The sequence below is a fragment of the Schistocerca cancellata genome, chromosome 2 (assembly GCF_023864275.1).
Source record: "Schistocerca cancellata isolate TAMUIC-IGC-003103 chromosome 2, iqSchCanc2.1, whole genome shotgun sequence".
NCBI lineage: Eukaryota > Metazoa > Arthropoda > Insecta > Orthoptera > Acrididae > Schistocerca > Schistocerca cancellata.
Genome location: NC_064627.1, coordinates 545,872,247 through 545,937,650, shown reverse-complemented (window position 1 = coordinate 545,937,650; position 65,404 = coordinate 545,872,247). Strand labels below are relative to the sequence as shown.

Below are 65,404 nucleotides of genomic sequence, written 5' to 3'. Positions count from 1 at the left end.
CAAGTGGCTCTCTTTTCTCCAAAGGTCTCTTTAATTTTCCTGTAGGCAGTATCTATCTTACCCCTAGTGAGACAAGCCTCCACATCCTTACATTTGTCCTCTAGGCATGCCTGCTTAGCAATTTTGCACTTCCTGTCGATCTCATCTTTGAGATGTTTGTATTCCTTTTTGCCTGCTTCAATTACTACACTTTTATATTTTCTCATTTCATCAATAAAATTCAATATTTCTTCTGTTACCCAAGGATTTCTACTAGCCCTCGTCTTTTTACCTACTTGATCCTCTGCTGCCTTCACTACTTCATCCCTCAGAGCTACCCATTCATCTTCTACTGTACTTCTTTCCCCCATTCCTGTCAATTGTTCCCTTATGCTCTCCCTGAAACTCTGTACAACCTCTGGTTTAGTCAGTTTATCCAGGCCCCATCTCCTTAGATTCCCACCTTTTTGCAATTTCTTCAGTTTTAATCTACAGTTCATAACCAATAGATTGTGGTCAGAGTCCACATCTGCCCCTGGAAATGTCCTACAGTTTAAAACCTGGTTCCTAAATCTCTGTCTTACCATTATATAATCTATCTGAAACCTGTCAATATCTCCAGGCTTCTTTCATGTATACAACCTTCTTTTATGATTCATGAACCAAGTGTTAGCTATGATTAAGTTATGCTCTGTGCAAAATTCTAACAGATGGCTTCCTCTTTCATTTCTTAGCCCCAATCCATATTCACCTACCATGTTTCCTTCTCTCCCTTTTCCTACTGTCAAATTCCAGTCACCCATGACTATTAAATTTTCGTCTCCCTTCACTACCTGAATAATTTCTTTTATCTCATCATACATTTCTTCAATTTCTTCGTCATCTGCAGAGCTAGTTGGCATATAAACTTGTACTACTGTAGTAGGCTTCGGCTTCGTGTCTATCTTGGCCTCTATAATACGTTCACTATGCTGTTTGCAGTAGCTTACCCGCACTCTTATTTTTTTATTCATTATTAAACCTACTCCTGCATTACCCCTATTTGATTTTGTATTTATAACCCTGTATTCACCTGACCAGAAGTCTTGTCCCTCCTCATGAGATGCACAGTAATCTAAGTTCCCCGCTCCTTGTGACACACAGAATGTTTCACCACTACACAGTGGTCATGGAAGCAGGCCCAGAGCTTGTGGTTGAAGAGAACTTGAGCTCACCAATGTCCAGTTCAGGAACTCTGGGTTCATCAAACTCATATCCACCTAGTGAACACCAAGTTCCCTGAGCTATTCACCATTTGGCACAATGCAGGAGTCATGTGTGGCTCATGAGATGCACCAGCCTCATGAGATGCACAGTAATCTAAGTTCCCCGCTCCTTGTGACACACAGAATGTTTCACCACTGCACAGTGGTCATGGAAGCAGGCCCAGAGCTTGTGGTTGAAGAGAACTTGAGCTCACCAATGTCCAGTTCAGGAACTCTGGGTTCATCAAACTCATATCCACCTAGTGAACACCGAGTTCCCTGAGCTATTCACCATTTGGCACAATGCAGGAGTCATGTGTGGCTTACTGAATGCCACAATTGGTGAATTCTGATCCTCATTAGGACAGTGTGCAGTTCACAGCTGAGTCATGTTTTAGCACAAAGAATAATCACCATCATTTATTTACTTGAAACAGCTCTGTTATATTTTTTTTTGAGTCATCAGTCTTCTGACTGATCTGATGTAGCCCACTATGAATTCCCCTCCTGTGCCAACCTTTTCATCTCAGAGTAGCACTTGCAACCTACATTCTCAACTATTTGCTGAATATATTCCAATATCTGTCTTCCTTTACAACTTTTACACTCTACAGCTCTTTCTAGTACCATGGAAGTTATTGTGTGATACCTTGACGGATTTTCTACCATCCTGACCCTTCTTCATGTCAGTGTTTTCCATATATTTCCTTCCTCACTGATTATCTGGAGAACCTTCTCATTCCTTACCTTATCAATCCTTCTAATCTTCAACAGTCTTCTGTAGCAACACATCTCAAATGCTTCAGTTCTCTTTTCTGTTTTTCCCACAGTCCATGTTTCACTACAATGCTGTGCTCCAAGCATACAATCTCAGAAATTTCTTCCTCAAATTAAGACCAGGAATGCCCTCTTTGTCAGTGCTAGTGTTTTTTTATGTCCTCCTGGCTTTGTTTGTCATGGGTTATTTTGCTGCCTGGGTAGCAGAATTCCTTAACTGCATCTACTTTATGACCACCAATTCTGATGTTAAGTTTCTCACTGTTCTCATCTGCTACTTCTTATTACTTCCATCTTTCTTTGATTTTACTCTCAGTTCGTCTTTGTACTTATTAGACTGTTCATTCGATTCAACAACTAATGTAATTCTTCTTCACTTGTGCTGAGGATAGCAATCTATCAGCAAATCTTATTACTGATATCCTGCCACCTTGAATTTTAATCCCACTCCTGAACTTTTCTTTTGTTTCCGTCATTGGTTTTTCATCTACATCTACATGATTACTCTGCAATTCACATTTAAGTGCTTGGCAGAGGGTTCATCAAACCACAATCATACTATCCTCCTACCATTCCACTCCCGAACAGCGCGCTGGAAAAATGAACACCTAAACATTTCTGTTCGAGCTCTGATTACTCTTATTTTATTATGATGATCATTCCTACCTATGTAGGTTGGGCTCAACAAAATATTTTCGCATTCGGAAGAGAAAGTTGGTGACTGAAATTTCGTAAATAGATCTCGCCGCGACGAAAAACGTCTTTGCTTTAATGACTTCCATCCCAACTCGCGTATCAAATCTGCCACACTCTCTCCCCTATTACGTGATAATACAAAATGAGCTGCTCTTTTTTGCACCCTTTCGATGTCCTCCGTCAATCCCACCTGGTAAGGATCCCACACCGCGCAGCAATATTCTAACAGAGGACGAACGAGTGTAGTGTAAGCTGTCTCGTTAGTGGACTTGTTGCATCTTCTAAGTGTCCTGCCAATGAAACGCAACCTTTGGCTTGCCTTCCCCACAATATTGTCTATGTGGTCTTTCCAACTGAAGTTGTTCATGATTTTTACACCCAGGTACTTAGTTGAATTGACAGCCTTGAGAATTGTACTATTTATTGAGTAATCGAATTCCAACAGATTTCTTTTGGAACTCATGTGGATCATCTCACACTTTTCGTTATTTAGCGTCAATTGTCACCTGCCACACCATACAGCAATCTTTTCTAAATCGCTTTGCAACTGATACTGGTCTACGGATGACCTTACTAGACGGTAAATTACAGCATCATCTGCGAACAACCTAAGAGAACTGCTCAGATTGTCACCCAGGTCATTTATATAGATCAGGAACAGCAGAGGTCCCAGGATGCTTCCCTGGGGAACTCCTGATATCACTTCAGTTGTACTCGATGATTTGCCGACTTTCCTGACAGAAAATCACGAATCCAGTCACACAACTGAGATGATACCCCATAGGCCCGCAGCTTGATTAGAAGTCACTTGTGAGGAATGGTGTCAAAAGCTTTCCGGAAATCCAGAAATACGGAATCAACTTGAGATCCCCTGTCGATAGCGGCCATTACTTCGTGTGAATAAGTGTATAGATTGAATAGTAGAGGTGAAAGACTACAACACTGTCTTACTCCCTTTATAATCCAAGCACTTCATTCTTGGTCTTCCAGTTTTATTTTACCCTCCTGGTTCTTGTGCACATTGTACATTATCCATCTTTCACCATGGCTTACTCCAATTTTTCTTAGAATTTTGAACATTTTGCACCATTTTGCATTGTTGAATGCTTTTTCCAGGCCCTCAAATTCTTTGAACATGTCTTGATTTCTCTTCAGCGTTGCTTCCATTATAAACTACATGTCAGAACTGCCTCTCTGGTGCCAAACTGATCATCATCTAACAGATCCTCAATTTTCTTTTCCTTTCTTCTGTACATGTTAAGACCATGCTGTGTTGTGGAAATTAATCTTAAGCAAGCATCAGCATTTTTGCCTGAAGTGACAACAATTTGTCAGCATATATGTCTGTGCAACTTTTTCTGAGTGTATGGGTGTGTGTGTGTGTGTGTGTGTGTGTGTTGGGGCTTATGGGCGCTCAACATCGAGGTCATCAGCGCCCTGACACACATTAAAAGGAACGAATGTGGACAGACCTAAGAAAACTAAAGCACACACTCAAAGCAAGCAGGAAAAGAAGGAAAATGCTACATAAGAAAGTAAAACCTAAGGAAAGGGGAAACATAGCAACAAAAATGTCACAGGAAATTGTTATTGGCTGGCCACTTACATAAAAAATGGGCGAGCTTGTCGCACAGTGAGCAAATTAAAATCCTCTCCCTAAAATCTTTGTAAAAACATTTGACAGGGCACAGAACTATAAAACTTTAACCACATTCGTCCGAGTGTTGCCTAAAAGAGATGGCAGGTCTGCTGGCAAGTCAGCCGCGACCCGCTGGTCAGAAAATAAAACGCAATCCAATAAAACGTGGCGCACAGTGACCTGGACGCCACAAGCACCACACATTGGAGGGTCCTCTCGCTGGAGAAGGAAGCCATGCGTCATAGGGCTGTGGCCTATTCGAAGCCGAGTGAGGGGAACCTCGTCCCGTCGATGGGGCTGAAAGGAAGTACACCACACACGCGTTGTGGGCTTGACTATACGGAGCTTATTGTCAGTCACTTCCAGCCACTCATCCTCCCACCGACGCATGACCCGTGAGCTCAACAGCGAGGTGAGTGCGTGCAAGGGGATAGCACACTGAGATACTTGTGGATCGAGACACGCCTCCTTGGCTGTGAGATCTGCCCTTTCATTCCCAGCAATGCCGACATGCCCCGGAACCCAGCAAAAAGCTACAGCCTTCCTCAGTCGCTGTAGTCAGAGGAGGGCATCCTGGATGGTCTGGACAATTTTGTCTGCCGGATACAAACGTTGCAATGAGTGAAGGGCACTGAGTGAATCGGAACAGACAAGAAATTTAGGAGAGGAAGAATGTCTCATGTGCTCCAGTGCCCACAAGATCGCAGACAATTCTGCATCAAAGACAGTAAAAGTCTGAGGCAGTCGGACCTTGAGGACACGATATGGAAAAACAACTGAGCAACCAACAGAATCCCCTTGTTTCGACCCATCCGTAAAAACAGCTACATAGTCGTGGTGCTCAGATAAAATGGCAGAAAATGCTACATTAAAAATGGTGGCAGGAGTGCAATCTCTCTTGTACTGCAATAAATCTAAAATCACTCTGGGCCTCTTCAGTACCCAGGGTGGCAGGCGGTTAAAACCCTGGATTTGGGGTTGTATAGACTCCACACCAAGCGACTCTAGTACACATTGCACACGGATCCCAAATGGCAACATAGCCCGGGGACGGCGGGAAAAAAGGCGGTCCAGAGGTGGATGGGCAACAAGATGGTGAGCAGGCGAGCTGGGAGCTGCAAGAAACTTACAAGCCTGGCGCACCAGCAGGAGCTGCCGCCGGATAGTAAGTGCCGGTTCGCCAGACTCAGCACAGAGGCTGGGAACGGGACTGGTCCGATAAGCACCCGTGGCTAGTCGAATCCCAGCATGGTGAACAGCGTCAAGGATCCGCAAATAAGATGGCCTCGCTGACCCATATACTGTGCAGCCATAGTCCAGCCGTGAACACACAAAAGCTCCATAAAACTGAAGGAGACGCGCCCTGTCCGCACCCCAAGACCTGTGGCTGAGGCACTTGAGAATGTTCAGTGCCTTCAGCGTTCTGGCTTTCAAGTCACGTAGGTGTGGCAGCCATGACAACCTGGAGTCAAGAATTAGGCCTAGAAACCGCACTGTGTCTCTAAAATGTAGGACAGTATCCCCCATATGCAAGGCAGGCAAAGTAAAAAGATGACGACAACGATTAAAATGAACACAAACACACTTATCGGCAGAAAACCGAAAACCCGTCTTTGCAGCCCACTCCTCTAACCGCCGCACTGTTAGCTGCAACTGGCGGCTCACGGTTGCAACACTGGAGGAGGAACAGAAAACAGCAAAGTCGTCCACAAATAAGGAGCACTGTACTGGACTCCTCACTGTAGACGTTATACTGTTGATGGCTATGGCAAAGAGGGTAACGCTTAAAACACTGCCCTGCGGGACACCGTTCTCTTGCTCAAAGTGATCAGACAGTGTATTACCAACGCGGGTCCGAAAAAACCGCTGAGACAGGAAAGACCGAATGAAAATGGGGAGGCGGCCACGAAAGCCCCATTGATGCATTTGTGCAAGAATACAGTGTCTCCAAGTAGTATCATATGCCTTACTGATATCAAAGAAGATACCGATACAGTGATGCAACTGGTTGTCTGTGGTATATAGGGTGTTACAATTTGTGCATCTGTATGATGATTCATATGGACCTGGTGGCATCCGTCTGTTGCGAGATCATCTTGGCTATAAATGATGAGTCACAGGTAGCAAATAAATGTAATAATCATTTCTTAAACATAGTAGAAAATATAGTGACAAACAGTTCAAGAGAAAAATCACAGCAGTATGTTGAAAAAGTAACACTCATAAAATTCAGTCACATGAATGTATCGACAACTCCTCCATTCCATATGACAAGCCCGGCCTTATCTGAAATATGTAATGCATCATTAACTCAAAGCATTTTTCTAGAGATATTGAAATATGTTGTTGTCAAACCCAATCTAACAAAGGTGATAGGAGAGATGTTAGTAACTACTGACCTGTTTCACTGCTGATATCATTTTCCAAAGTTTTTGAGAAGGTGATGTATTCTATAATAGTATTCCACCTCGCCAATAACAATATCCTCAGAAAATCACTTGCTCTACTCAGAATGCCATTTGCATGTTCATTCACCAAATTTTGCAAGCAATAAGTAATAAATAGTGCCTATTAGAATTTCTGTGATGTATCTAAGACATTTGGCTGAGTAGATCACAGCATTCTCCTAGATAAACTGAAGTTTTATGGGACTGATGGTATAGCCAAGCAATGAATAATGTCATATTTAACCAAAAGAATGCAGAAAGTTGTACTTAGTAACTCAATCAATATAGCCTGTGGAGATATGTGACTGAGGAGAAACCATGTATAGGGTTGCCCAAGACTCCATCTTAAGCCAGCTATTGTTCCTCATATATGCAAATGATTTTCTGTCTGATAAATAACAAGCAGAATTGGTTCTTTTTGCAGATGACACTAGTACTGCAATCAATCCAAGCATACATACAGAGACAGAAGAAATTCTAAACAATATTCTGAAAAGTATCATTGACTGGTTTTCTGTGTATGGTCTCACCCTCAGTATTAAAAACACACAACACATTCAGTTCTGCACATCCAGAGGTAGTACACCAATGACAAGTGTAACACATTGTGAGGAAATAATCAGTAGGGTGGAAACTTCAAAATTCTTAGGTGTCCATATTGATGAGAATTTAAACTGGGAAAAGCTCATTTTGGAACTCCTAAAACAACTTATTTCAGCTACATTTGCACTTAGAATCATTGCAAATCTTGGGGAGAGACAAATCAGTAAGTTGACATATTTTGCAACTTTTCATTCAATAATATCGAATGGAATAATGTTCTTTGGAAACTCATCTTTAAGAAAGAAAGTCTTCATTGTTCAAAAATGTATAATGAGAATATATGGTGGTCATCCATGATCATCTTGTGGACATCTGTTTATGGAATTAGGTATTCTCAGTGCTGCTTCACAGTACATTTATTCATTCAAGAAGTTTGTTGTGAATAATCCACTACAGTTCAAAAGGAACAATGATGTACATGTAGGAATAATTTCACTACATAAAAGAAGACACTTGTGTGGAATTTATACTGTGAATGACCACCTTTACTGTACCGCACAAACACAATAGATACATGAGTTAACGCGAGAAACGAACACTGGTTGGGTCCTCCAAAGAACCCCGCTCGCTCGCAAAGAGAATCTCTCAGTGTCTTGTCGACTATCGACTTGTCACTCCCACACAGCCCCCCGCCCCCCCCCCTCCCCCCCCCCCCTGAAGTGCGGAGCACCCGGTATGGTGGGGTACTTAAACTTCACCTCTCGGCCTGCCCGAGTGCGGATAGTGCGGGTGTGGGTGCTGCTTGATGATTCCGTTGCTGCATTAGGTCCCCTGGTGTGGGGCTCCTGTGGGTCACAGGTGTGGGTTTGTTGCAAGTTGTGTCTGAAGTCGTCTGTGAGACTGTAGTCGGTGCTGTCATTGTCCAAGCGGGTTTCACTCACTCAATGGAAACCTCGGTCGACTTTCCCTGGAGTAGGATATCCATTGTGTGTGTGTCCTGTCCTAGCACTTGGTATGGTCCAGTGTACAGTGGCTGTAACGAATGACGTACCAGGTCTGTGTGGAGCATGATGTGGGAACAAGTATCAAGGGACTTGTGTATGAACACTGGATGCGTGCCGTGCTGAGAGATCAGGGCTGCACGTAGTGTCTCTGCCTGCTTCCTCATTTGTTGCAAGAGGTGGGGTAGTTGTGTGTCATCTGGGAGAGGAACTGGTGCAAGGAATTCTGCTGGAACACGGAGTGGTTCTCCATATACCAACTCTGCTGAGGAACAATTGATGTCTGTTTTTAATGCGGTCCATAACCCCAACAAAACCAATGGCAACGCTTGAGTCCATGAGTCCTCGTGGCACATCAGGGCTGCCTTTAAAGTCCGGTGCCACCTTTCCACCAAACCGTTGCTGGCCGGGTGGTAGCTAGTAGTACAGTTTCGTTGGAAGCCGCAGAGTTTCGACAGTTGTTGGAAGAGTGTTGACTCGAACTGGCGTCCTTGGTCAGTGGTAACGAAAAATGGGCACCCAAAATGAATCACCCAAGTTTCGAAGAATGCCCGTGCAGTAGTCTCTGCAGAAATGTCCCTGATTGGTGTAGCCTCTGCCCACCGTGTGCAACTATCCACTGCCGTAAACAAGTACCTGTAACCTTCTGAAGGGGGGAGGGGTCCAACCAAGTCAATGTGTACATGCCCAAAACGTGCCGTTGGGTTTCGGAATTGTCCTACTGGAGCGTGAACATGGCGCCCCACTTTGCTACGTTGACACTGATAGCAGCTGCGGGCCCACTCCCGTGTATCTTCCTTGATTGAAGGCCACACAAAATGGTCCATCACTAATTTCACTGAGGCATTGGTTCCCGGGTGTGCCAGGTTGTGAATGCTGTCGAATACCTTTCGTCAGAATTGGGGGGGTGATGTATGGGCGTGGTCTAACCGTGGAGGTGTCGCACCATACCTTCCATGGGCTGCAGGGGGCGTCCACAAGTTGTAAATGTAGGCCAGTGGTTGGGTCCACCAACAACGACTGCAGCTGCGCATCTGAAACCTGAGCCCTTGCCAATTCGGAATAATCCAACATTGGACTTATCCCATTAATACGTGAGAAATAGTCTGCCACAATGTTGTCGGCACCATGGATGTGATGCACGTCTGTCGAAAACTGGCATATAAACTCTATATGGCGGGCCTGGCGGGGGGAACATGAATCGCTGACTTTGTAGAAAGCTGCCACGAGAGGTTTATGGTCGGTGTATATTGTGAATTGCCTGCCCTCAACAAACGGGCAGAAGTGCCTGACGCTTTCATACATTGCGAGGAGTTCCCTGTCGTATGCACTCCAACGAGTTTGACTCATCTGTAGTTTTTGTGAGAAAAAACTTAGTGGCTGCCAATGACCCTTCACTCTCTGGTGCAGTGCTGCACCGATTGCAACTTGGCTTGCATCCACTACTAGGGCTAGCTGAGCTCCTGGTGCAGGGTGTGCAAGCCCCACTGCGTTGTGAAGGCTGTTTTGCAGTGCCTTGAAAGCCGAGTCCATCTCGGGTGTCCATGGGAGTGGGTGCTTGCCAATTTTGTTGTGTCTGGCCAAGGAATTGTTCAGTGGTGTCTGGATTGCTGCTGTTCCAGGGAGGTGGCGGCGATAGAAATTTATCATCCCTAGGAATCGTCGGAGATTGTGGTAGTTTTGAGGCCGTGGTAGGGTACGCAACAACTCCAGCTTCTCTGGCAGTGGGGAAATGCCCTGAGCAGACACTTTATAACCCAGGAAGGTTACCACGGGTTCCCCGAACACACATTTGTCCTTGTTAAGTGTTATTCCGTGAGCACTAAGCCTGCTTTGCACTTCGCTGATGTGTTTCTGATGGTCAGAAACATTCCCCAAAAACACCAGAATATCGTCTAAATAGGCAAAACAATATGGTAGTCCTCTTAGCACGCTGTCTAGGAACCGTTGCCATGTCTGGGCAGCATTTTTCAGTCCAAATGGAATCACCAAAAATTCAAACAGCCCGAATGGGGTTGTTACTGCAGTCTTTGGTATGTCCTGCTCTGCCATTGGGATCTGATTATAAGTCTTACGGCAATCCAAAACACTGAATATGGTTGCCCCGGCCAGTGAATGGGTGAAATCCTGTATATGTGACACAGGGTATCTGTCTGGAACAGTTCGGGTGTTCAAAGCTCGATAATCACCGCACGGGCGCCATAACCCATTCTTTTTACAGGCGAGATGCAGAGGAGAGGACCATGGACTGTTGGATGGCTGTATAGTTCCTTCCTGCAGCATCTCGTTGAAAATGGCCTTGGTTTCTCGCAAGCTATCAGGTGCAAGCCTGCGAACACGTGAGGAGACTGGTGGGCCTGGAGTTGTATGGATGTGGTGCACCGTCTCATGCTTCGCTCTGCTCTTTCTTGTTCCCTGTTGTGGTCTCGGTGTTGCCTCTGTGGTTGAAACAGCAGGAGCCTGTTGTAGTGTCATCAACTGTTTTGATGTTGTTTGAGCCATCTGCTGGTCAGATTCCTTCATTGCTATGGTTTCCTCCCAGGTAGGTGCACTGAGGTTATCTACCCTTTGGCATGCATGAGAGGTCGGACCTCCTTGTATTCCCGGAATAACACATCCATTGGCAGAATGGACGAGTTGTGACTTGTGTAAATCCACGGACAATGCATGTTTTGCCAGGAAATCAGCACCTAGTACAGGTTGGTCGATATCAGCCATAACGAAGGTCCAGTTGCATTTTCCTGGTAGCCCAATGTCTACTGGCAATGTTTTTTGTCCATATGTGTGGATGACTGAATCGCTGACTGCTTTCAAAGTGGTCTCTTCAGCGCGTTTGTCTGAAGGGAAGAAATTTACAGGCAGAGTGCTGACATCTGAGCCAGTGTCAACCAAGAACATCCATCCTGTAGAGTGATCAGGAACAAAAAGTCTTTGTGAAGCAGCGTACTGTACAGCTGTGGGAGACGTCGATCCGCATAACGTAGTCTTGTGCTGAAATGGGGGTGTTCTCCTTCCATGCGTCTGTGAGTTTAGGCACAGTTGCTTGTTGTCACGGTCGGCTGTGCCTAAAGCAGGCAGGGGGATGCATTTGGGTGCGAGCACGGTGCCTTACACTTCGTAGCTTGCGCGCCAAAACGGTGGTGGAACCAGCAATAACCGGTGCTGTTGTTCGTGTGACGCGGCGGGCGCGTCGGCTGGCGACGACGCGTATGTGTGTCAGCCGCCGCAACGTCGCGTGGCTCTAGCCGCTGCAGCTGGGCAGTCAGCTGATCGATGGCAGCGTGGAGAGATCGGAAATCTTCGGTCACATCCGGCGCTCGTCGTGCAGTCATGGCAGCACAAGCTGGAGGCACTGCGTCGACTGGCTCCGGCCGTGCTCAGCTGGTGTCGTTGGCTGTGGTGGTTGCGGCGGCGGCCACTGTGGCGCACGAGTCGAACAGGGAGTGCGCTCTATCAGCCTTTTGCAGCAACTCACTTAATGGCCAGCCCTCATAAGCAATTAAGGTTAAGCCCACCTGCGGAGGTAACTGCTGTTGCCATATGTGCAAAATTAATGTGTCTGAGAACACGGAAGGGTCCACCATAGCACGTAAATGCCGGTAAAAGTCTGAAGGCGACCTGTCACCGCGTTTCTTGTGGTACAGGAGCTGTGTTATCCGCTGGTCCACAGGTTTTGTACAACGCGAAATTAAAGCCGTCTTGAGAGTGACATAGGCTTGTTGTGGTGGGGGTCGCATAATTATATCCGATACCACTGACGACGCACGTTGGTCCAAGTTGCATATCACTAGCTTGAACTGTTCAAAATTGTCGACTATTCGTTGCTGCACGAAAATGTTCTCCATAATAGCAAACCAAATTTCCGGGCGTTCGGGAACGAAAGGTGGGAGCCGAATTTGTAACCGTGACGCGGGTGGGCCAAGATCACTGGCGAACGGAAATTCCAAAACTCGTGGGAGCGGTACCGACGTGGGTGATGAAAACGGGAGCACTTTTGGTCTGATATCGGCGTATCCTGCGGGCTGGTTGTGTGAGGCAATATCTTGTGGCGGCGGCGCAGGACCCGCCGGCACACGCGGTGCGGTTGGGAATGTAACGTCGTGGGCGAAGTCAGTTTGAGATGTAGGCGTCCGTGGCACTGTGAACTGAGGGTTTTGCTGCATCGTGTCGAGTTCTTTCTTGATATTTTGTATGACGCCGTCGATGTCGCGGAAGATGTTCTGTGCAGACGACATGTCGATACGAGACGTTGCGGAAAATATCTAGAGAAACTTGCCTACTGTCACACTGCTTAGTTACGGGGTCACCACTTATGTAGGAATAATTTCACTACATAAAAGAAGACACTTATGTGGAATTTATACTGTGAACGACCACCTTTATTGTACTGCACAAAAACAATAGATACATGAGTTAACGCAGAAAACAGACACTGGTTGGGTCCTCCAAAGAACCCCGCTCGCAAAGAGAATCTCTCAGTGTCTTGTCGACTATTGACTTGTCACTCCCACATACATAACTACAATTCCAGAAGGAAAAACTACATTATTATTCCACATTAAGCTTCTCTTTAGCTCAAATAGGGGAGCACAGTGCTGCAGCTAAAATTTTTGACTGCTTACCCAGTGATATAAAATGTCTGACAGGCAGCAAAGTAAAATATTGAAACAAACTCCTGACAACTCCATTCTGTAGAATAATTTCTATTGTTATAATGTATAAAAGATGGTAGGTAGATTTGCTAACTCTCATTTGTATGTTGGTATATTAAACAGAAAAAAAATCTTATAAATGTTCAGCAAGATTAATTTGTGATGAAGCATCAGATGATTTCTAGGAGACAATGCTGCAATTATAACACAATATACATTCAGTGACAGAAAGTAAAAGATATAATTTTGTAATGAAAAGTGGTTTGGGTATGATCAAACTGTATTTTTGTTTAAAGACATTTACCTGTGGCATCTGTAATTAGTACCTTACAACCTAACCTAGACCTTGGTCTATGCTACAGGCCAGTATGTCACCAAAACCAATATGACATATTCGTTGGTTTCACCAATTGTACCAAACTTTCAATTTAATCCAGACTTGGGCTACAATACAGATCTGTCTGTCACCGTGTTGTTTTTTGTATTTAATTATTAACACCTGTTTCAATGTAGCAAGTAATTGCAAAAGTAGTGTTTATGAGGTGTGATCAAACGTAACAGAATTGTTTGTTTTTCATAATGAATCTTTATTTATTCACCAACATCAACTCTGCCCCCTTCAAAGAGGCCCACTCAGATATAATACACTTGTGCTAGTACTTTTTCCAATCTTGAAAGCACTTCTGGAACTCTCTTTTTTATATGGTGTTCAGCTCCTTCAGTGATTCTGTTTTTATCTCATCAATGGCAGCAAAATGATGTCCTTTCATGGTTCTCTTCAGACTCGGGAAAGGCAAGAAGTTGCAAGGGGTCATGTCCGTTGAATACAGTGGCTGAGGCAAACATAATGGTTTTCTTTTTTGGCAAAAAATTATGAACAAGCATTGAGGTGTTAGTGGGAGCATTAGCATGCTGCAATTTCCACAAGTGGCTTTACCACAGTTCTGGTTGTTTTCTTCAGATTGCTTCACGCAAATGGCACATAGCTTCCAGGTAGTATTTCATATTGATTGTACAACCATAAGGCAGGAACTAGTCATGTATTGATCCATTGTAATCAAAGAAAACTGTAAGAAGAACCTTCACATGTGATTGAAGAATCTTGACATGTGATTGCACTTCAGGCAATTTTCACTGCGACGATTGCTCCTTGGTTTCAATATCATATACATAAACCCATGTTTTGTCACCTGTTATAAACTTCATTAGAAGTCCTGAATCATTGTCAATTTCATCAGAAATTCCTGAGCAGTGTCTACATGACATCACTCTTGGTCGTAATTCAAGAGTTTCAGAACTAACTTTTCTGCTACATGTTTCATGCCCAAAACATCCACAAAAAATTGCGTGGCATAAGCCAAAGGATACACTGACATGATCAGCAACCTATCTGATTGTGATTTGGTGATTTTCCAGAACCATTTTCTTTGCTTGTTCCACATTGTCATCAGTAATTGATGTACTAGGGCACGCATCGCGGCCATCATCTTCAACATCGTCTCCACTCTCTTTGAAACGTTTGCACCATTTGTAAACTCTGTCTTATTTATAGTAAATTCACCAAAAGCCAAATTCAAAATTTCTAATGTGGTGCACAGTTTATTCCGTTTTTCAAGCAAAATTTAATGCAAATTTTTTGATCCATCTTTATCTTTCTCAAAAGTAAAAATCCACCAAGCTCTTGAAATCACATATAACTTTTTTGACTGTCTACAACAAATTAAATATTCAGAACTGTTGAAAATGCAAACATATGTCAGGAAAATGTGTGCCAACAAGATAAAAAAGAAATTTGGAAATCAGGTGCAATAAAACCCACAAAAGGTTAGTATGACGCAAACAGAAACAGTGAAACAGAAGTCCTGTATACAACATAGCCAGTTTGTCTTTTTGCCATATAGACATTACCTGGTTAAGAACATTCAGTTGTTACTCAATAACAGATAGTCATAACATTTGATAACACTGCTTACCATATGGACCATGACACTAAAAGTTTTGATCTCAGCAGTGAAAGGGAAAGGCAAGGAGGTTATGGCATGCAAAGTATTTTGGTTTGATTGCATGTTGTACAATTTCAACAAGATTGCAATAAAACTAGTTACTTATTATCAATGTAACATGAGGTTTTATTTAAACACTGCCCTAACTTCATGAGATGATGTGAAGAGGTTTGTAATATAATCCAGGACATTGGCACAAAGTCTGGTGATCAGGAACTTTACACCACCACCCAGTGCTGATCTCTTAACAAAAATAGTGTGTGTGTGTGTGTGTGTGTGTGGGGGGGGGGGGGGGGGGGGGAGCTCACCTAAAGATGATTCCATAAGTTGGAATGTCACTCAGACTACTGCACATATACTTAGATTAGCCTTCTTGCATCAGCTGGCCTCAGCATGTCTATGTTTTGATCCACATTTTGATGTAATCCTCGTGGTTCCACAGATGTACCATAAGTCCCAAAATTGCAATAAACATAAAGATGAGAGGTGTCAAACAAAGCATAAGTTCATTGTGCTGTGCTGAAGCCCCTTTCATGGTCCAATGTGCTCACAAGCAATGCATAAACAAAAACGAAACCTGGTGCCAGGTTTTCAGGAACATTGTCTCCATTGTTGATTATATACTCTCTGTAATCTTATCTTACATTTGGAAAAGAAAGAAGAAAATGATTATACATTTTTCTTAGATTTTCTTGCCCTTCTAGCCATGGACTCACAATGTCACAGGGCCATTTTTTACTGTCCAAAATGTCAAACTCTTTCATGAAGGTTTGGAATTCTACATTGTCATTCAAAATTGGACTTTGCCTGAGACTGACACTAAGGCTCTAACAGAACTGTAGTACTTGAATAGTCATTCTGTTTGATACTCTTCTGGAAACCAGTCAAACATCTTTGAAGTACCTTTCTGCACCTGGCATTTCTTTCAATCATTCAGTGGCTCTTATTGACTTCGTAATTGTACTATGTGAAGAGGGAATACTAGCAGTGCACTTTTGGATCTACTGTGAGAGGGTAATAATCTCTTCACAAGCATTAGAAAGCAGTGCAACGTTGTACACAAAGTCGGGGCTTGACAGTGCTTTCTGTAATCCCTTGAACTCTTCCCTTACATGTGATTTTCTAGTTATGTCATTCAAACATCTATCAAAACAAGCATTCAAAGCCTGGCAGGGCTTTCATAATGTTTGGACTGCTGTAAAGCTTAAGTGTACTCAACACATTGAGAGTTCTGTCAATATCTTTTTAAATTCTGCACAATACTTTGCTGCAACGGCAGACAGTTCCTACTGATTCTTTGGAGACTGATGGTACAATGCATAAAACTCATTTTAAAAAATATGATTGGCAACAGGAACCTCTTCAATTGCATCAGCAATCCCTAATTCAATGTGGTGGCACAAACATTGTTCTCAAGTCATTCTATATAAAACACCTGAGTTCATACCTCACATTATGCTAGCATCAGTGCTGCATGCTCCAATCAGGTTGTCATTCAAATAACTTGAGGAGAAACCATGCCTTGAGAGCCATTTTAAAACTTCATCTTGTATTGTTTCTGCATCTCTTTCCTAAAGTTCTATGTTATCCAAGAATAAGGTATCTACACTACAATCACTTATTTCTGACCTTAAATATGCCATTAAAACTGATTGTGAAGCCATGGATGTAGAACCATCAATGAATACAGAGATTTTGGAATCAGTTGATATCACATATGAACAGAGCTTCTTCCTCATGGCACCTGCAATACATTCTATGTTGGCACAACTGAGTTGACTCTGCAGTGTTTTGCCCATGTGGAAACCATTTTGAAATTGCAAATCCAAAAATATGCTCTTTGTGAAATATTGTCTTAGTACTTCCCAAAATATCTTTCTGCAATTCAACTACAAGGTTTTCTAGAACATTGTCTTTTTTTCATGCCATTAAATGGGTCTTTTTTTCCTGCATGCAATTAAATGGGCTTTAGAATTCCTAAGTATTTGAATCTCTTTTCTCAGTTATGTTAAATGAGTTTGTCCACTTCCACAAATGGAACCCACCAAAATACTACTCTAATCTTTCAAAATGTATACTTCCTATGATTCATTCACTCCTATATTCTGAAATTCTGAACATCTTCACATTTTCCCTACACACCAACCACTCATATTTTGCCTTAAATTCTCTCCATATACTGTCATCCCAACAAACAGGATAATTAGGTGTGTTTTTGGGACTCCAAACAACAAGGAATTATTTCTTATGATTGGCTTTTATATACAACAATACATCTTGCAGTGTACTATTCATTTATGACACAGATGGTCTGTTGTAAGTTTCATGTTTTTTTTTAACTCACGGACCTTCTTTTGTAGCTGAAATCCTGGAGCTTTTTAAAAAAGAAGAAAGGAAAAAAAGACAAATGGGAAAAAAGTAAATAAATTGTTTCTATTTCGAAAGCAATCGCCATATCTGTTAATACGTTTATCCCACTGTGAGAGAAAATTGTCAAAAGCTTTCATGGAAAAATGTCTGCTGTTACTTATGAAACCATGAATGTACCCAGACTGCATTTCTTCATCTCAAGCAAATCAACATCCACAAATATCTCTCTTCAATGCTCCAAAAATATGGATACCACATGGGGAGAGATTGGGTTCATACAGTACCCACGCACCTCATGGACAGTGTTCTATTTTATTTCATTGATTTTCTGGGCCATTTACCAATGCTGAGTTGACTTTACAGCTGATATGTTCTATGTGCTGCAATTCAGTATTGAGAATAATTTAATTAAGAGGGATTATGACAGTGAATTGCTGTAGTTAGAAAATGGTCTCCACACAAAGTAATAAAGGGATGGTGTATGCTCAGAAAAAAAAAAGGAGGGACAGTGCGCCACAGCTTTCCCCCTCCAGTACAGCCCAGCCACCAAGCCACCTCCTCTTTGCTGAAAAAGCAAAGAAAAGATTGACAACAGTGCAGGATATAACTGGGTGGTTACCCATTGAAGTACCATTGCTTAACTTCAGTGATTTGATGGGAACTGGTGTATCAAATGAGGCAAGACCTCATATTAATGGCTGAAGCAGGTACATAATACACCAGCATCATCTCTTCCACATCACTCTGCATCCCCATCCCACTATCTTCCTGTTCCATTTACAGAAGGTGTGAAGAAAGAAAGATTGTCAGTATTCCTCAATATAAGCCCAAATTTATCTAATTTTATCCTTGCTGTCACTATGAAAATCTTAAGCTGCAGAGAGTAATGTGTATCTTGATTCATGTTGGAATGTGGACTCTTGGGATACCGAGAATGAACACTCCACTACTCATACAGCTTTTCTTGTAGCATCTCCCACTAGAAATTGTTGAACAATCTCATCAGCACACCTAAGTTGATTTAACATCCTTGTGATGACTTGTGCAACTCGGTATTTTTCTCCGTCTTTCTTCTAGGAACCAAATTAGGTTTCCTTTAACCCTTGAGAGAAACAGAAATCTTCGAAAACCTGAACTGACAGACCCTTGGAGAAAGGTACCAAATACTCCACAAAAACTTACTTGTAAAGTTGCAAGAGTCACTATTAAATAAGGAACCAAGAAATATACACACCATTCCAGTAGGAAACGTGAAGATCAGATTAGATCTGCCAGGAAGTTTCAGACCCGTACCCACTCCACTGCAGAGTGAGGCAGGAGAGAGGTACTGACAGAAACAATGCTGTGGGGGTGGGTTGAGAGATGTGCTTGAATAGCTCAGTGCAGAGCACTTGCCTCAAAATGCTTAGGTCAACGATTCTAGTTGTTGTCCAGCACACAGTTGTAATTAGCTACGAAGTTTCAAGTCAGTGTACACTCCAGTGCAGAGTGAACACTCAGTATGCACAGCAGCTTTTGAGAAATCATTCTTCCCATGCTCCAGAAACAAATTAAACAGCAATAAATCCTAATGTATGATATGATGCAAAGTATCCCCTTCCATGCCCTTCACACTGGTTTGTAGTGGTGTAAATGGTGTGTGTCCTGGACAGATGTACATTACTCAAGAATAGTTAATGTAATATGCTACTCACAATTTTAATTTTCTGCATCTCTTATCTACTTCAAAGTACAAAGACTAACAATCTCATGTGGGATAACTGAAAAGACTGTACAAATTTCTGTGTGTTGTGGGGCTAGCAATGTTAACATAGCTGGCTGACGAGCTATGGGGAGGAATTAATTAATTATTGTTTCTGGAAGATTCTCAAATATCTTAAAGCTGTATATTATGGAATATTCTATGTTTGTATAAATGGCAGCACTCTCTGTACAAGAGTTGTTCAGTTCTGTTCTGGCTTTATATTGATGTTGGGAACAAACATAATTTCAGTGCTAAGCATTGTGCTTCTTTGATGACCCTGCCTCTGTATTTGGACTTTTGATTGTGATTTTCGTGTGATAATATATATCTGGGACATGAGCTGCTCTTTCACAACTCTTGCAAGGTGTTTGACTCATTCATGTATACAGGGTGTTACAAAAAGGTACAGCCAAACTTTCAGGAAACATTCCTCACACACAAAGAAAGAAAATATGTTATGTGGACATGTGTCTGGAAACACTTACTTTCATTGTTAGAGCTCATTTCATTACTTCTCTTCAAATCGCATTAATCATGGAATGGAAACACACAGCAACAGAGCATATCAGCGAGACTTCAAACACTTTGTTACAGGAAATGTTCAAAACATCCTCTGTTAGCGAGGATACATGCATCCACCCTCCGTCGCATGGAATCCCTGATGCGCTGATGCAGCCGAGGAGAATGGCGTATTGTATCACAGCCGTCCACAATACGAGCACGAAGAGTCTCTACATTTGGTACCGGGGTTCTGTAGACAAGAGCTTCCAAATGCCCCCATAAATGAAAGTCAAGAGGATTGCGGTCAGGAGAGTGTGGAGGCCGTGGAATTGGTCCACCTCTACCAATCCATTGGTCACCGAATCTGTCGTTGAGAAGCGTATGAACACTTTGACTGAAATGTGCAGAAGCTCCATCGTGCATGAACCACATGTTGTGCGTACTTGTAAAGGCACATGTTCTAGCAGCACAGGTAGAGTATCCCGTATGAAATCATGATAACGTGCTCCATTGAGCGTAGGAGGATGAAACTAAAATGAGCTCTAACATGGAAATTAAGCATTTCTGGACACATGTCCACATAACATCTTTTCTTTATTTGTGTGTGAGGAATGTTTCCTGAAAGTCTGGGTGTACCTTTTTGTAACACCCTGTATATGGTGAGTGATATCACAATATGGACTTGTTGACAGTTAACAGAAGTCTTTGTGATGTACCATTAACTTCTGCATAATTTTCCTCACATTGGTGATAGTATCTGCCACCTAGTCTTCCTTTACTTCACTTGTTTCCATACTTTAGCACAAGCACTGGCATGACAACACCACTACACTACACTGTCAGCATGGATACTACATAGGGCAACAGTGGCTCAATAATAACCAGAACCCCATGAGAGGAAACAAGAACTTGCTACGCAATTGAATCTACAGGAAATAGAAAGTCCGAACCCTTGTAGAGACATGTGCAGAAATAACTCAGAACATGGCTGGCACCAGGTGGCTGTCGATTGAATACTCGGCAACAACATTCGGTATGGTGCATGAGGTGAGATCCAGCAGTTGAACTCAGAAAAGCACTGGCCTGCTCCACTTACTCCTATCCACGGACAAAACATCTCCAGCAGAGAGTCTGCCCATACTACATATCATGTGCACCCTCTATGGCAGGTTTCCACATTATTCTGCAGCAATACCCAGGCCAGCATCTGCCTCCATCTTGATGTCTGCTGCCTGGGATACTAAATCCTTTCCCTCTTCAAAGACCAAGTAGGGGTAAAAATGGCCTGGCTTGTGCCATAACCTCTGGTGCAGAACTGGAGAACTTGGCAATGGAATAACCACTGAAGGAAGCACTGGAGATGCCACTGCTTCTGCAGGAAAGATGGAAGACTGTGGAGGCTGAGAGAATGGGGGCTGAATCAGCAACAGTGGAGGTGAGGCCATCTACATTGATAACAGAGGTGGGAGAAGGAGGTGGTGATGGAAGAGGAGCAGGAGGAGGAGGGTGGATCAAAATCTATGGGCTCCACATCAGCAGGCACAGGTGCAAGCCTCACTGAGACTCAAGGCTGTAGAGTGTGGGAGGAGAGAAGAGGGTGTGAAGAGGATGGCAATGGGGGAAGCACACTGCTGCAAGTAGGTGCCTGCACCCAGAACAACATTGTGACCAACCCCGTCTCACAGCAGAGGGCCATGGTATTAATATTGCAAGAGGGTGTAGGCACAATATATTTGCATGATGGGTTAGCTGCTCTGTACCAACATCCACCACCAACCTTTGTGGCCCACCATGACATCCAGCAGCCACACCTGCCACCAACGGAGAGGAACCAGGCCCAAACGGCAACCCCAGAAGGAAAATGAGGCAGGCCACAGGGGTTCATGGGATGCGACTCAGGATGTAACAAATCCAGGAGCTCACACAGCTGGCACCTGTACAAATGTTCTGCCAGATTGCACCCATTGACTTAATAATACATAGCCATGAGAAGAGGCAGACACTGACTTCTTCATTGGGGTCATGGATGTATGCGTGAAGTGCTTCACCTATGAGTTAGAAGCCAGATGAAACAGGGGCATTAACCAAATGCCATTTACCATTATGAATGCAAATGTCTTCAATCTCCCACGACACAACTTGCCTACCAGTATCAAACACAGGGCTCTAATGGCGCACCAGCATAGGCATGCTGGGCAGTGGAGTGATAACACAGCAAAAGTTATCGAGAATCAGTGGGCAGTCCTGTCAGGCAGCTTGGAATGAAGGCCAAATAAGGAAACCAGCACCTTGTAGCCAGTGATGTGGAGAAACCTTGCAAGAAAATGTGAAACTTTTTAACTCTGAAAATAATAGCTAGGTCTCCTTTTCCAGTCATGAATAATTTCACTGCATGGCAGAAAGCATCTTCGATGCATAGGTGATGGGCTATCTACTGAAGACAGACAGAGAGCAGAGCACAAACACTACTTGAGGGCCTCAAAATCCATTTGATGATCTACAGACCTAGCAAACTTAACACCTATCTGGTGAAACGGGTTAAGAGGGTGTCAGATGTGTATATCCAATGAGGTGAACTGAGCATAATATGGAATCTAATGCTTAAAAGACTGGAACTCCTTCAGGTTCTTGGGCACTGGCAAGTTGACAATAGCTTGGATGTGGTCTTCCATCAGGATGAGGCCAACTTTGTTACTCATGTCCCAAAAATTGCACTTTTGTGGAGAGAAAACCGCAGTTTCCCAGTGTGCAACAAAGGTCATTCTCCAGGAGGTGCTGGAAAACTGACTGAAGGTTTCGTAAATGTTCCTCTCAGGTACAGCTCATTCCCCAAATGTCATCAAGGCAATTGACACAACAGGAAATGTCCTGAATTAAATGCTCTAAATACTGTTGATAAATTCCTAGTGCAGACGAGATTCTGAAAAGTAAGTGATTAAACTGGTAAAGCCCAAAGGGGGTACTGAGGACCAAGGAAGTCCAACAGGTTGTGTCCAGTGGTGACTGCAGGTAAGTGTCATGCAAGCTGATGTGTGAAAAACTCCCTCTGTCCCCCTCCCCCATAACTTCTTCGCCAATGACCCTGCTGGCCACAGCAGGATTTGAACCAGCAAAGCATTGTATGTTGAACAACTCTTTAAAACCACCACAAAGTCACACAACAGGTCAGGCTTTTGAATCACCACCAAGTAGGTGGCCCACTGATTCAACGGAACAGGAGAAACAGCACCATGATCCTGCCAATGCTGCAATATGGCTTTTACCTTGTCACCACCACAAAATTTAGGTACCGCCGAAGGCTTTAGACTTTAGAGAAACATGTGCCTCAAGAGTGCATGGAGATGGAGAACTACCCCCACAAAGGAGTGCATTGCTTACTATAAAACACAAACTGATGGAGCGGTTGTTGCAATTCCAGGCACCCCAAGAGCCTGTACAGATCCAAGTTAATGAAACTCACTGTTGCTTCCATGTCGACTGAAATTTGACTAAACAACATCAGCAAAATATGTTGAGGCGACACACGTGTGGCAGCTGGGATGGCCCCACACTCCAGAAAAAACACAGGAGCATCCAATGACTGTCTTGTTGCACACCGATTGTCACAAACAGTTGGCATATGGCCTATCGAAAGGCTTCCACACACGGACAGTCTCAAAAAGCATGCAACAAATGACAATTGGGCAGGACAGCTGGCTTGCCCAGTCACCAGAAGGGTAATGACATTCACAACCTGAAAAACACTGCACGCAGGAATTACGATGCTGTGACCGATGCAGACAGACCGAGCTTGGCAGGGTGAAGACAAGCAGCATCATAACGCCACTGCACCAGAATTGTCAATGGCGTCAACGCAGAGCAGCTCAATGGAAGGCAAGGCTACACTGAGGTACCCCAAAGAACACCGGAGGCTGTTTATCATGCCCACATAATAGAGCCACCTGCCAGTTGACAGAAAGGATGTCTCTCATTGCTACCATCAGCTCCTGTGACTTCGCAATCTGGGCAACAGCTGTTAAAGAAGGGTCAGAGAAGTTCAACACCTTAGTCTAAATTTAAAGATCAGGTGCTAACTGGACAATCACATCTCAAATTAATGAGTCTGCCTAAGAGGTAGCACTTTCACAACACTCAAAACGACTCTTGTCCAAAGAGATTCTGCAAATTGGTGATCTATGCTGTAGGAACTGCCCAGGTCACTTGTAGTGCTGGTTAAACTGCAACCATGCTACCATCACATGGGTTAGGTGTCTGAAATACTGCATCAGCAACTGACAAAGCTCATCAAAGTGGAGTTTTGCGGGCTCACTAGAGAGTTTCAAATTTTGGACAACCTCATATAAGCCCATGCTGCTGGACAACAAGGTGGCCTTGTCAACTGGATCGGCAATACACCTTTCCTAGCAATGCAGCAAGAACTGCCACCGGTAATTCTTCCATCTCCCTATAGATTCATCAAAACTGCCAATTGGTATAAGAGTGTAGAATAAAACTGAACAACATGTGCCCACTGCTGGTGGTGCAAGGATGCAAAGTAACTCCACATTCTGATTCATTAGTGCCTGCATCGCAGAAATGCCTGTTCCATGGTGGCCCAAAATTAATGATAGGAAAAGGCAAACAAAAGGTAGGGGCACTGCTTATGTAAGAATATCCTTCATTGTCATTTTAGTATCTGCACTGCCATGACAACATCAGTACACTACAGAGTTGGCATGGGCACTTCACAGACCAATGGTGGCTTCATAATAATCAGGAAACACAGCTCCATGAGAGGAAATGAAAATTTGCCATGCAAGTCAATCTACAGGAAGCAGAAAGTCCAAACCCTCAAAGAGACATGCACGGGGTAAGTCAGCAGGTGGCTGGTGTGGACGGCTGTCGGCTGAGCACTCAGCAGCAATGCCTGCCATGATGCACAAGGTGAGGTCTGTGGTAGTTGAACTCAGCATAAGCCTGTTTAGCTTACTGCCACCCACAGGTAAACACATTCATCAGTGGGTTTGCCCTTACTACATACCACATGTGCCCTCCATGGCAGGATTCTGCATTATTCTGCAGTTCTACCCAGCAAAGCTCATCTGCCTCTGCTTTGATGTCCACCAGCAAGGATACTAAACGTCCACTGTCTTCACATATCAAAAAACTTTTGTTGTAACTAAGAATATTGTTCTTCTTGTTTTGGTCATCAACTGTTAGGCTGGTTTCATACAGTGCTCCATCCCTGTCACTTGTCAGCAATTCTCTTCATTTCAATGTAACTGCTACATTTTACAACAGTCTAATATACTAATTACCCAGGGCTGCCTTGTGACTCTTTCCTTCCACCATCTCTTCATCTACATGGGGGAGTTGGAAAATAAGTTTCCCTTGTTGACTGTGGTCAGAGTTGTAAGTGAAAGGAAAAAAAAAGAGAATGAGATAAGACATATCTTTATTTTTCTACATAATTTCCAAGTACATTGAGACATTTGTCATACCACTTTATAAGCTTCAAAAAGCCTTCCAGGAAAAAGTCAGGGCATTGCATATGGAAGAAGCATTGAATGGCTTGTTTGACGTCAGAACTGCTGCCAAAGCGCCTTCCACCGAGAGTCTTCTTCAAAGCAGGAAACAGATGGAAGTCAGTTGACGAGAGACCCGGACTGGGAGGCGGATGGTGTAGGCACTTCCAACCAAGAGTTGCAATATGGTTTTGCATTGTCATCCAACAGCAGAATGTCAGATCTGAGAAGGCCAGGCCGCTTTTTCCGAATCACCTCTTTCAGTTTCGACATAGTGGCACAGTATCGCGCAGCATTGATGGTTGCATCCTCCAGAAAGTCCAGCAGCAAAAATCCTTTTGTGTCCCAGAAAATGGTGTGTAGCACTTTACCTGCAGATGGAGCGCTTTTGAACTTCTTTCGGACAGGTGATGATGGATGTTACCACTCCATGGATGCGGCCTTCAATTCGGGCGTGTAATGGTGGACCCACATTTCATCCACCATCATAATCCAAAACAGGTCATTGACAGATTCAAGGTAACACAAGAGCTGTTCCAGGCTGAATGCCATGTGTGTCATGGTCAGATGGCAGGGCACCCATCATGCTGACACCTTCCTGTATCGAAGAATGTCGTGGATGATCTTGTGAGCTCGCTCATGTCCGATTCCAAGTTCTGCCGCTACTCCATCGATGGTGATACGCTGGTTCACTTTAATCATGTCATCCACCTTCCTGACATTTGCATCTGTAGTGGCCATGCATGTCTGTCCAGGTCTCGGTATGTCCTGCACTTGCTGATGTCCATCACTGAATTGCTGGCACCATCTCCATACCATTTGCCTCAGCATCACATCTGACCTATACACCTCAACAAGACGGTTATGAATTTCTGTGTCATGGTCAGATGGCAGGGCACCCATCGTGCTGACACCTTCCTGTATCGAAGAATGTCGTGGATGATCTTGTGAGCTCGCTCATGTCCGATTCCAAGTTCTGCCGCTACTCCATCGATGGTGATAGTGGATAGTGGATAACAGCTCTCACTTCCACCTTTGACCACGACTCCAAAATGCACCTTCTCTCCATAGCTCCAGGAAAAGACTGAGTGGCTGGCATCTGCTTTGCACAGGCACTGCGACAGCACCATCTGCTTGATCACGGTCGACCCCTCCCCAATGGTGAATTGGTGTCTTGCACATGTGTGTTCACCTGCTGTGTCGTCTTTCGCCCATACCACACAAGTCTGCCCATAGTTGACAGGGGAAACTTATTTTCCAACTCCCCCTTGTAGTTTTCAGCAACTTATATCACAATAAGTACCCAGACATTCTATCTATGATTCAGTAAGTTCTTTATTACACTTTTTTATTCATTGATCAGTCACAGGACCCTTTCTTTCCTTAATCAATCCTTCTGTTCTTCAACCGTATTCTACAACAACACATTTCAAACACCTCATTTCTGCTTTCACCATTATATACATTTTGCAGTCACACGGGGCTGAGCTCCAGACATAACTTTCATTAATCTTTTTCTTGTCTTAAGATTTTTATTTTTGTATGTTAACAACTGTTTACTTTTCCAAAAAATAAGTTTTCCCTTGTACTATACTTGCTAGTATGTCTTTCTTGCATCTTATTTTTTCTATTCTATTTCCAAGATAGCAACATTTGTCATCCTATTCAAGAGTCTCTTATCCAAGTAGCCATCCAAGAAGTCCATTTGCTTTGTACACCGTATCTTAGTTTTCTTTTTATTATGTGCATATTATAGCCATCTATGGTATCTGCACCTACACTCTGACTGGACTGCAATCACACGTACATCCACGTCCCACTGGTAGCATTACTCAGGCATCACCCACTACTGGCATTGGCATCTGCAAGACAGCTAGGATGACAACTGTTACAGGTAACAAGCCAGCACAACCACAATAACAATGTGGCTTTTTGTTACTGGGGACTCAGGATGCCACCACTGCAGGCACTACTCTCGCTATCTGATGGCATTCCAGTTGACTACAGGAGGTGCAATCAGTATAGCACTATTTCCTTCTACAAGTTACGTCCCTGAAAATAGTCTGTACTGTATACCTCCACCTCAGCAGATCTGACAGTCATCGTTGGGAGTTACTTCGGGCAATTGCACTGACCGCTCTGAGGTCCCTCATTTGGAGTATCCTCCTGACTAGCAGCAACCATCATTGATCCTGAACAGACTTTATCAAAGTTAATACCAACTTGCAGACCTAGGCCTTGGGATACATCTCACTGTGCCAGGATTTCATCATGAATCTTCCTATGGAGTTACTTGTAGTGTTCTCTCTTCTCTGTGATTCCATCAGACTTGTACAATAATCTGAAGTGTTATTTCTTCCTGTAATTGCACATGAGTAAACAGGTATCATTCTCAGTCCATTTGACTGATGTTTTATCTGTATCCACCGAACCCCAGTACATAACACCATTAGATTGCACATAGTCCATTTCAATAAGCATCTCATTGATCACTTTTGCTGCTACTACTTTTTCAGTGAAGTACCATATCATGCCGATTCCCAATCCATGACATCAGCTCCCAGGTCAAGATAGTCTTTTACTTCATTATTACTTCTTCAGTGCACAAACTAATTATAAGTGATCAGTATAAGCAGCCCTTCCTTACATATTTCCTGTTTTTGACCTCTTGTGCCATTCTATCTGTGTTCATTCTCCTTACATAAAGCCAGCTGGAGTAATCAATTATCCTTTTATCCCTGTATTGATACCACACTGCCTAAATAACTAAAATATTTTATCATATTCCACTTTAACAAAAGCCCTCTCTATATCTACAAGTGTAGTGTGTTTCCTTGTTTTTTCTAAATTTGCTCTCTGTTGTTGTTCTCTCTCACAATCTTTAACTAATATCAATTATTATGTAATTTTTTCTGTTTTAATAATGTCAGATCACATGGCAAATTTGAAGCCTTTTACACTATCAACATTACAAGTGTGGTGTGAAACAACAATAGATATCAGCAAGACATTTGTTATTGATTAAATTACTCTGATTTTTTTCATCTGATATTAATTATTCAAATCTCTGTATGTCCATCTTTTTAGCGATGGTTGCAGGACTCGGCTGTTCAATAGAGAATGTCAAATTAAACACCTTTCAGCCGTCAATTTTCAGCCTTATTTTATTGGACAACCTTACTTTATTGGACAACCAGTTTCAGTGTTTTACTACACCATGTTCAGGCCCCTGACAGACGTGTAGGAATAATCTACCTCACTTGTGATCAAAACAGGTGCCAGCAATATTGGTATTAGTACATATCTACTTGTACAGTGACAGTTGATGGTTGAAGTGGTCACTGTAGCAACTAGATATCTACTAATACCAGTATTGCTGACCCCTGTTTTGATCACATGTCTGTCATGGGCCTGAAGATGGCATAGTAAAACACTGAAACTGGTTGCCCAATACAATAAGGTTGTAAATTGACGGCTGAAAGATGTTTAATTTGACATCCTTAATTATTCAGTGACGTCTTCTCCAATGACACATTGTCCAATACAATAAAACTTTGGAAATATGAGAGAATATTGAATGCTTCAAGTGAAAAATAGTGAAGTTCATATGTTTAAACTATTGAAGATACGTGTGTAAAAAGACTGTGTTTCATGTACATGTTTCTGTTACGTCTGTGCATTATTACCATGTGAAAATAAATAAATAAAGCAACTACATGATTCTTTCATTATATCCATACCACAAATATTCCATTTCTCTTAGATTTTACATTCTGGGAGCTGCAACAAATACATATGCACAATGAAAGACATGCCTTGATCTCCTACACTGCAACAAAATGAATAAACACAATATGGACAACATAATTACATTGAGATCTTATGTCACTGCCAGGGCACTTTCCCAGTCTGCACATACACTGAAGTAAAAAAATAGAAGCACCTGAATCTAATTAATAAGGAGTAATGACATTTTGGGGTACATTTGTCTAGATAATATATTTAAGTAATCAAAATATCCACGGGTGTGCTGCCGGTCTATAGTGTCCAACGGGCACAATATTTCGGCGATCATACATGTCGCCATCATCAGGTGAACTGACGGACTGAGCTCCTGTGAACGTGCCGGCACGTTCACAGGAGCTCAGTCCGTCAGTTCACCTGATGATGGCGACATGTATGATCGCCGAAATATTGTGCCCGTTGGACACTATAGACCGGCAGCACACCCGTGGATATTTTGATTATCAAATACGCCGGGAGAAACTCAAGAATCAAATATGTTTAAGTGATTAACAGTGCAAGATCACATGTTAATGCAAGTTCGAGATAAGCCAATGCAGATATGAAACGCTAGTATATTACTAACTGATGTAATTGTAAGAATTGTATTGCATTGCATTGTATTGTACAGGTGCCAGATGTCAGTTTGTGGGATGGAGGTCCATGGCTGTTGCACTTGGTTGATCAATACAGGGATGGTTACTGCAGTTTGTGGATGATACGTATTGTTGTCCAATGATGCCACCTATGTGCTTGATTGGAGACATCTGGAGATCAGGCAGGCCAGGGCAACAAGTCAACACATTAGGTTATAACAGCAGTATGTTAGCGATTGTTATCCTGTTGGAAAATACCCCCTGGAATGCTGTCCATGAATGGCATCACAACAGGTCGAATCACCAGATTAATGTACAAATTTGCAGTTAGGGTGCATGGGATAACCACGAGAGTGATCTTGCTGTCACACAAAATCGCATCCCAGATCAGAATTCCAGGTGTAAGTTAAGTGTGTCTAGCAATGGAAAATCGACAATGGAATGTAACAGTATTATGAAAAATATAGCTGCTACTCACCATATAATGGAGATACTTAGCTGCAGATAGTTGCAACAAAAAGACTGTCAGAAAGTGAGCTTACAGCCAACAAGGCCTTCATCGAAAATAGAAAACATATGCACTCTCGTGCAAATGCAACTAAAACACACATGACCACAGTCTCTGGCAGCTGTAGCCAGACTGAAACCAGAGTCTGGCTTCAGCTACAAGAGACTATGGTCATTTGTGTGTGTGTGTTTTGTCTATTTTTGACAAAGACCTGTATGGTCAAAAGCTCACTTTCCCTATCCCTTCAATATTGTTACGTGTGTCTGGCACACAGATAGGTTGGTTGCAGGCCTCAACTGGCCCCCCTCTAACCAACACTGAAGTCTTTCTGCTGTATCACAGAAGGAAAATCCAGCTTCTTGAAGCCTTATTATATGGCCTTGTTCAGACTCAGTGAGGTGTTGATATCATGGCATCCTTGTCACCTTAAAGGCATTCTTCACTAACACCAACTCACCGCATCCAATCCCAAAGGTAACTAATGTTCAAGACCATTATAAGTTGTATATAAAACAAATCTGATTTTCATCCTCATAGTGGCACTACTAGTGCCACTCTTAAGCAACTGACACGAAATTTGAATAGACATCATCTTACAGATGTAGAAAGGTGCCTACCAACTTTCATTAATGTCGTGCAAGCTCTTCTTTGTGTTTCAATCCTTCAGTGTATTTATAAATCTGCTTATAACAAGAAATACAATGTAATTATCTGCATACAGACAACAAATAACTTAAATACAAAATAAATTCTTAACATATACCACAATACCAAACAGTATAGATTCCAATATCCAATACAAACATTCATGCAGTTGTTAGTATCCATATGTTAGCAATCCAGATGGATCTTTTGTGGGGAACAATTTTGGATAGGACAGTCACCAGTGCCTACTGTAGACAGTGCAGTGAGTCATTATCGGCAGCCCTCTCAACTTCTACCCATTACAATTTACAGTGTTAAATGACAATACTGGTTTGCAGTTTCCACTGGGGCGTGACAAGAACACAAGATGCTTGTATTGTTTCCATGATATGAGACAGAGAAGTATTCAGATCTGGGTTGAGGGAGGTGTGAACTCATGTACACCAAATTTAAACACTGTACACATATCATGTAAACCTCTTCGATCCCAGGCAGGCTAGTGTCTGAAGGCTGCTATTGATGGGGGCCATACTGCTCAGAGTTGTGACTTGACAACTGAATATTGGAAGTAGTGGACTGAGGGAATACTTTTAGCTTTGGGGGGCGGGGGGGGGGGGGGGGGGGGGGGTTACCAATTACTTCTGATTCTGCAACTTGATAAAGGAAGTAAGAATGAATGAACAATATCGACCTTAGAAATCTAGCCAATAGTACTAATTTTTATTTAAAGACAAGAGACAGTATAATTTTAGGGTACAAAGATAATGTATCAGATCTGGATAATGAGCTAAATAATATAATATAAAATACAGAACGGTTAACAGAAGTGCAGGGGAAAAAAAGGAAAACCATATAAAACTAGAATCAGAACATATGTTTTATTTCAGAGAAACACAGAAGGGAGAAATTCAGATGGAGTTTATTGTTAAGAAGAAAATTAAAACTGTTCCACAAATAGAAGAAATCTTAGACAGAATAACTAGTTTTAAAAATACACTGTCTGACAGAGAAGGTGATGCGTCCAATGCGGGAAGAGGAAATGAGACAGAACTTCATAGGTTGAGAGGGTACGTGATATTATTTTAGTGATCACAAAAACAAGTCAAATTTACAAAGTTCTTGAAAGTATGAGTCCACTTGTCAGTGTGACTGTGCACCGCTTCTAGCCTGGATGAACGTACTGGTTTGGTTGGAAAGAGTGTCACAAAGCCACTGTTTCCTCTACGGAGGCCAGCTGGTTCACAACTGTTATTACTAATCCTTGATAAACTTGACAAGGGCACTGGGACAGAGTCGACATCTGAGCTGGTCCCACAAGTTCTATAAGGGACAGATCTGGCGATCTTGATGGCTGCTGGAACACCTCAAAATCACACTCACAGTTCCGAGAAACAAGCTATGTGCGGATGAGCATTAACCTACTCAAAAATGGCATGAGAGGTGACACAAGATGTCATGACACACTGTTGTGCCATGACAGTTCCCTCAGTCACTACCAGTTGTGATATGGCACCACGAGTAGTACTGGTGTGTGCCTCCAAAACACTGGAAGAATGGGTCTCTCCCCGAGTCACCAGCATACTCGTTATCGATGGTAATCAGGGGTAGTGCAGAACCGTGAATCGTGCTGAACACAGTACAATGCCATTCATCAGCAATCCATGCTTCCCTATCGTAGCACCACTTCAGACACGGCCATTTGTGTTGTGGTGTTGATGGTAGATTATTCATGAGACAGTAATTCCCTAGTCCGGATGCGGCTAATCTTATATGAGACACAGACTGCCATGAGGTACCATTGTGCCTTCCCTCCATCACTGGTGTGGGATGATGGAGAATGTTGCAGGGAGTCCGTGCCTTGCTCTCAAATGGCAGGCAACGTTTTGAATTGACTGTAATGAGATTGGTGGCAGTCACACATTGTTGACTGGAATCCTGATGAAGAGTATACCTGCCTTCATATTTCGATGCAGTTCATCAGGCCACTTTCACATCAAAGTGCCCCAAAAAGCTGGATATTGCAAAATTCAACAAGCTGGCCAAATAAAGATCCACAATGAGGCCCCTTTCAAATTTTGTCAGGTGGTAATATTGCTATCTCACTCAAATATGTGGCATCTCAGTGACCATGTAACATCTGATGCTCTTCACGCACATTACATACCCTACCAGGCTTGGTAATGACACAAAACGCAAACAACACTAATGCAGAATGAGATTTTCAGTCTGCAGCGAAGTGTGCGCTGATATGAAACTTCCTGGCAGATTAAAATTGTGTGCAGGACTGAGACTCAAACTCGGGACCTTTGCACACAGTTTTAATCTGCCTGGAAGTTTCATATCAGTGCACACTCCACTGCAGAGTGAAAATCTCATTCTGGAAACATCCCCGAGACTGTGGCTAAGCCATATCTCCACAATATCCTTTCTTTCAGGAGTGCTAGTTCTGCAAGGTTAGCAGGAGAGCTTCTGTAAAGTTTGGAAGCTAAGAGACGAGGTACTGGCAGAAGTAAAGCTGTGAGGACGCAGCGTGAGTCGTGCTTGGGTACCTCAGATGGTAGAGCACTTGCCTGCGAAAGGCAAAGGTCCCGAGTTCAAGTCTCAGTCCAGCACAGTTTTAATCCGCCAGGAAGTTTCAACACTAATGCAGTCTGGTGGCCATTCTACCTCCCTGCCCATGGAGTGTACCGCCCATGTGTTCTGTGGACTTCGCGCCTTTTTGTCTGGCAGTGTAAACAAAAGTCAGTCCATATAAATTATTAAAGTCTATGCATCAAAGGGCTTCAATTCTACAGAATACATAGAAGACCTCTAAACAGATTTACAGAATACACAAAAGCCCACTAAAACAGTTTACAATTACACATACCAAGAATCAGTAAGATGAACAGAAAAAAACATATAGAAAGAAACACATTGATCAGACAAAAAAAATCTAAAACGCGGACTATGAGAATTTATTTTAAGAACTGGAAAGCATATTACATTAGATTAAGCAATAACTGCAACATTTGACAAAATGATGATCAGACAGATAACGAGCAAATATTTAACAAAGTTACTCCGCTAAACAATCAAAGGTGTTTCAAGTGTAAGGAAAGCAAAAAAACACAACTCTCAAACTGAATGAGACAGTTTACAAGAACATGTGTGAGTTTCAAGCAAATGGTAACAGAAGAATAACAACATTCTGAACTACACAAAACTATCCAGAAATGTACTTGACAGGATGTGGGAAGTACAATGAAAAAATACATACAGAAATGATTAGAATTTATTAAATAACAAAACTACACAAATAATATTCATAAAACATCATTCTTTTGCAACACACCTAGCTCTTTGGCCGCAACAAGTAATGAGCACTATCAACAGAGGGTCTGAAGTTAATTCTGTATTTCTTGATTTTCAGAAGGCTTCTGACACCGTTCCTCAAAAGTGGCTGCTAATCAAATTACTTGCCTATGGGGTATTGTCCCAGTTGTATGATTGGATTCATAATTTCTCTTCAGAAATGTCACTGTTTGCAGTAATTAATGGGAAGTCATCTAGTGAATATCTGTGATTCCCCTAGGAAATGTTATTATCTCTCTTCTGTGCTTGATCAATACAAATAATTTAGGAAACAATCGGATCATCTCTTAGATTGTTTGCAGATGATGCTGCTGCTTATCACCTAGCAAAGTCTTCAGAAAGACAGTACAAATTACAAAATGATTTAGACAAGATATCTGCATGTGCAAAATGTGACAACTGACCGAAAACAATTAAAAAAATGTGAGGTCCTCCACACGAGCTCTAAAAAACAAGTCTGTTAAATTTTGGCTAGCGATTACAATATGAACAATTTAAATTGAAATGATCACATAGAAAATATTGCAGGGAGAATGAACAAAAGACTGTTTTATTGGCAGAACACTTGTAGAAGATGCAACAAATCTGAAGAGACTGCGTACACTATGCTTGTCTGTCCTCTTCTGGGGTACTGCTGTTCAGTACAGGATCTTTACCAGATAAGATATTGAAAAAGTTCAAAGAAGGGTAGCTCATTATGTACTATCGTGAACTAGGTGAGAAAGTGGTGTGGATATGATACATGAGTTGGGATGGCAGTCGTTAAAACACAGGCATTCTTCATTGTGGTGAGATCTTTTTATGAAATTTCATCACCAATTTTCTCCTCTGAATGCCAAAAATCTTGTTGATCCCACTGACATAGGAAGATTTACTTGTTAATTTTTCCCACAAGCTATTCAAGAATTAAATGGTCAAGAAATCATCTATAAGTGGTTCTATTAACCCTCTGGAATAGTCATATCGATGTAAGTGTTTTGCTTGACAGACATCAGATTTCATCAGTCAAGACAGCAGATGGCACAATAGATAACAATAAGAAAATTCCTTAAAATATTTGTACATTTCAAGAGATGAACACCGGCAGTTACTAATGACATTCAAGAACTAACAACAGATCATGTGTATGAAGTCATTCATGGCATGAAGAAAGGGAAATGACTAGAGGTTATTGTGAGTCTATAGAAATGATTTTAAGTTGGAGCAAAGATAATATTACAGATGTTTATAAAACTGTTTACAGATTGTCACTGGAGGCAAACAATTGGTCAAAATTGGAATAATGCTATATTTATTCTGTTTCACAAGAAAGAAGACAAAAAACAGTCTCCTCTTTGCAAAGTACACAATATTCATAAAAATTATCAGCAATTGCATATGAAAACTGGGCTTTAACATGTTGACTGCCAAGAGGCTGATGGCAGCCACCACAGACCCATCTGCTGTGGTCATCAGCAGCCACACGGCAGTCAACATGTTACACAGCCACAGGAATTCTATGTTATAGAAGTGGATATAGCACAATGGACCATATGCAAGTCATGGCAAAATTACAGATTGGAGCAATGTCTATAAACGATTGATTGGATGTACTGCAAAAGAAATAAACAGAAGAGTAAAAATTGCAGGAGAGCATCTTGTAAATGAAATATACTTTTAAAACCAAACTTCCAGTGAGTCCCAATTGGAAAGTTTGAGAGTAGTGTATACAACTGGGATTGATCTATGGCAGTAATTCAAAAAACCTTCAAGAAGGACAGGAAAACAAATAAATGTATCAGGGGCCATACTGGAAAAGTGCCTGTAATATAAAAGAAATTGATGTAGGTATGATATGTAGACAGATACTTGAATAGAAGATTAATCATGGAAACTGTTTGTTAGAATCCAAGAGATACAGAATAAAATTGAGGCAAAACCCTACAAGAAGGTGAATAGATGGCATTTAAAAAACATGCTGGATCAACATAAATCAGTATAGCTGAAGACTGAAATACACGAAGAGATCTGAAGAAGGACAATGGTTGCCAAATGGGTGATGGTGATGGTCAAATGCCACATCTTACTCCCACAATTCCCCTGTGTGGATAAGACTGAATCTCTATAGACACATATAGACTTGAAATGCTAATGATTTTTACACTGATAAAAATGATTAATTTTCTGAAAGCAGCAGCTCTGGCTAGAACTCACAAAAAAGTGCAATATGACTCGGGACAAGGAACAATGTGGGCAAACAAACACAACCGACAATACTTAATTAAATGATTAGCACTCAAAGATGCCCGTGTTTACTGGAGAGTGCTTGCTGCTCCATTACAATATGCCACGCCCTGGTCGTTGAAACTGTATAAAATAGGATACTGGTGCTCACTGTTGGTTTTTCAACATGATCACCTCAGTGTACTGTTAAAAGAAGGACTCGTATTTAGGACAAGAGTACACATTCCATTTCGGTCATCCTGATTTAGTTTTCCACTATTTTACTAAATCGCTTGACATGAATTCCAGGATGGTTCCTTTGAAAGGGCGCAGCTGAATCCCATCTCCCATACAAATTTGTGCTCCATCTCAAAAAACAGGAGATTAAACCCTAATCTTCTTCCGACACAGTTTGGACATTTCTTGAGTGGTATGCATGCATACCTAACACATTCCAAAATGCCAAACGGGATTTCTGAATCTCATATTTCATGTTCTGTTGGTGATAAAAAGGTATGGTCAAATGTTTTGGATAGCCCTTGGGACTATTTGTATACCCAACAGAAGGATTGTTTTAGTGTAACTATCCTATAGTACAGCATTGAAGCATTAATATTACACACTTCCTCCTGCTTTGCATTTGATGTGGTCTATGGTGGAGTTGATGGGACTTATGTAGGCCCCATTAGTTTATGGGCAGTTCCTTGGAAAATCCCACAAAACAGTATTTTTGCACTATATTTGCCATCACCTGTGGACTAATGCACAGTAAACGATGTATTTCTAAGATCTTATCACAAACAACCTTGAGATGTTTTTCGTATCTTTATCCATCTCTGAGGTTCAGAGTTACCCTATTTGTACATGTAAAATCTAGTGTGAGATGAAAGCGTATTTTATAAAGTGACACAGCATGGAGAAACATACTGTACAGTGTCTCCATTATCGTCTGGGAACTCACCTCTGAAACTCATGTTGTAATACTGTAGCACATGTCAAATTTATTTATTTATTTATTTATTTATTTGCATGTAAAATCCAACCTGAGGTGTAAAATTAGTTTTGCATTATTTCAGTTTCACACAAGTAAACTATCTAAATTTTACTGTCCAGTACGTATCTTTTCATAAGAGTTCCATGCCATGCTGCAGCAGGGAAATCAAGGGAACCAGCGGAAAAATGTCCCTATTGGAGCATAAAAAATCTGAATATGTTTGTATTTATTTAAAAGACTGACTGAAAAATGGAGGGCCAGCTGCCTCATTCTATCTTCTTCAGCATCTTTACAAATTTTCCCAAAACTTTTGGCATGTGAGCATGTTCGGCACTTTTTTATGCTGAGAGCCAACAGTGGCAGTGGCAAAGAGATGGAAAAGAAATAAGCACTGGAAGATAGTAGACAGTGGTTGTGTTACAGAAAGAGCGGAGGAGACAATGGCAGTATGATGGACACAGTGGCAATGGTAACATAGTTGACAGTGACAGAACATTGATAGGAAAAGAGTGAAGGAGACAGTGACAGGGGAGGGGTGGGGGGAGTGATGAATAAAGGGAAAAAGAACACGGAAGTGACTGAGAGCCTGTCCTAATGAGAGACAAACTGTATGGCAATGACAACACAGAAGAGAGGGTTAGCGACAGTGAGAAAAGACAGCAGCAGCAGGAAGGAAGGAATGAGATCTTAGCAGTAAAAGAGAAGAGGCAGACAGTGACAGTGAGAGAAGACTGCAGTAATAAGCAGAACAAAGGAGAGCTGGAGTAATAAGACAGAAGAAAGTGGACTGTGGCTGTGACACAGTATACGGTGACAGAGAGATAATGACAATGAGTTAGGCTGAAGGAGTGAGTGAGAAATGGCAAATGGGAGTGGATGGGTATGAGTGACTTACAGTGATGGAGTAGTGGGTTTGAGAAAGTTACAGTTAGGGGAGCTTGTGGCGATTTGCGGTGAGTTGCATGTTAAAAAAAATGCCTAATATGTTCACATGCCAAAAGCTTTGGGAAAATTTTTATAGGTGGTGAAGAAGGTAGAATGAGACAGCTGGTACCCCCCCCCCTTTTCAGTCAGAGTCTTCTAAATAAACAATAACATATTCCCATTTTTTGTGCTTCAATAGGAGCATTTTTCCATTGGTAGTTTACGGATCCATTTCTCCTCAAGGTTCTATCACTGACAAGGAATAGTCTCCATTTTGGGTGATAGTTCTTTCAAGCCTTCTCTCTGTCCATTCCTCATTTTACCAAGTGGTGTAGTTTGGGTTATGACTTATCTATCATCCCTTGTTCTTGCCTTAAATGTTAAAGATGAAATATAAAAAATTTTGAAACTATCAGATTATTCCTGTTATATAAATGTTAGGAAATTGAATGACAAACTCTGAATCATCTTATTATTACCATACCACTTCAACAAAACGGACAGATATGCACTAGTAGAAAATTAGAACTAAACACACTGAATCAATCAGTTGTACTAAGTTTAATACAGGTTGAATACTAACATAATAACAGCACCATTTCCATGTAGACAAACTGTATTGTATAGGAATTTCAGTAGCTTGTACAGCATTATCTGTGTGTTAATCTCATCTGAAACTGTGCATGGTGATGATTATGGAGGTGCCACATTGGAGGTATATTACACTCCATGCTACTTCTGCCTTTCCTCACATCTAGTCAAGGGATGTTGTTAGCAAAGCAGATCACAGTACATGCTGCCAGATCACATTTCAAACATACTCAATGGGTGACAGAACTAATGAGCTTCTTGGACAGTCTATTTGATAATGCAGGAAATGTGTATAGGGGCACTGCAGTTACGGAAGGAACATTTCTCCAATGCAGTGGAAACAGAATAGGTTGTGAAACGTATAGTCACTGGAGATTATGGCCACCTACACTCTGTTACTCAAAGTTGGTCCCGTCGTTCCTGCCTGACACATTTTGGAATTTGTCACTCCATTGGGAGACATTACAGTCATAAATAAACATCAAAGCAGAATTTGCTCTTGTTACTTCACACACCTTTGTGTCACTGATCTGCCCACCTGGGTATTTCATTACACTATCAACGACAGGCTGCATGGTGATGAGATGTGAGGGGAACACAAACTAATGCGGCCTAATTCCATAGTTGGGCTTCAGGCAAATGATTCTAGTTGACACTCTGTGTGTGACATTGTTTCTAATTTGAGCTGTGATTGCCATACAATTACAAATTGCTGCTCATCAGGCACAGTGGTCCTACCACCTCAACTGCAGTGTGTTGGGCATTTCTTGGCATCTAGTCTGCAGTAGGCAAATTCAAATAACTGCACAAGTTGTGTTGTCGACATACCTGTTGTGTCTATTTTCAGCAAGTCAAATGATGTTAGGGATCCATCATGTTCATGATCATTTGTATTGCACCCACAGAGCATTACTTTTATTGCCTTTAATGACTTATAGCCTTCAACCTATGCACAGGCATATCTTTCAACAGCATCTCTTCAAAGAGGTGTTAATTTTGCTATTTTCTGCTAGTTGTTTTTGTGCAATGTTCATCAATTTAAGATTAAAAATTAAAATAAAATAATGTTGCTAAAACTATACTTCATTTCATAAGTGAAAGCAGACTAATGAAATTGTTAGATAAGTTTCATTCTTAGTGTTCCAAATTGCTGCAAATAACAGAACACACACTGGTTCAATGAAAAAGTGTTTTTAAAACCTACAACGTGTAACAGAAATTAAAGAAAAACAGTGAAGAACAATATGGTTTTATTTTCTGTTCACATAATAACAGCTTCACTCAAGCGTAAATCATATGCAATGCATGTTGAAAGATACTACTTTCATACCTATAGCATTACAATCACACCACAAGGTGATAATTAAAATGACAGATTCTGATAAGCTGCAAACAGCATGAAATTAAGTACTTGTTACTGAAAGTATATATAAAAATACAGTTTACGAAGTATCGGTTCAAGCTTGTTCTATTTTGAAACTATCCTGCATAGTTATTAGAAAACTTGATTCTTTTCAAAAGATATAATAGAACAACTTTTAGTATTACTGATGACAAGTTAGTGATTACCTTCTGGAGAGTGAACACATCCCTACTGTTGAACCAGTCACTGAGAGAGCTAACATTAATTGAAAAAGACATAGTAATAAAACTGACAGAGAAAAGATTAAACTTGAACAAAGTCTTTATTCCAGATGAAATTAAAGATAAAATTGGCCAGACACAACAGCATGTAACAACTATACTGTTGTTACCATCTGAAGTGACTTTTCCACTATTCTGGTGAGAAGTCCACACCAAAACGAAAGTGTTGCTCCAGTTAGGACAGTAATAATAAGACCAGTCTCTCTCTCTAATGACGATGGCATACTGAGATGTCCCTGACGCAATTTCTTTAATATCTTCACAACATTACACAAAATTTAATAATGCTGCAATTTGACAATTTCTGCAGTATCTACATACACTGTTTCAAAATTACAAATTACTGTTACAATGCAACCAATTGACTAGTACACAAAATATCTGTAGTGTATTCTTTCTGATAATACACTATAGCAGGCGGATGGTGATAAAACAGGTAAAATTTGGAAAAAGCATTGTTACAAGTTCAATACAACTAATGATTACCTCTGTATTAAAATCATCCAGCAAAAAGAGCATGAATGTTGTACACCAAGACAAAAGTTTCAGTTGAAAATCTTGGTATTTTTCTGTGATAATTATGCTTCATAATTTGCATTTATTGTACTTTACATTAAACTAGCCTCGCTGCAATTGTCCTCAATAGCAATAGATTGCAGCATGTTTACATATCACATTCTGCACTGCAGTTTGTGGTTAAAAAACAAAACATTTGTGAGGCACTTGACGACATATAAGCTCATTACATGTCACTCTGATTTACAGTTTGATCCTCTGAATTTGTGCTAAACACAGTCATGTGCTTCAAAATATCACATACAATTGTGTTTTCAAACACTCGGTATTACACTTAATTTAGTTACTGCACACCAAAAAAAAGATGAAAAACTGTCATAAATTGTTTCTCTTCCTAGTTATTCAATATACAAACTTTCATTCTCTCGTTACCATCACTAGTTTGTCATCCATGCTGTAAAAAAAGCCCTATTTCAATTTCAGTTTTTTTTGGAACTTACGAACATTATCTCCATGTCACAGGCTACATTTTGCACAACTTTCCCTCTCTCCAACAGTAGGCACACATACACATTCTCTCTCTCTCTCTCTCTCTCTCTCTCTCTCTCTCTCTCTCTCTTTCACTCACTCACACACACACACACACACACACACACACACACACACACACTTTCTCTCTCACCCAAAAAGTAAAATGAAGCACTTGAAATACACTTGTATGTAAACAGTGAAATTTTTTGAGAAACAGCCAATGTGTAGTGCAACATAGACACTACACCAAAATGCACATTGCTGTTTTGCACACTTATCATTGTCAACTTTACGGTGGTTTTCAAGTTGACAATTATGTGAAAATAAAATATTCTGCATTACTTTCCGAAAGATTTTACCTCAACACTGCATCTTCAAAATGAAGCTGCACCATGTTTTCATAAATCACATCACAATATTCAGACCCAACATAGTTTTTCATCTATATGTCTGTATAAAGGTCAAGTTTATTAGACAAGAGCATCGTGCAAAGTACTCTTATACAAGTTCTCCTTAGTTTTTGTCATGGTAACATACTGTCCATGAAACATAATACTGTCTCTCAGAATCTGATACATAAATAACAACAGAAAAGGGGAAGTAAGGCACAAAAGTATACATTTCTTTGAACATGATCTACTGTTTCATATTACACTTCCTCATAAATATATCTCAGATCAATAAAATAGTTATGCAAGAGCATAACTTCTCTTTACATCAACAAAAGGTGAACAACTCAGAATGTGATTTTTGAGTTACTCATAACTCAAAACAACAAATTTCATGTGAAAAATAATAATGCTGTCTTTCAGTGGATCAGTTGTTCCAATAGTCTAGCACAACACGGATCACCTTCACGATCTGTTGGAGACCGCCGGTCAGCGATCCTGGCCCTGCCCCTAGGACCTCTTCCAGGAGTAGAACATTTCCAACGGTTTGTTGATCTTCCAGAACTTGTCATTGACTTGTCGCAGTGTCTGTGTGCCACTCAAGACAATAAGCTGACCAGGTGCTGATGCTATATAAATGCAGAAGTTCAAAAGACGGAGTGGCTCAGGTACCTCTGCCTCCAGATCAAGTGTCAGCCGCATTGCCAAATACTTGCCGAGATGGTCAACTGAAACCATACAACATACATAAATTATATTAACAAATGTGAAGTGTAAAACATAGTGCAAATGAACATGAAAGAATCACGATGATTCAGAAACATCATGTAGACAAATTGGTGAAACACATAATTAAAAAAAAAAAAAAAAAAACACATATTTTCCACTGCAAGTTACTTAAAAGTATTAACAGTAGCCATCATAACAGTTTTCTAAATTTACTATCAATCTTTTAGATTTTTTATATCTCTGAAATTTTGTACCTTAAATTCTACTGTTTATAAACAGGCTACATTAAAACAGTCATCAATCTGATGGCACTTCATGCAGCATAATATTTTATTGTGAACAGATCTTTTGGAGGTGATATACATGTCCTTTCCTCTGGTCTCTGAACTAGGGCACCACTCTATTTATGAGGTGGACCTAGAGTTTAATGTTAAATCCAAAATACCTTTCCATCTGGAATTTTCACACACAAGCAGAACAGTACCATATGTGCAAGTGATGTTAAATGAATGACAGTATCCTAGGACCAGCATGACAGTGAAATCCAAATCTTTGAACTTGGAGAGTCACACATTTATACATTCATGCAGCCAATAAGCCATATATGACAGAAATGCAATAGTAGGTATTCACTTCTTTAATGATAGGGACTGTTTTCATGGCTCTATGACTTCCCGCAGTTATGATATTTATTTCAAATGACACCACAGATTAAGCAGTGAATGTACGAGTTGTACTTATGAACCCCACACATGCGCCCCCCCCCCCCAACACACACACACACACACACACACACACACACACACACACACACACACACACACACACACAATTATAATACAAACAGCAGTGAATATATCATGTAGGTCCACATAGTTTCCAGAGATACTTCAAAACCTTCAAAATTATGTCAATATTAAACTACATTTATACTATGGATCATAGTGAAGTGTATGGAAGAAGGTACTTCCCATCGTACTACAAATTAGGTTTTCTTCCAATTCGATTCACATACCAAAAGTGAGAATAACTGCTTAAATTTCTCTGTGCATGCTGTAATTAGCCGAATCTTGGCTTCACAAACCCTATGTAAGCAATGTGTAAGGAGTGGTACTGTATCCCTAGATTTGTCATTTAATACAGGTTTTTGAAATGAGAAGTAGCTTTTCACAGGATAGTTGCTGTGTATTTTCAAGCACTTGCCAATTAAGATTTTAAGTATCTCTTTGATGCCCTCCAGTAGGTAAAACAAACCTGTCATCATTTAAGCTGCCCTTCTTCGTAAACATTCGTCATTCCCAGTAGGTCTCATTTGGCTTCGATCCTATCCACTTGATCAGTATTCTACGATGAATGTTTTGTAAGCCAATTCCTTTGCATTCTTCCAGTTGTTTGACCTATGATTGAGCTTATATGAACATTCTATTTCTTATCCCTAGAAGATGTCACACCCAGACATCGGTATGCATATCCTCACTCCAACTGCAACTCACTGGTAAGTCACAGAATATTACATTCACAAGTTTTGTGAAGTTTAAAATTTTACATTTCTGGACATTTAAAGGGAGTGTCCAATCGTGCAGCACTTTGAAATCTAAGTAAAGATATAAGTAAATAACCATGCGGCTTACATCCTTTACAGGTAAAGTATCAGTGACAACAAGTTTGAGATTGTCTGGGAAGTCATTAATATACACCATGAACTGCAAGGTGCCAACATACTTAACCTAGGCAAGCCAAAAGATACTTCTGTGTATGTGTTGATCACACTCTATCCCAGATAATATTCCTCCCAACCAAAATATTCTCAAACCAATTATAAATTTAATTTTATACTCCACGTTATCATATTTTGTTAATAACTGTTGGCATGGTACTGGATTGAATGTTTTTTGGAAATCAAGACATACTGGATCTACCTGACTGCCTCAACTCATTCTGTTCAGTATATCTCATAACTCTTGAGCCTAGAATATGTCCAAAGTATCTACAACTGTGCTTTCTTCCAACTATTAGGCACAGTTTTTTTGTTCAAGGGATCTTTGCTGGGACCTGAAGTTTAGTTCAGTTCTAGCAATTTCAGCTTTCTTCAATGCCACTGACATTAATATCTATAGCATCCATCTTTGCAGTAGGGTGAGAAATACATTAGGTCAGTATTCCCTTTGAAGAAATGTTTGAAAGCTGAGTTCAGCAGCTCTGTTTTTGCTTTTTTAAAATCAATTTTAGTTCTTGTGTCATCCAAGAATATCTAGACATTAACTTTGGTGCTAATAACAACCTTTGCATAGATCAGATTGTTTTTAATTCTATGTGGGGTCTTATGATAAGAGTTGAATCAATGTTCCAGCTAGTGATGACATATGAGATAGCTGTTTATATAGCAAAGTTTGAAGTTCATTCAGAAAAAAGGGTATCAGCATAGGGAATTTCCCTTCATTGTGTATTCAGGCACAAGAAAGAGAAAGAAGGGTGGAAAGATGCAACAGCAGAAGGATCAAGTACCTTAGAATCCAGGCCACACAGAAACAAGGATGTAACGTAAAAAGTGAAACTAAGCAATGGAGGGCAACACATGGCTTACACAGCTCAGAAAAGTTACACAGTGTGGCATGTGCACACAGCAACCCCCACCCCCAATATCATAAAGTAGTGAATTGATCCCTAGTTCACAAAAATGCACATAATAAACTAGTTTTTTGTCCAAAGTTGTCTCAGCTGTTCAATGCCTTACAAGTTGTTCTGACCTTAACTATGTAGACTTTATTACCATGCAACAGCAACAGCCAAAATAATAGAACATAGCAAAAATTGAAATAAGTACTGTATTATGAAAAGGGCAGATTGTTACTCACAATACAGAGGAGATGTTGCATCACAGACAGGCTAAACAAAAGGACTCCTATACATGTGAGTTTTTGGACAAAAGGCCTTCTAACATAGAAAATACACACACACACACACACACACACACATTCACCCAAGCACAACTCACACACACAACCACTGTCTATGGCCACTGAAGCCAGTTTGTGTGGCTGTCTGCGACTCAACATAGTCTATATGGTGAGTAGCACTCTTAGCCTTTTTGTAATATTGTTATCCCATCCTAGATTTTCCATTCCTAAATAAGTACTTTACATAAATGTAATCTTCTGTTACAAGCTTTCAGTGTAGAATAAGCAATGTTACTGAAACTCAACAAGTAGCGTAAGGAAAATATTTTGATATTAGTCATTATGCATTACACAACTAAGCATGCTCCAGGTAACACTGCATTCAATGATTTATGAGTGAAGGCACATTTTTCTGTGTTTCGAAAAGAATGGACTCAAATTCTGCTTTCATAAATTCTGTATCATAACTTAATTAACAGCCGCACCAGTGATTAAATGTAATAGTAGTGACAATAGGTGTACGTACAAAATGCCCACTTCGAAGTGAACAGTAGCCAGTGTCCACACTCTATTGACTTCATAGTGTGTGCTTACAGTTTAACTTTAGCGCCTCAAAGTCCTGCTTTCAGGAAAGTCATGCATGCCTAAAAAACATACTAGATCACTTAACATCACATTTCATTAGGCAGGTCAAAATTTCAAATAGTACAAGATGACTGTCTTAACATGGAAGATAAAGAGGGTTTTACACACAGAGTATCAGTTATGAAATAATTGGCTGAGCACAGCGTTCAGGAAGAGAGAAAGGATCACTTGGCAAAGACCTTCCCGGAAATCCCTGCCATGCAATAGTTTCCTTATCCAAGGAAAGAGGAAGAACTCATCATGTGCCACATCAGCAGAATACAGGGGAATGGCAAAATGGGACCAGAGGGGGAGGAGAGGGGGGGATAGGTGGGTGTAAATGTGTAGAGTGCAGAATGAGCTGGACCATCGCCATGGAGCAAAAACATCCTCTTGGACAGCTTCCTGTGATATTTCATCCGACAGTCTCCTGTAGGAGATTTTGGTAGTGTGTTCCTCTTATAGTTTTGTCCCCTCATGAGAATAATTTGTTAGCACACAAGACAGTCCGAAAGAAACTCAGCACCACCCTGATAATTGGGCCTTTGCTTTGTTCAGGATGGTGAATCCACATTTCCACTGATTTCTTTGGTCTTTTGTCTCCGAGAGATACACCAACCACTTGCCCATGGCAAGGGTGCCCATATCCGGGGACGAGGGGAGGCTGCGGCTCTCAGGAAAAGGAAAAAATATGATGAAGTCAGGTGTTTTTCTTTCACGGAAATGTTTTAAAAGTCGATATTACGCAGATTTTTAAAAGTGTCGGAACTGTAACTTTTTTTATGGATACTTACAAGTTGTTATTAGTCTTCCAAAATATTAAAAATACTCCATCCCCCTCCACCAATCTACAAACTGTCATATGGGTATCCTTGGTCCATGGTGATTAGTGGCTAAAGAAGTCATCTGGATTGGTCCGACATATCTGCAGCATTTCCTTTGGTGCCTTAATTAACTACTCTGTTGAACGGATGTGAGCAGTTGTAGAAACCAACAAGCAGCAACTTCTGTCAAGCTCAAAATGTCACGCACAATGCTGGAAAGTGATCCAGGCTAATTTTCAGTTTTCACACTATCTTCTCAAATGTGATACAGCAATCTTCGAGCATCAGGGACTCCACTTCTCTTGCAATCCCTGGTCTTCCACAGGGAGATGGTCTGCCACTTTGTTCATTCTCATTCAGACTTGTTTGTCCACACTGGAAGTGCCTGTAGGGACCGATGACCTCAGCAGTTTGGTCCCTTAGGAATTCACACACACTTGAACATTTTTGATTGTGCCTGTGTCACCTAAGCACTGTCTTGTGCGATAGTGCATTGTTTTTGTAAACCCTTTTACGAACTCAGCATAGACTGTTGCAGTGATGTTCCCCTCCAAATGCATAAAAAGAATCATCACATGATATTCCATTTATCAATGGGCTGCGCCGTTTTTAATTTTGGCTTCTCCAGTAGTGCACTACAGCAGAAGAAATGTATTGGCCAAAAGAATGCTTGAAAAACCATTCATGACTCCCTTGAAATGATTTTAGGGAAGCCTAAATTATGGTCACCAGAGAGCAATCTGAAACCCTGTCCCTCCTGAATGCAAGTAGATTCTCTTGGTAACTGTACTACCAAACCCAATATCTCCATACAAATAAAACTAAACTTAGTATACACACAGAAAATATTAACTGTTTTTACATAAAACTTGTGTGAGCTTTCAGACAATATTTTTTCAAAAGTTTACAGTGCTATATTTGTAAGAAGCTGAAACTCTTTAAGGGACAAACAGTTTTCAGTTTATGACAGAGGATCATCTAGTTCCAGACGTTATCTGATGATTAGGTTTACTTTAAACTTAGCTGCCTGGAGACAAAATGAGGTAAAATTCTTTGTGTATAGCATCAGCTATGAATATTGATTCTAACTACTACTACTAGCTACCTTTAACTATTAATCTTGAATCATTACTTTATTTATGTTAACTACACATAAACTGACGAGCCAAAATATTACGAACATCTGCTTAATAGCATTTTGGTCCACCTTTGCTACACAATACTGCTGTGATTTTGTGCGGCACGGATTTGGCAAGTTCATGGTAGGTTTATAGAGATATGTGGCAGCAAATGTCTCTGCAACAGGGCACACAATTCCCATAAATTATGAGCTGGTAGTTTGAGGGTGCAGAGCTGGCACATGACAGCATCCCTGATGTATTCCAGCACATTCAGATTGGATGCCCAAGACTTGTGAGTTCACTATCACACTCCTCAAGCCTCTGCATCATGATGCTGCCCTTGTGACATGGACAGTTATGTCATCAGCAGTATGGGAAGATATGAAGAATGAAGGGCTGCAGGTGATCCACAGTAATGTTCACATAGTTCACAGCTGTTATGGTGCCTTCAATTACTACCACAGGGCACATGGAAACACAGATAAATGTCCTTTACAGCATAACAGTGCCCCCACTGGCCTGTGTACATGGTACTGGGCATGTTTCAAGCAGCCTTTAGTCCAAATGATGGCATATCCAGACACAACCATCTACCCAGTGTAACAAGAAATGTCACTCACTGAACCAAGTGACAAGTTTCCACTGATCCATAGTCCAGTCTCAACGATTCCATGCCAACTGTCTCTGAGCTAGCATGGAAACAAGACCTTTGTAAAATATGTGTATATCACTGGAATTCCTCATTCTCCTGCCACAGTCAACAGTTAGTCCAATGAAAACAAGCAGTATGAATCCATCAGGTGCAGCTGTGTACACTTTGTTTTGTTTGTTATCGCATTTTAACTGTTTCAGTATCATATTTTCTAAGATGGAGATTGGGGACCAGCCCTGCATCTGCCTAAATGAGCTTGGAAAATCACCTACATACCACACCCAGGCTGGCCAGTATACCAGAGCCACTGTCATTAATCCATAATGCCGATTTAATCCGGGTCTGAATTACCTCCCTGTTTCCTAGGCTAGCACACTGTATGTTAAGCTATTCGAGCAGTTGAAAAGTCGATATATAACTAATGGACAAAAGTAACTCTCTTCACCAACAAGCATATGATTACAGCTGAATTTCACAGTGCACATCAAAGCAAAGACAACATATTGTTCAATAATGTAACCTAATTATAGGCCAGAGGCATTAAGTGTGTAACTTTTAACTGGTAAAAATTTTGCAACTGTCCCCAAAACTTATGACAAATAAGTGTCTCCAAGCAGAAAAGTTTTTTTTAAAAGACGGACAGCAAACATTAATAAAAACAACTTTGTCTTTATAATAACTACACACTCAGAAGAAGGCCCATAAACTGAAATATCTAATAGTGCTCACCTCTTCTCACAACATTTAACGATGGCAAATAGTACTTCAAAAATTAACAAAAATAACAGTAGGAGAAATCATTAGCCTATTAAAAGATAGCAGAAAACATGTCTGAGGTCAACAATGTTAACAGAAAAAAAATTTAAAATAGTTTCTGTCCAGAATCAGTTGGCTGCCCTCCATTATTAGAAGAATGAAGCAGTCGCCATATCTGAACAGTAATCAGTGACAGTTAACCAGTGACAGTTAACAATAAAAAATTATGTACATCATATGATCACTCCCCAAATGGTCATTATATGCCAAATTATACTCAGTTGTGTACTTTCTGTCTACACTGTGACTAAATTTATTGAAGTAGGAAGTGACAGCAAATTTTCTCCTTAGACAGAATAATCTTCATAAAATCACTGTTTCTTACAATTCGTAACTCTCTTTCAAGCTGCCCCACTGTTAAATGGCAGTTCTTGTGATTTTGTGGTGTATTTACACTACTTGCAGTATTTTAATTTTTCCCAGAAGCAGCTTGTGAAATGTACAGAATACCACTCTGGTCAGGAATACCAATTACCTAGGAAGCATAACAAAACTGAGGAATGGCAAGTCTTGCAATTCATCTCATATTTAGCTTGTGGGATGTTTTAGAGACTGTCTTAACAGAAATATTAGTGTTCTCTGCAACATACAATGATCCACCATCATGTGCTATGATGACGGCTGAAGCATGTGCAAAAATTTTAGCAATAAGAGTACTTGTGGTAACAGCCTATAGCTCAGACACCACAGCTCTTGAAATTGGAACCAAATCAGAGCTAGCCTCGCTCCTTCACGTGTTTGCCTTTTGGAATCACCGAGTGAGTATTCGTACTTACACAAACTTTATAGAAATGAGTGCAGAGCATTCAGTCACACATATGGTAACAGCATCTGTTTGAGTAGGCGACTTATGAATTTTCCCAGAGCACTAGTGTTTACTGAATTCCTGTTCTCTGCTTGTCTGCTCCAATCAGATTAGATGCTTGAACAACTGAGAGATTTGGTAGGAGGCATATGAGCTATAATACAGCACTTTAGAAAATGTTAACTGCCAACAGAGTGTCATTCCATACAACTACAACATTGTGTGTGTGTGTGTGTGTGTGTGTGTGTGTGTGTGTGTGTGTGTGTGGTGTTTCTCTATGCAGAATGTACAATATGCTTGATTGTGTGCATCCTCTCAAACCTACAGCTCTCTAAAACTCCAAACAGAATCTATGTTGTTTGAAGTACATGATACTCTATCTATAAGTAGGGACTCATAAACATGTTACAGCATTTCAAATTTTTCCTCAGCAAAATCTTCTTAAATGTTAATAAAACTGAACTATTACAGTTATTTCCCAACTTTATGGTACAAACCATTTTAAAATGCACCAAAAACCAGAATTTTCCATTACACTGTTCTAAGTTGCAGTCATTACCTTGGGGCACAAGTTGAACAACTAGGTCCATAGTTCATAAGGATTATTAAGTTTCTGTTTGGACAAAGAAGACTATGAGAATACCCACAATACTATCTATAGGCATAATATAACCAAGCAGCTCCATGACCTTCCAGGGCTCTGTCACCTGATGTATGTGACTTTTAGTAGGAAAGTTGGCGAAATGTGTGTTGGGCTACTCTGAGAAAAAACAGCGGTAACCCACATTACAGTAAATATCCTAAATTAATTCGTACAAATCCCAATGCATCTTGGTGCACAAAAAAGGTGTTAAACAACTGGTTCCAACGAAAGGTGAGCAGTGATATAGTGTGTGTCTCTGTGAAGTATTATTCATTTTCTGTGCCTGCTGCACCTGGGGACATGACTTAGTTGCTTAGTGTTGGGGCACACAACAATGTTGTCATTACACTGCCTGCAATAATAAAGTTATTAAAATGCTTTAAATAAAATCTGCACAAAAATGTGTGAAGATTGTCTACAGAGCTGTGTAATGGAATGATTGGGTAGTTGGAACCTGTCAAGTTAGAAGGGATGGTAGAAAATTGTAGATTTGGGTAAATCTATAAGCACACTCAACTAGCACACTGTCCACATAAGGCAGTTATCTGGATTTGAGTATTGATCCAGCACACAGTTTAAACATGTCAGATACAATGAATACATAATCAACCTGGGGAAAAAATCAGTCTCACCCTCAGTCAACCATTGGGGTACCAGTCAAATCCTAATTGCATTGAGCTTACCCACATAAATAGAGCACTCTTTGAAAGGGCATGTACAGGATGGTGGAGAGAAATAGGAAAATTCATGACAATAAACAAAGAAATCATGAATATCACAAAACTTTATTCGAGGTTCAAAATATGCTGTACAGGACAGGAAATTGTATTATGCATTACTTTTCAAAAATAACTCAATCACACACTGTCCACTGTGCTGCACGCATTCAGCAATCCATTGTCTTAGATGCCACACAGTGCAGCACAAGGAATCACATTGAATAGTGGTGATTTCTTTTTCAATCTACGTCTTGAGTTGAGCTAGGATAACTTGTTTAGTCTAGAACATGAAGCTTAATGTGGTCCCCATAAAAAGAAGTCACAAAAGGTCTGGAGAACACGACGACTTGAAATTAAATGGTCCATAAGCAATCATTTTACTGCTGCTGCAAACTGGCAGTGTGTAAGGTGGCTCCATTCTGTAGAAACCTAGTGTGCTCAATGTTAAGATCTGCAAATGTATGGAGTCTTTGAGCCAGAAAAACTCTTTGGCACTCGGCAGAAAATTCAAACAGATGTCACAGTGATAGCTGCATCTTATTCATCCTCAAAAAAGTTTTTGCCCATCACGCCACAACTGCACATCATAGAGTAACTTTGGTATTGTGTAACGGCACTACTAAAGTTGAGCAGAGTTTATCTGACAACTATAATGTAAGTTCTCTTTATTCACGTAACCACTTAAGTGAAAAGGAGCTTTATCGGACATCCAAGGAGTTTGAATTCAGTTTGCATACTCGCTGACTTTAGTCAACAATGGCTCACAAATTTGCAGCCATAGGACACAGTAATTAGTTGTTCCACACTCTGACATTTGTATTCATGAAATTGAAGCAGATGGAATACTCTTTCAATGCTCTGAAGTCCAAGCTGCAATGACATGGCAAGTTTTCATACGAAATGACGAGGTCTCCTTCCAATGCCGGCATGCATGGCAACATTGTTTTTAGGGGTTCATACAGACTATAGAACCCCAATAGGCTTTAAAGAAAAAGCTGAACCAGTCTCATCTAAATTCCAAATGAACAATTTGGCTCTCTCTACATCTACATTTATACTCTGCAAATCATTGGTAAGTGCATAGCAGAGGGTAGGTCCCATTGTACCAGTTATTGGGGCTTCTTCCCATTCCATTCACATATGGGGTGCAGGAAGAATGACTGTTTTGCCTCCATGCATGCTGTAATTACTCTCATATTGTTCTCATGACCCCAAGGGAGCAATAAGCAGTGGGTTGTAGTGTATTCCTAGAGTTGTCATTAAAAGACAGTTCTTGAAACTTTGTAAGTAGACTTTCTTATTACAGCTTGACTTCAGCTACTAGAGCAGTGCTGCCAACATAAATTTAATTGTTTTCTGTTTCTCTTTGCCATCCATGATTTCCCTAGTGTCTCACAAAATCAGTTACGTACTCTATGAAGAAACAGCAGTTATGAGTGGGTAGGCCATCATTGAGTACAAATACCTGTTGGACAATACAGAGTCTGGCAAACTAATCCCCCCCCCCCCCAAATGTACTAGGGAAGTGAAAAATGAGTGATGGTGACAGTAGATAATAGTGTCAAAATGCCTAAACTGTCCCTTTCTTTCCATAATAAAGTTTTTGAAAAGGTGTTACCTTTTGACATCCACAAAATACTGGAAACTGTTACCCAAAGTTTAAAATCTATCAAATGGGTCCACATTAGGCATATTTGGTGATAATTACTACACAATCAGGTGATATTACTTTACAGGTAAAAAATCTGGTCCAGTACACTAAAGCAGTAGCATACACCTTGATTTCAGAAAGGGTTTTGTAACTGCAGGGATATTATAGACAAGAACATAACCTAAATTTCAGAAGGTTGCAGTGCTGTTTTTCTGGGGGAACACTGGGGGATGCGTACCCCTAAACTTTTTCGTCAACAAATAAATTTTTTTACGATATTGAGAACTTGGAAGAGTGCCAAAGATTTATTTCCCAGACGTAATTTTTTTACTTAATTTTTTCGTGTTGGTAACTGCAATACGAACGATACCAGTGCAGTTTTTGGTGGGAAAAGTGATGTCATTGACATGCTATCAATGTAAGTTACACTGTAGTTTTATAGTTAAATAAATTTTCAGATGTATTAAAAATTGGGTCAGTTGAAGCATGGGATACCACCCATCATCTATGCCATTTCAGGAGCCAAACAAGGTTACAAAAGATTTTTGTAATGTAGTTTCTGTTGTTGTTGATGATGAGAGGTGTGAATGGTTTTTGTTGTATTGTGTCTTTCAGTGGTGTTTTATAGGTTGAAAATGTGTGTTCGATGATATTTCCTTGTATTGTTTTTTATGTTGAAGGGTTGATTGGACTCACCTGTTTCATTTGAGGTTTATTATAGGTCAACTGAAGTGTACGATACCATTTTCTTTTATTGTTATTGTCGGAATCGCATACTTCATTTGAGGTGATATAAACTGAAGTGTACGATACCACATTCTCTTGTATTTCTGGGTGTTTCTCGGTATTGCCTGCTTCCTTTAAGCTGAAAGTCAACTGAAGAGTCTGATACCACTTTTTTTTTCAGTTCGACATGTTGATTATGTCATGACTAAAAGCAGACGGGTAGTACCCCATGCTTCAGTTACCAGTAATTTTTGCTGCATTATATCCAATGTCGGAGTACCATCAAACTTTTTATTAGAAAAAAAGCACTGGAACGTTGGATCCGAGGGTTCACTTGGGTGAAGTACATAACTAAGAAAGTCAATAATTTTCAATTTTAACATGTAGTTCACTGAATCATTCTGAACATGTCAAGACCACATTTACCTAAATGCTCCCAAATATGGTCATCTTGTTTGATATAAGTGGTCTGTGTAAACTGTAGAGATAACAAAATCACACTAGCAGTAAAAGCCAGTACTTCAATGTAAACATACGCAAAACATGGTCACAAAAATTTCTTTACATTTAAATCCATATACAACAATAGCAATATTAATTATCTGTGGCGATATGAAACCTGTTTCAGAAGCAATTGTTAACTAACCACAACTGCAAAGCCCAAGCACAAAGTAAAACATATTTTTCTAAATAGCCTACAACAAAATAAAAGCAAAGATTCGTAGCAAGACAACTCACAGTAAAAGACAACAGCCACAAAACCATCAGATACGAGAGTACAGGACTGCCCAAAAGATATGCTGCAAAATTGACTTTACAATAAATGAAGACAAACTGAAAATAGTTCTACATTTTCACTCATTGTCGTAATATATATCTAAAGAAGGCACACAATGGGACAGAAAATAATTTCCAACAAATGGCTTCCATACCTCATACTTAAGAGGAATGCAGACAATTTTAAAGGAACAAAAGAATTATGCCTATGTTCACAGAAATCTCATTTTGCAATAAAGCCATGGTGCTCAGATGTTATAGCCCACACAAACTATCCTTTATTACAGGAGGTGGAGGTGAAGTATCAATATTTATAAAATGATGCCTAACACACTCTGCTTCTTTCTGTCACCAAAAAATTACAAACAGTTCATGCTACAGAGTACTTGTCACACAGGATAACAGTTTGTTCCTGTTGTATGCCTCCTAATACAGTTACAAACCAACAGAATCTCACTGACATCATTCCACATGTTATTTGTCCTCGATACCAATCCCTGTCCTTGAGGTCAAGCTTCTCAGTCCTCTTGCCATCAGAAGCTATGAACACAGAACAACAAATTTACTTCTGGAGAGTTACACATCAGGCTGTACAATTAATCTCTCAATATGCTCTCCATTGCTCATGTATGGGAAGTGGTCAGTGGTTAAAGGGCACTTAACAGTGTCGGCAGTTCTTCCACTGTGTGCTGTTCTTGGTAATTCTTTTCCATTGGTTATAGGCATTTGGCTGACAGTGTGCAACGGACAGTGAAAATTGCTGAATCTAATGACTTGTTTCAATGAAAGATATGAATTGCTTACTTTTGTTGTCAATATGAATGGTGAAAGACTGACGATTATTGATCTGGCTATTACAGATTATACACCCAGGTACTGGTTTTCATATGTATTTTTGTGCTTTATGTTTCTTGGAATTTGATAGGATTTCTTGGGCAATTGCTTTGTATTGCAAGGATGCAAGTTGGCATAGCCAACAAATGTGAGTGTGAAAAAACAGGTTGTGGTGACACACTGATCTATGGCATAAACCAAAGTACAGGTTAGGTTCAAATATTGAAGTTTGGTTGCGAGTTGTCAAAGCCAACAAATGTGACTGGAGGAAAACTGGCTGTGGTAATGGACTGATCCATAGCATAGCCCAATTAGTGAGGTTGTGGTTAAGCAGGAACCTAAGAAAACATTTTAAATTTTATGGAGAAGAGAGGAGGAGATTAGTGTTTAACATCCCATCAACAATGAGGTCATTAGAGACGGAGCAGAAGCTCTGGCTAGGGATGGATGGAGGAGGAGAGCAGCCATGCCCTTTTGAAGAAACCACCTGGCATTTGCCTTAAGCACATTAGGGAAATCACGTAAAACTTAAATCAGGATGGCCGGATGTGGTTTGAACCTTTGTCCTCCAGAATGTGAGTCCAGTGTGCTAACACCCTTAGTTTCTGTTTCATAGGATAACATTCTGCACATTATATTTCTTTATGCCGCCACCTAGTTTCATACAGTCCACATCATACTGACATTTACTGAACACAATTTTCTCACTGATAGTGCCATCTTGTCTAATCATCTGATTCATCATTTGTCATGCTCATTTCCCATAATTCACCATACAAACAGTTAACAACTGTAGCATGTAACACAAAAGCCACCGAACCCATAAGTGCACTTTTACCATGACCAATGACCACCAATCCAGAGATCATTTTACAATCTGGGTATACTTATCAAATCAAATAGTTCCAGAAAGAAAGCCGCCAAAATTGGTGGTTCATATTGGTAGCACCATCAACAAAGTTTCTGAAACATTCATTCCACAATTTTCAGGCCAATTTTGTAGACAAGCCCACTCATTTGTGGAGAGCTGCTCTACAACCACGAGAATATGAGTAGCCCAGATATTCTCATTGCCATTCTGGCACAGAGAATAAAACGTTGATTAATTGCTAAAGAGAGCAAGGAAACAATAATCACTTACACTCTTGAAGTTCATAAAATATTTTAAACATCCACAATTATATTGAAAATGAGAGGTGGAATTTGAGAAGTGAGTTCTCATGAATGGGTGGCTACAGAATGTCCAATGCACACCGATTAGGCAATAGAAGCAAATTTTGGTGGAATACCTGTCACCATCAGTGATGGTCCACTATTCGGCTACCACTGTGCAATAACAGAAAAGAGCACCTGTTCCTTTGATTCCCATGACAATTATAAAGTTTACATCTACTTCTTTTCCATGTAGGTGTTTGATTTTGCAATGTTTAGATTAGTTGACAGACCCGCGTCATCATCTGCCAAAGTCATCTTTCTGCTGTCGTATTGAGGGACATGGGGTCAGCACATCCCCCTATGGCTTTCTAGACCTCGGAGCTACTACTTCTCACTCAAGCAGCTCCTCACTTTGCATCACAAAGTTGTATGCACCCCAAGGAGAAACCCCGTCAGTACTGGGACTTGAACCTAGGTCATCAGCACAGCAGCCAGACACGGTGACCACTCACCTTATGAAGGCACGCCCAAAACAATTTGGTCTTAAGGTTTTCTAATTTCAACTCAGTCTTTACGTGAATCTAGTTGTAGCTGAGGAAGGTGCCAGACAGATTCAGTAAAAAAAATCTAAAGAAATTTAAGACTTCCAAAGAGGGAGGAGCTAAAAAACACATTCAAACAATTCTTCAGTTCTTAATAGGATTAAAGAACAGATATTAAAAAAAAAACCAAATTTGAACAGAGCACTACATCATAGACAGAGCACATCATGCACAGACAGAATCATATGTTGTGTATGTTTGTGGTACAGAGAAGAAATTGAGACTGTGTCTCCATCAGTTTTGAGACAGCCAAGGGTACGATAGTATGAGGTAGCCAACAAACAGCTGTTAACAAGATAAGTCATTATCCCATGAACCTATGAATTAATCAGGTTTTGTAGACAACTGTCTTTAATATTGTGCTTTTGTCACATATCATAATATGAATTGATCAGATTGTGTGTACAGCCCTTTCTTCATTTTCTGTTCCACTTACAGGTGTTTCTTGGACTGATATATACTGATGAGCCATAACACCATCACCACCGTCGACTGCAAAATTAAATACTGCCTGGTAGCATTGCGGGCATTTGATATGGTAAGGAAAGTAAACATGTGGAGCAAACACAAATGGGAATCTTTCTAGTGATGATACAGGCAAAAAATGAGGAAATCCACTGAAAAATGACTTTGACAAAGGGCAGGTTGTTAAGGTTCAGCACCTGGGAACAAGCATCTAGGAAATGGCACAGCCAAGATTTGTCAACAGAGTACAAGGCTGGTGAAGACATAAGTATTTCAGAATATACTGTTCAGCTAATATTACTATAGGTGGGACTCTGCAGCAGACAACCCCTAAAGTGTAGTTGGCAGGAGATCGCTGATATTAAATTGTGGATCAATGGGAATGTTTCGTTTGGTTGGATGAATGACATTTCTTGTTACACCTGTTCAGTCGTAAAGTACAGATACACACACCAAACAGCTGCTTGAGACATGCACAGCACCATGTATGCAGGCCAGTGTGAGCAGTATTATGTTGTGAGGGACATGTACCAAGGTTCCCATCAGACCTGTAGTAGTAACTGAAGGCACCATGGCAGCTGTAGACTATGTAGACACTATTGAAGACCATATCCCTCTCCTTGTGCTTGATGTCGTCCCCTGAGTTCTGACATCTTTCATCAGGATAACTGACCATGACACAAGGCCAGAATCATGCTACATGGGTCTGAGTAGTATGATGGAGATCACACATTGATGTCTTGGTCACCAAATTCACCTGATGGGACACATCTGAGATGCTTTTGGGTGCCAACTCAGTGTCTACAAAGCATGACATCGTACTTTTTGGGAATTGCATAATCTAGGAATTGACATCTGGTACCACATACCTCCAGATACCCATCAAGTATTTATCAAATTCATGATATACAGTATCACTGTTGTATCACATATCAAAAGGGGACAAATACCGCACACAGCATTTTCTCAGTAATTGTGTTGAAATAATATTAATGATTGTGTCTCAAATGCCGAATCCAGTTTGTGGTGACATACTGATCTATAGCATAGCTGTATTACAGCCACAAGTCAAGATTAGGTTGGAATGTAACGATTTGGTTGAGTTGGTGAAGCCAACAAATGTGGATATTAAATATAGGTTGTGGAGACAGATTGATTGGTTGTGAGTGAAAGAATGAGCGGAACCAACAAAGCTGAAAGTGAAATCTAGGTTGTGATGACAACAGGATTATATGTAGTGTACCAGAGGTATGTGTTTGCTTGGAAGCTGGTAGTTTCATTTTCCCTTGTTTTCTGTTTACATAGGTGCAGAGTTCTCCACTGTGGGCCAGAAGTCATGAAGGGGTTATAACTGTGAATAACATTGTGTTCCCTTTTTTTTTTTTTTTTTTTTTTTTTTTTTTTTTTTTTTTTTTTTTTCACCTACCAGAAATTATACTCCACACACAGATGTAAGCAAGCTCCCATCCTTGGTCTGTGAAATTTCAGTGGCAACTAATGATAAATGCAAATGTTATTCACAGTTATATCCCCTTTATGAATTTTTGCCTACCCTGTACATCAATAACAGAAACACCACGATAAGGCAAACAAAAATAAAAAAGCATTGTCAAATTATTTATTGACTGTTTGTGTGTATTTTCTCCTGCAAACGAAGTGTTTTTCAGTGACATTTCAGTTTGATTGCACTCTGCCACCTACTGTGCTGAAGTTGTTATTTTAAATACTTATTTCTCCCACAATCATCAAAGTGAAAACATCATTACATCACTGACCACACAAATCAGCTGTACCACCATCACAATTTCTCACTACCCTCAAGACAAGTGTTACTAACATCCTTCAAAGCTAGAGTGTGGATGGCCCTTGGTGAAGTGTGACAGAATTGTGAACATGGAGAGGTTTACTGGTAAATTCTTAAAGTGTGCATCACAAGAAGAGTCAAGCAATATATGTATGCCTTCTTCCCACACATATCTCACTAAATGGTCTTGGTGACAGACATGTGGGCTCATACGGAAGATTGTCAACAGTCTTCTTTCATACAATTCATGAATGGCACAGGAAAATTAGGGAAATGCTAGTGGTATCCGAAGCACAATTCACTACATCCTGTTAAGTGACTAACTGAATATAGCCAATCCCTGCCAAGTCAACTTTGGAAAACAGATTCACTATACTGATACACATTTATTCTGTCATAAATTTTAGAGTATTTTGCATGAATAGTAGTATAAACTTCCTTTAGCCATCATCCAAAAGTTGTAATTGTCAATTTCTGGCAATGATTGTCCTACACTATATGTGGTGACAAATAACTGACTTTGGACAGTGTTTCCGCCCCTTGATCTTTCACAGAGAAATTGCCTCATGTTGTTATTACACCATAAACTTATTTTCAGATATCACATTAGTTGCCTATGTCAACTCACAACCAGATTATCATGTTTTAAACTACACTCTAGGTATCGGTATGTTACCATAGCCTCCATTACAAACACACATCACCAATCAGCCTTACACCAATATTCAAAGCTAGTGGTCAGTATCATATGGTTCACAAGTCCTGAAATCACATGCGGCTATGAATCTAGCATTGCAAAATGGTATTTTATTTTTTCTATGGAACTATAATTCACACAACAAATTGTGCTTTATATGACTAGCCTGTGTGTCCACTGCTTATAAATACAATAAACAGCAGTTCATATTTATATCAGATTCTGAATTTGAATGACTCAAAAAAATAAAACAAAAACAGACAATTTTGTAACCTCATTTATTATATATCAATTATCAACTCATTTCAGCATTCTAAAATATAGCAACTCTGTGCCATGAGAAAACTGTCCTTCCACAACATTATTTGGCAAAAAATTCTCATATACTATAAATAGGCTTTAATTATGATCAAAATTCATTTCAATCTGCAGAATGAAATTACAATCCTCATAATTTGAAAACAGAAGACATATAACATAACAACAATAAAATTTGTCTTAGGAAAAAAAATTAAACATATACTCACAAATAAGCAGTGAAAAATCATGGCTGCAACGATATAAAATCTTTCAAAACTTCAAGCTAACATATGTTGAGCAGCAAGTGCAAAATGTTTTATAAAATACAAAATGTTATAGGGACAAAAATTATATCAGCAAAACTTCATTATTCCTATATTAAGTTAACATAGTGAAAAAAAATTTGAGATTATGTGAGCATTAAAACACATTTCTGTGAGTTAAGAAAATATTAAATGTTGATTCTCTGACAGACTACAACAGGAGCCACTACTAACACTATCTGAATCTTTTAATTAGAATGAAGAAATATTTTCCACAGTTCAAGCATAGATCAAATAATTTTGCTACTGCAAATAACAATCTGCAAAACGTAATGTTCACTACTGTAAATTCAAGCATTTGTCTGTGAGAGAAGAAATTTTATATAAAGTAATGTAAAATGATCATTAATGCATTTTTGGGACTGTTTTAAGCATATATCCCCTGTAAAAATCTCACGAAGGAACTACAACAATCTATATTTTAGCATTACCAATGATGGAAGCAGTTATCACAGGCATTATCTAAATTTTTAATGAAAACCATTCCTATCTTATGAAAATAGTCCTCGAGTCTACAGCAAACATTACAAGCCCGAGAACTAATGTCCAAAATTCCCCACATATTTCCGACTGTGATACATGTCGTTTGCACTTAGATACCTGATGTCCACTCTGATCCAATATGTCCTTAATTGTGTGTCATTTTACTGACACACTGCACCAGCGAGCACATTACTATAAAGTTTAATTCAGTCAATTCTCACATAATCTGCATCCTGACTATACCCGTTTAGAATGAATAGCTCTATCAAATGCCCTACTATAGCACACCTTCAAGGAAATGTTAACTCCTATCATACACTGCCACAGCTATCAATCAATAAAAATTTATGGGCCATTGATACTGACTACCTCAAGACATCATGATGATATGGCATGTGATGTTATAAATTTATAAACAGAGATAGAACAAAACACTGTCAATATTTATTTTGCTTCTATATTTTTTACCATAAGATTTTTTTTTTTCGATAATTCAGCAGCGAGTTATAGAAGCCAAGAAATGTGAATCTGAAATCTCTGGTGTGGCAATATACTGATCAGTTTTATAGACCAAAGTCTAGGTTAGGTTGAAAGGCAACACTTTCAGGTGTGAGGTGGCAGCAACAGCAAATTTTATATCATTTTAATAGCTATAACTGGTGTATTGCAGTGCATTATATACATACTGAATTTTGATGAGTGGTTTATGCCCAATATTTTGATGACATCACAAGTCAAATCAGACAATGGGTATCAGTATGTTCAAATATTTCTGATGACAGCTTGTAAGATGCTGAAACATGTCTGTGTAAATAAAGGAACAAAGCTGTATCTTGCAGTTAATAAAATGCTTAAACAACTATTTAAATGATCTCAGTATAAGTAAATCAATAAAAGAGAAAATGGTGTAATACAGCCAGTGATGGTCGGCATTTCCTTGATCATTACTTTACAACACGAATAAACCAATCTAGGCAAAAAAAGACTACCAATATGATAACATTTTGAATCAATCTATACATACAAACCCTAACAACTAACCCCATATTTCTGCACAGCACCACAGCGATACGAAATGGTAAATGCGTCGTCATCATACAAGATTAAGCTGTCTAATTTTCTTTCACATTTCTGTAAACTGTCAATACACTATTCGACTTTGGCAAGAAATAGGAACCACATTTAAAAGAAGGGAAACAAAGGCAACAAGCCACAACACTGAGGAATAATGCACACACGCAGAATAAATCAGCTACAAAATTCCAAGACAAATTAAATTCCCTACTAATCACTTCAAAACGTATTCTTAAGTAAAAAATAAAAGTATTTCTTGATCAAGTACAAGTACTTGTACATGCATTACTTAATGTTTTGAATCCAGATAGCACTATTATGCCTCATCATAAAATTGTGACACCTTAACGAGTATACAACATTAATAAACTACACAGTCCACAGTGTCACTATCTGAGTGAAATGTTTGTCACACAGCAAAATCTATATTTAAAAAAGGAAACAAAGATAAATTCAAAAAGACATGCTCAGCAACTAAAGCCAGCAGGCAACTGGCAATTACTTGCAAATTATATGTGTAATTCTCATGCACAAAGAGAAAGTGTACAAAAATAACATAAAAACAAGCAGAGCTAAAAATGTTACCACAAAAATTGTAAATAAATATTTACATCAATTTTTATACCACATTACAGCTATTCAAGCACTAAATGGAGTAGCAAGCCAATCACGTAAACAAAAACATTTCTCATAACAATACACTTATCTCACAGCACTTATAGACAGAGCCTACAACAATATGTATGTTTGCTCTCAATGCAAGTAGATGTCATGCACAGCACGTGTATTATACAATATATTTAAGGCCATACACAGAAAGTCAATGTGCCAGAAGTTAGCTCACATCCACTCCATTTTATACAGAAAAGAGAGTTATTTTTTTCCTTCACCATCATGTGCAGGCCCTAACACCAGAAACAGCAGGAACGTGCAATGGCAAAAGTAAGCAAGCAGGCATATAACTGCATCAAGCACAAAACTTCCAATTTTTCTAACATTTGACCATTAGTTAAAAGCAACCATGTGTGCTGTGACCCCAATGACGTTTCACTTGAAAATACAATGTCTCAATAAATCAGAAGTTATATTTCCACGTCACATACGCTCCCTTTATATTAAAACTGCAAATGCGAAAAAAATATCTGAGAGCTTGAAGAAACGATCTGCAATGAATGTAGCATTGATGTTGTCACAAACCTGTGGCGTTGGCTGTTGTCTTGATGTACCGCACAGAGTTGTCCTTCAGTGCCTTGATAAGAACCTGCTCCCCCAGCATCTCGGTGGGATGTGGTTTGAAAATAATTTCAACTTCGTTTAACATAGCTGGTTCCGCGGCATCAACCTCTCCTACAGACGACTCGTGTCCGCCAGCCTCCACACTTGATCCTGCGGACTCGTTTTCGGAGTTAGGGACAGATTTAAGACGTTTGGTGGATTTGTTGGAAAGAGTTGGACTTGGCGGGGGCGGTTGCGGCTGTTGGGGTGGGGGCGGTACCGCTGGAGGTGTAGGTTCGCTTGCAGGTGGCGTTATCGGTCTCGGCGCCCCGGCGTCTTGATGCGTTGGCGTCGTCGGGGCGCTCGCATTAGGTGTCCCACCTGGTGCAGTGTCAGACTCATTTGCCGCCTTACGTGATCGCTGGGGCCTGTTCTGTGACTGCGACTTGATTCCCTCGTTTATCGAATTCACAAGCGCCGCCTGGCTATGGCTCTTGCTCAATTTTGCCAACACCCTCTCTTGATGAGCTTCGTATTCATCACGACTAGGATAAATTTTTTGAATGAGTAAATCAAAATTTGGATCTGGTCTCAACGAACGTTTCGACACGAGTTTCTTCCTGCACGTAGGGCATTCCTTATTGCCAGATCTTAATGCTGTTATGATACAGTCAGAACAAAACCTATGTAAACACTCTTTTGTTGTCATTGTCTTCTTTAGCATGTCCAAACATATAGGGCACATTAATTCACTATGCAAACTTCTCGGAGATACAGCTATTTCAGTGTTATCAGTTATCGCATCTTGTGGTGTTCTGTGAAGCTCGTACAATGAAAGTTCCCACGTTTTATTCGGTCCCAACTGCTCTGTCGAAGCCATCTTTAAAACATAACAAGCACAGTGTCCTGGAGCACAAAATATTACATTTGTTACGAATCTTTTCACATCATATACCTTGGGTTCACACTTTGTGGTGTTTATCTTACTTGTAAACAGTATATATTCGATATTTTACTCAAAGACCTTACTAACATACACACGTTACCAAACAAACAACTGTACTGCACGTAAATTCCGAAACTTCAAACATGCTGACAGATACTTCAAATCAAAGATGCTAATTTCATAAGTATCAATGGGATCTATGGAGCAACGAAACTAAAATTGCAGCAGATATAGGTCTCTATCTGCGATAGACGGCAGTGAAACGAAACGGGAGGCAACGTCATATGATGCATATTCAAAATAGACGAAATGTCAACACGCCAATTCGCTTAGTGTGATTACCGGAAGTGAAGCCTTCAGAAACAGAACATGGGCCACTGGTAAGACAGGTTGTTCATAACCAAAAGTTTAAAAATTAAGTTGAATGCAAAATACACATTTAAACAGCAGGTACTTATCACAATATTACGAATGGGAGTGTTTTTAACTGCTGGAATGTGTCGTTTGAGTTGGGATGCTTCTTCTGTATCTTGGTGCAGTGAAGGTAATGGAGTAAAATGGGACTTAGAAGTCGAAACTGTTTCACTAATGTGCGGTGCTTGTTTTCAAACATAAATATCACGAATCCAAGCAGCAAAAATGTCAACGTGACAAAGAAAGAAACGGCGAGTTGTTACTACATGTCAGTACTGTACTTAGAATTAAGAATAAAGAAATAGAAAAAATCAGATTTTGATGCTTTTTT

General features: G+C 40.3%; 1 protein-coding gene across 1 annotated transcript; it reads right to left on the bottom strand.

Moving 5' to 3' along the window:
- Nucleotides 1–39,929: 39,929 nt before the first annotated feature.
- Nucleotides 39,930–64,810, bottom strand: LOC126162121 (E3 ubiquitin-protein ligase RING1). The gene is made up of 2 exons (XM_049918409.1): nt 63,696–64,810; nt 39,930–42,505 (listed from the first exon to the last, which is right to left on the bottom strand). The coding sequence occupies exons 1-2, from the start codon at nt 64,591–64,593 to the stop codon at nt 42,288–42,290; spliced, it is 1,116 nt and encodes a 371-aa protein (XP_049774366.1). The 5' UTR covers nt 64,594–64,810; the 3' UTR covers nt 39,930–42,287.
- Between the last annotated feature and the right edge of the window lie 594 nt (nt 64,811–65,404).

Bases quoted from the DNA above. Each gene is read 5' to 3' on its own strand.
- LOC126162121 (XM_049918409.1), bottom strand. From the start codon at position 64,593: ATGGCTTCGACAGAGCAGTTGGGACCGAATAAAACGTGGGAACTTTCA. The intron at 42,506-63,695 runs GTTTGTGACAAC...GTATGGTTTCAG, and splicing joins GACAACAGCCAACGCCACAG to TTGACCATCTCGGCAAGTAT.